Genomic DNA, 59,097 nt, shown 5'->3' on the forward strand with positions numbered 1-59,097 from the left:
TCTCATTGCAGACAGTTTACAAGGCCTTGTCTCTGTACCTGAATCCATTATTCTTGAAACAACACAGCAAAACATTAAAAAGTCCTATTGATTGACCTCTGCTGAATAACAGTGGACCTTGAGAGTCATTCTGGATTAGTTAATGATGTGTAACTCATCTTAGCAAAGCTGCATTGAACATAAGTGTCCTTATGGCTCTCCCTGCTCTTCAATCCTTCCCCTTGTAGTGTTGGCCAGCCTCTGGCCATAGGGTCCATCATGATGGGTGGTTGTGGAGTATACATTTTATTCTGGTTCTCTTTGAAAACTAAGCCCATATAGTCTTCAAGTCTACCTTTTCCCCTTGCTCATAGGAGAATGTGCCAAAGCACCCAGAGAGACCTAGGGGTAGGGACAGGCTACCTCCACCTCAATCCTGACTTCCTTGGGGTTGAAAGGAATGGGAGAAAAGACACTTGAAGGAAGGAACTATGACATCCCTCTGTTCTTCCTTGTAAAATGGATCTGTTGTCCCTGGACATGGAGCAGAATGAATCGTCTGAAGAAGCTGGATCACCCCTTTCAGCCATCCCTCTATCTTCCAGGGACTTCTCACATCTTACCATAAGAGCATTCAGGTACACAGGTTAAAGCACCACTTCTCAATTTGCAAAATACTTAGTAAAAAAATGTCTTTTAGTAGACCTTGAGAAAATTAGGAACTAATTTAGCAGAACTTGAAGCATTCCGTAAAGAACCACATGATCAAATAATCTCCAAGGTCAGCAAGCATGGCCCTGGGAGAAAAAGAATTCACTTAGTTATGTGAAGAGAAATGAAATGGGTAAATTAAAGCAATCAAATGTGGGAGGCAGCCACTACCACAAGCAGCACTTTACAGCTGGAACATGGACTGCTTATATTCACGTTATTTATCGCTGAACTGGAAAAATATATGTGTACTTGGGTTAGAAGTTTGCATTTGATAAAAAATTCAAAGACATGCAGAATAAGTTAGAACAGAACAGAAGCATGGACATAAAAAGAGTTAAGCAGCTCTGCTTAGAGAAATATGAAGAAATGCAAATACCTGGGGGGGCGGGGGGGGAGGGGGAGGAAGGAGGGGAAGGGAAAAAAAAAAAGATGAACATGTGCCTTGAGTTCATATTTCAAAGCCCAAAAAGAGCTCAAGAGAAAGTAGAAACCCTGCTGACCAACCTGTGAGTAGCAAATTGTCTTTTGGTATATTTAATTTTACTAATTTCCAGGGAAAAACAACACAGTGGCTAGGATTCTCCCCAACTTTCTCTTCAAGTTTTTTTTTTATGGGTGAGTTGCATTTTTCTCTACAGGTCATTTCAGAAATTTTCTTTAAGTTCCTTTGTAAGCATTAGACTGTAAAACTTTCCTCCATCAGCTGGGGGAATCACCAGGCTCCACCAGGCCCTTAGACCTCTTCATTTTTTCTGTATCTGTTACTTTAACAGGTCCATTTTGTGTGGAGAAGCACATGTAACACAACAACAGAAACTGAACACCCACTATTTAAATGTGACTATTGGCTGCACACAACTATATTCAAATTATGTTTTCTGGATGGAATTCAGTGTGTGGTTCAGATTTTTTGCCTTCCTCAAAGGTGTGAAGGTTTCAGAGCCTGCAGAGTCACCATCTTGCTGTCTGCAGTTCACAGAGCTGATGTGAAGTTCTGGGAACCCCATTCTCATGGCACAAGCCAAGATCCTCTTCTCAGGAGAGATACAGGTGCTGCATCAAGCTACTATAGTCCTGGCTTGATATATTTCCAGGTAAACTTTATATTGAGCTAATAAGGAAAATAGTCTTTGGAAATGTTATTTAATTCCTACCTTCAGTCTATGTAGTTATTTGTAAGTAAATTTGTTACTTGGGTAGGAATTGTATAAAACTACCAAACATTAGAAAAGATTGTTTTTTATCTGTAGGAATCTGAAAACCTGCCAAGATCAGGGTGAGAGAGGGAAAACATTGCTCCAAATGGGCTTCAAGATCATTCCTCCAACTGTTTTGGACCCTGAGCTGCATAGAAAGCAGTTATAGAAACAGGGAGACGATAGCTCTCAGTGGATGCTTCTGATTTGTTGATTTATTGATTAATTGTGCCCAGTCTGTCTGTTCCTCCTCTACTAGAGGTATTATAATTTCCCTTTTTCTGTTAAGATCCTTAAGCTGAAATATGTCAAATGGTCTAAGCCACAGTTATATATGTCATAAGCTCATCATACATGTATATAGAAAAGAATACCAGTGTCCCTTGTTTGTCTAACAAAGGCTAAGTTTAACCTTCAGGGTACAGTGCAAAGAACATCTGTTTATTTAGATTTCTAGCCTAGGGGCTGAGAAGCGCAGTTTGTTTTTAGGACCTCTAGCTGACATTTGCTAACTTAGTTTGCATACATTTTAATGTGTTCTTTTGTACCCAGAGGCAGTTTTTTGAGTATAATGTGATAGGATATAAATATATATATGGCCAAATCATTATTCCTCCAAGTTATCCTTGCTGGAATATGAAGGAGAAAATTAGTTTTGGAGATCCTAAAATCCCCAGACGTTACCAAGGCCCCAGGGATGTGGAGTTGGACACACTTGAATTCAGCAGCACATGGAGACAAAGAAAGGAGAAACAGTAAACCTGGTTGGTTTTAGCCTTTCATTGCATTTGGGAGCAGATGTTGTTGGGGAGAAATAGAGGATGCAAGGGCTGCTTTCTGTGTCAGTGGCCAGGCTCACAGCTCATCTCTTGCTAGCTGATGCTGTGTAGTTTGGGGGCTGATTGACAAGGATCAAATAGTTTATGACAGCTCAGAGCAGAGTCTTGCAGTATTGTTTTATGTAACTTTGGGTTATGATGGTCACTTACTGTTTAATTAAAATCTCCATACCACATGATGAGGAAAGGAGGATAGGCTATGGAGAAGGACCCCCAGGAACAGTGGCAGGTTGCAAGAACATGTGCAATTCCTACGTTGCAAATGATTCAAGAGGGAGTCTGTGTACCTGGGCATGAAGAAGACCAAAGCACTGTAAGTGGGTACTCTCAACAGGTCTGAACATCTCCTGTCTGTGTGGCTAGGTGACCAGAGCTGTACACTATGCCCATGCCAAATGTAACTGCAATAGCTTTAAGCCATACGCTGACTACAGCGCTTTGGACAGAGGACATTGCTACCATGTGTGCACAGGCTGCACCCCTACTTGCTGGGGGACACCTGGCCCCACAAGTTGACAGTGTCCCAGGTCACTCCATGAGATTCCTCTGTCCCATCCTTGCTGTGTGTAATTCCTTATCTACCAATGCAATACTGCATGAAGCCTGCAAAGAAATGCATGTTTGCAAGAAAAGCTTATTTCCAGTAGAAATTATTCTAAAAATTCTTGGGAACATTTTTACCGTTGTTATGATTGTAAAGAGCTTCACCTAATGACATCTAAATATGGGGGTAAACTTCTGCTGATGGCATCTCATTAAAGCCAACAGAATAAAAATTCAAATGTGAATCTTCCTCTAAGTGTTTATTTAGCAGCAGGAGCCTATTATCTTCTGTGACAATGTTATCTGGCAGTGCCTGTGTATCTGTACCAAATTGAAGATGGATACATTTAAGCATAGAGGATTCGGAGTGTTTTTGATGTGCAAGATAACCAACAACCTGTTTAAAGGATCAGTGTAGTTTACTTAATGAAGTTAAATATTCAAACATGCTTCTTTACTGTTAGGATTATTGCACCACAGAAACAAAATGTGGGCTTCTTAACACCAGGTGCTGTATACAGACAGCTTAGATAGAAATTGGTGTGTCTGTTCATCTATTCACAGGAGTGTACATGGCCTATATCATCTCTCCCCTGATGCACTACATATTTCTATAATAGCACTCCTCAAAGATGAAAGGAAGCTGTCACTGTGTCCACTGTCAATTGTTTGCCTTCAGAAAACATTTAAATGTCAAGCTCCGCATTCCTTTCTTTTGTGGGGCTGATCCCACTGGAACAGAGAGCCCCTTGCTCTCTGTGTGCAGCTGCAATTGTCCAGAAAGTGTATGGGGAATCTTGAAGGGATGGAATGTCTGTGTCCCCATATAGGGTCTTAGGAAAATACAAGATATTGTTTAGGAATCACACACCTCTTTGAGGATGATCATCTGCAGTGGAGCTGTCTATCCTCCAGCGCTAGCTGATTAGGAAAAAAAAAATGAGAAAATAAAATCACTAACAACAAAAAAAAAAACACTCTTGCAGGGCAGGGGCACTGCTTTGCTCTCCATTACAGCTCAGAGGGATCTCTGCTTTCCAGGGCAGAAAATCTGCCTTCATGGTCTTCCATTTCACAGCATGCATCTTTGTGGGAGTTTCAAAAATGCACAGCTGAGCCAATGCAGTCACTCAGGCAGTGTGCAAGTTTTACATACAGTAAGTCAATGTACTGCTGCCTTTAGGGCCCCATGGCCCTTGAGGTGCATTTCATCGGCTCTGTATACATTTCAGTATCACTCAATAGGGTGAAAGCTTATCATCATTAATTATGAAGGTTTATGTTGGCAACCACTTAGTTCCTATGGTTACATCTCTAAGAAATTGTGAAATAGGCACTTCAAGGCTCTGGGCAGAGAAACAAATTGACTGTTACAGAATTCATGAATGATAATAACTCATTTACTTATAATGCTAATAAAAACTTGGTGTAAAATCATCTAGTGCAGCCTTAGAATGTGTAGGGTATTTAAAGGTCAGCACTGCTCTTAACTCTCCATTAAAACCCTCATATTGCAATAATGCATCCCATATAGCAATTACAGTGTTTCAGAGTATTCACTTAGTGAATCTATAATCTGGTCCATTCCACTGGGCAGCTCTGCATGTGTCCTGCTTGGTACCATAGCACACTGGAACACTGGTATCGAGCTCCTTGTTCCTGGACACAATAAAGCTGTGCCATAGGAACAATAGACCATGTCTTAGTGTCTCATGAAGCACTTTGGGTTATCACAGGATCCCAAAAGAAATGGTGCTCTGTGGCAAATAATCTGTGATTTCTATAAGGTCACCCCTGCTACCCCACACTATCAGGGCACCTGAGCCCTTCTGGTTTTTGGATTGTTTACCTGGCTGCTGTTCTCATCATCCCTATCTTATGGTTTCCAGAGTTACTGGGTCCTGGAGTATCTGCTTTGTGTTACAGTTCTTCTATCTCTCCCTTTTCCCTGTATTTACTTTAGGCTTGCCTGTTTCTCATTTTATTACCTATTCTCTGCTTGCCTTATGTGCAAGCAGGCACGCACCAGGCTTTTCACTATTTTAGGATGATCTGTCCTAAATAGGACAGATCCAAATAGGATCCAAATGTCCAAATAGGACTCCCTGTCCTATTCGTCTCATCAGCACATGTAGCAGGTTATTTTTTTCACTCTTTCCCTGCACAGATCTTGCTTTGGCTACAATAAAAAATTTGATTCCTTTTCTCTAGCTTGCTTCTTTTCTACCTTCTCCCTTGAGAGCTGGCTTTCCACAACAAACTCTGAATGAGGGAACATCCTCTGTTTCAATAACTGTGTTTTCATCTTTTCAGTATTGTTACTATGAAGCTGACGTATCCCCACATTTTGCTTTTGTCCATCATCAATGTATATAAAGCAGAGACTTTCCTCAGCTGCCCATGGTGATAATGCCCTTTGGCTACTGTTAGTTTAGGGCTTACCAATATGTACAGGTCACTTTAAATTATTCCTCCATCATTCCAGGCGTGGGATGAATCAAGATGAATCATGCAGTGATAGAAACAATTCCTCCCATCAGCTGAACAATGAATCAGTTGCTATTTTTCTCATAATAAATATGCCATTTTCAATGTGGTACTAAGTAGTGTTCCCTACTAAAACCATGAGGTTGAATGAAGTGGTCAGTTTGTTACAAGCTTGCAAAATAATATACAGAATGAATTTCATCAATGCAGCCTTCATGGTAAGGAAATGGTGTTTAATAATGTGGAGGAGGAAGTCTGGTTCCAAATCAGGAGGTATCTAAAAACACCATCCTCTAGAAATCTTTGAACAAGCTGTTGCTTGAGATGGGAAAACAGGCTCATAACATCCCAAATTTCTTAAAGTCTCTGTAGGCTCTGAAAGTAAACCCAGGACTCAGTTCTGCGTTGCAAGTCTTACAGTAGGTGTTGCTCTCTGTTCACAACACAGTATAATATATATATATAAGAATATATATAATATATATAAATATATAACCATATGTGTATATTTATATATAAATAATAAAATATTTTATTGAAATATGTATATGAAATAACAACAACAAAAACAACAGAGATTGTCCTTTAAAAATACAGTGCTACCCGTAGTGATCTTAATTGTATTTGAAGTTTGTTTGTTGTGTATTTAATGCATTAAATATACATTTACCTATGATTCAGCATTAGTGTTGGGAAAAATGTTACTTCTTTCTGTCCCTGGGCCAAAACCAAACACAGACTCTCTTGAGATAAGAATGTAAAGCCTGGAGATGCTCTGGGCAGCTTGTTGCTTGTTTTCTGTCATGGCAAATTAGAAAACTGTGATATGGAGGGAGAGGAAGTACCAAACTGATGTGGAGAAGTTGTGCTGTTGGGATTGTGGGATGGCAGGAGGATAACCTTGTGGTTGGGCCAAGGAACAGAATGTCAGATTGGGCTTGGAACACTCAGTCCTGCATCTCCTAGAGACACCCACAAATTTTCCATTTTGCTGCTTTGCCACCTGAGACATAGCAGGAGGCTCACTGCATGCACTCCTCCAGAGCTCTCCTGGATGGAAGGTGCTCACACAGCAATGCCAACAGACATCCCATGGAGGAGGAAAGTTGGTGAGGTGAGTCCCAAGGCTAAGGGATCCAAATGGTTCCATCTCTATTCTTTATTTTAGGCACTCATTCTCTTCTGGATGCAAAATAGTCACATTCCTTTATGCCTTGACCCATTTGGGAAATGCCCTCACCTTCTAGGTTTAAGGCTGAGAGATCTGCAGCACAAACAGGAGCTTTTGTCCTTTTTTCATTATGTCACTTCCAGTGTTAGCTAAATAAAGAAAACCCTTGCTTCACTTAGATTTAAAATGACACTAAATCATGATTCAAACTTGCATTGACATTTATCCAGTTAGCTGATGTTTGCTAGAGGTTGAAGGGACTCATAAATACAGTTGTCTTCATGTCTCAGGCACTTTTCTAAGTGTTTCATGACAGTTATTAAGTGCATTAATTCTTCTGATGCTAATTTCTGTGTAGTGCTGATGAAAAATACATTTTTTCCCAGGGAGATGGCACTTGGCAAATATCTCGATGGCAATAAATTAAAGTATGAACTAAGTTTCTGTTGCCATGGTTTTCTTCTCCACTGATACATGCAGTTACAGTTAGGTAGCAAGGTAGAGAAGCAAAACCACAACCCAGATCACGTTGGTGCCTGAAATATACTCCTCTCTTGGCACTCTCTTTCAGTTTACCCCGGCAGTGCTCTTGCATCTTGCCATTCCCTGTACAAACAAATTGTTCTTACACAGTCTCCCAGACCTGGGATGGCTCTGGGCCCCTGAGAAGAAGGAAGAAGAAAATGGATTTTGCTGAGGAGCATCAGCACTCTTTCCTGTGCCTTTCCCTCAGTCACCATTTCGCAACACAAACCTCACCAAAACTACATCACTCTGCTTCACACCCCCATGTGTTGAGACTAAAAGCAAAGTGGTTGAACTTGAAACAAAAGGGTAGTAGGTTCAATGTTTGATGCTCTCACATTGTTTAAGCTCCCTGAGGCTTCCCAGAGATTTTTGAGGGAGGGCACAAAAATTCAATGGATTGACTGAGCTGTGCTCTGCAGCTGTGGTTTGGCTAATGGACCCAGTTATGCAGAAACACCTTGCTGTTTCCCAAGGGGAGATGCCTCAGGGTGGCAAAAAAATGCTGCTGTTTCCAAAAGAGCCAGGAGGAGCCATGGAGATATCAGTAGTCAGAATATGTCCATAGATTCTGGGTCAAAGTAAAATATAATTTGACAGGACCTTCTGCTAAGCCTGCAGTCCTTCAGCTGTATCTTCATGCCAGTCCCATATGCCAGCAGAGCTCTTCATTGGCTAAATGATGAGCAGCTCTGGTTGAAGGAAATGTAAATCCTCAGGACTGCTGCTGAAACACTAATGTTGTTATCAGCTAAATTTGGATAAGATCACGGACAACACAGGGAAGAAAGTTTACCAGCTCCCTAACCAAGTCTTGCTATGTAAAGCCATAATGACAGCAATCTTCATCCAAGCTGAGCAAGACCTTAGGATTGTCTACTGGCTTGTACAGCTGTTTAGGATCCTCTATCACATCTTTTCTCTCAGCTCTGTCTTCTGCTCACCAGAGCAGGTGGCCATCATGCATTCAGCATCGTTTTCACAACTGGCATCTTGTCTTGGAAGGCAAAGAAGTTCTGCAGTTACACATAGAAAACTGAGAAGTTAGTATGTGCATAATTTTTACTGGTAATCTCATAATAACGCAAAAAAACATTTACCAAAGGAAAAAAAAATAAAACAAAATAAGGAAAAAAAAAAAAAGAATAAACATAGCTTCACAGAAGCTTGTTGCTTTCAGAAATAATAATAATAATAATAATAATAATAATAATAATAATAATAATAATAATAATGGAAATTGATTGCATGTCTGACCAGGTCTATGCTGAGTTTCTCTCTTTGATGGACTGGAAATAGCTCTCTGCTCTACAGCTAGAGACAAAAACCTCTTTCTCACTTAAAAGAAAAACTATATATGAGTTTGTTTTTCTCTTTCTTTCAAATTGCACATGTATCTTCACTGCTCTATATAATCACAGTTCCATCTGTTTTTCTTTCAAAATCATCTTATTTTGTTGTTTTTATTAAGGAAGATTTTTGTAGCTATATTTGTTTTAAATGATATATCAAATAAGATCTTCCAGCATCATTTTTAGCCCATCTGAATAAAGCTAAATATTCTCTTTGAAATGTACAAATACCATTTTCTGAATCAAATGGAAGAAAAGTCATTTCTTTGCACTAATTCAGAGATATGTTCTCTCTCTGAAGCAAATAGCAAGGATGCAGTTACAAACTTTCTAGTCTTATGATCAGTTTTACTAAACAGATTTCTATCCTTTCACCTAGAAAACACAAAACAAACACTTCTGAAAATCGAGGATGAGCACAATAATAATTTAATTAATTGTTTTAATTATTAATAATAATTTAAATATTTTTTTTTTTTCCTGGAATTTTTGGGAGCCTGTGCTGGGCTCCTTTAAGGTGCTGCTGCTAGTCTTCTCCCAGGGGTCCAGTTCAGCCTGTAAATATTCCTCATTCCAGCACCCTTCCAGACCTGGGCATTATATTTGTTACTGCATTTAAAGCAAGTTCTGAGCTGGGCAACTGGTGATTTCTGCTCCTCTGACAGCCCAGGCCTGCACTGCTGTAGTATCCCCCCAGCTCAGAGATTTAGGGGCATGGTAACAACCAGCTCCTCCTTGAGGGGCTTCTTTTATCTGTGTTTTAGTGGAGCCAGGCCTTGGTTTAGTATGGTGGGTACCCTGGGCTCTCACTGAATGAGGAGTTTGCAAGATCAAGCCCTTGTAGAAAGGCTGATCATATATTCCACCTGTGTCAAGATCTCCACTGAAAAACAGCATGTAAAAATATTTCCAGGAGAGATTAAAGAGGCCTAATCTACATCAGCTGAAGCAAACATCCTTCTCTAGACTGTGCTGGGCAGAAGTGCAAATGGGAGACGCTGGTGTGCAATTATGACCAAGCTACAACTCTTCTTATGACAGCCTCAGAGTCCCATCAGGATTACAGCATGGGGCTGCTATGTGATTTTATGTTTATTTATATGCATAGGGCTTGATTTAAGTACAGCAGCTCAGCAGCAAAACTGCCATTGATTCATGGCGTGGGCAAGAGGTTGCAGTGAGATACACTCTGTGACATGTGGATTTGCAGCCTAAACAAAAAGTAGAAGGAAGGGAGCTGATCTGCATGGTTGCAGGTATCTGGTAGCTAATATATGATACCTACTTATCTCATTATGTATAATAAATCTTTTAAAAGTTTGATCATAGTGTCCTGATCATATTTTTTTAAAGAATGTTCATTAATTGTTGTTTTTTTGTGTGTTTTTTTTTTTTTTTTTTTTTTCCTTGCACCCATTTGCTACTGTAAAGTAAAAAAAAAAAAAGCATTACAGCTCTTTTACTTTAAGTAATGGCAATCTGTGCCTCATACATTATTGCATGCTCCTATTTTTTCGCAGTGAGCTATTTTTTTTCTTATTTTAATATCTCCTGATCTTTGTACAGTTAATTCCCTTGTCACTAAGCCATATAAGTACTGACCTCAGAATTTTAGAATAGCCTTGGAAAAAATACAGTAGCTTAATTCACCAATGCTGAAGTCTCTGTGCATTTCCGTGATAAAAACCCAGTTGCAGCAAGCTGGACTTGATTGATGCAGATGTGTTCAGCTTTCAGGAGGGAATTTATTCTTAGAAACTGGGTCAAAGAATTTGGTTTGGCAGGCATGACCCAAAGTAGCTCTGGTAAAAACAGAAAATTTGCAAGGCAGCTCATTAACTTAAAGAATTAGTTTTAAAAATGCTGTATTTTAAAAGTATGAATAAATGTTCATTAGCTAAGTTACCTAAAGGTGAACTATATGGGTGGAGTAAATAAAGGGGAACTGTCCAGAAGCCAGAAAACAAAGAAAACTGGTGTACATATTTTTTTTAATATTCTTTTCCTGTCTTGCTTCCTTAACTCTTCAAAGTGTTAGCAAAATTGGATCTTTCTCAATATTGTATGTCTTTCATGCAGTTAGCTTTGATGCTGAAGAAAATGAGCTATAAATTATGCTTCTGGCTGATGGAGATGGGCTCTGAGGCTCCATGGATGCAGACCTTCATGAGACAACTGTTCAGAAGACCTAAAAATAAACACTCAAGTTCAAATCCTGAAGTTCTTTGCTTTCTTCTTGCCTTGCTCAAAGAGATCTCCAGGGCATCTGTAGGTAATATGAAGGCACAGCGAGGGTTCCTGGATGGCTTGTTTTCCCCTTCACAACGAGAACAACATGACCACAAAAATCCTGTTCTGCTTGCATGCCTTCCCAGTGTCTTTTTCAACATGTCAGTGGTTCTTAATGATCCTGGATCTGCTTGTTTGAGAGTATAGTAATTGGGCTATTCCTCTGAGATGTTCAAGTACACAACATTTGTGAACACTTGTCAATTAACTTTTTCCTTTCAAGAACTAATGACTCTAAATAACACCTTGAGCACTGCACTGCATCTTTTCCCTGCCAGAACAGGGGGCTTGCACTCAGCACGGCTCTAGATCTGCAAATATACCTGCTAAGATTAAGTTTGCAATGCTAAGCTTTAAAACCATCAATATTTATACAGCAGGCAGAATTCATATCAAACCTGTCAGGCAGAATCTGTCACTGTGGTGTATCTAAAAGGTTAGCAGCCTCAAGGTGTCTGTTTTTCACTTATAAACAGGTTCTAAGATGAATCGCTTTACAATTTGAGTCTTAGTCTACGAGTAAACTGCCTGATTCATCATTGAATTAATACCTTTGCTTGGGTCCATCCACAGGTGCTGCTCCAGCATACATGATGAATAACAATCTGAATGATGAAGAAGATAAGCAGGAAATATTTCCACATCAGAGAAAACATCTGACTTGTTAGACTGTCATTTAAAGAAATTTCCATATAGAAAACAAACTTTCACAGGGCAGAACTGCACTCAGCAATGCAGTCTGTATTCTGCAGAATGTTCTCTTCACATCAGCTACAGTGGGGAGCCTGGGGAAAAGCACTGGTTCCTCTTTTAATATACTGAAAATATTTCTTGAATGTTGCTTCAACCATTATTGAAACTGCAACTGTTTCTCCACCCCTTCCCTGCATGTGCTCTCTTTCCCCAAAACTGGGCTGAGGAGTTGAGGAGTGGAGCTATTAGAGCCTTTAGGAAATAAATAAATAAATAAAGCAAACCAACACCACCACCAAAAAAAAAAAAAAAAAAAAGGCCAGAAATGGGCCTTTGCACTTGCCAAATCAAAAGGGAAGATTCATAGCAAAATAAGTGGCATGTCAGAGGACCAAGATCTAGTATGCCTCAGGTGTTAAACAGTACTTCTCTCCTGAAGCAGTATTATGTGATAGACACAATGTCAAGGAGGAGGTTACTGAAAGTTTACAGAGAACCACATAACCTGGAGAGTGTCCTTTTAGTTCCTGTCATCCTTGACAAGCACTTTCATCTCACTGCTCAGCATCCCTGCTCCTGCAGGAATGTCTGTCTCTTTTCTTTCATATTGAGACATGCAAACAAGGGAAGGGAAATTTTTCCTGTTGTATACATATTATGTGAGAAGGGGAAAACCATAGAGCAGATTCACTCAGTCAGCTCATGCCTCCCCCACCCAATCCCCCTATTGCTGCTGCAGCTGCTTGCTGCTGTGTGCAGGCAGTAGGTTCATATGCAGGTGCTCTCCAAGTAACGCAGGTGATGCTTCTGGCCATTTACTGTTTAATTTTGCAGTTTGGGCTTTGCTTGAGCTTGTAACAGAAGTTATTAACCAATTGTGTTATCAGTGTCACCGAAGAGTTTCCAGCCTCATGCAATAATCTATCATAAAGGCAGACTGCTACCAACCCAACCCAAAATAAAGACCCTCAGGTTGCTGAAAGTAATTGATATAAGCTGTGACTGTGGGCAAGGGGAATTCTTGCAAAGGAGCGTCAGACTCCTCTGCAGCTCACACATGATATGGCATTGAAATGACTACTTTAGTAAACCACAGATAGGGGAGCTGCAAATGTTCCAAAGCTTTTTTCTGCTCCAGAATCAGGGTGAGCAGGTGGCCAGTGGCCTCTGATTCAGGCGCAATGTTTTCACTGACCCCTAGAAGGGGCATGTACATGCGCCAGGTCCCTACTACTGGAGCAAATATTGGGCTTGCTCTCTTACTCACTCTCTCTTCTGTGTGACTGGAAAATTAAGAAAACATTGAAAAAACAACCATGGCATTAACACTTGATACGTTATGTAAGTGCTACCTTTCCTTTGTAATCTGTCTGTTCTGTTACATAATTTCTTCTTCTTATTATTATTATTTATTTTTTCCTTACTGACCTACTAAAAACATGCTTTTCCTCCTAATTGGAAATTAGTTGTACAGTAGAAGTATTTACTGAGGCATGGAAACCTTGATCCATTTCCTGTTTGAATCAATAGAAAGGTTGCTATTGATTTCAGTGCTGTTTATTTTTTTTTTTTTTTTTGAGATAGGCACAATGTTTTATCCATTTTTCAGTTGATGAATTCCCTGCAGATGGGTGCTTTGTCAAGGTTAATGGTCACCACTTCTGTGTCTTTTGGTGAGGAATAAGAGCATAACTGAGAGTAAAAGTGGTAATTTCATAAACTGGAAATGTGCCATTGGAATATGAAAATACGGATTACAGTTGGTAAATAGCATTGCTTTATCTTGAACAGGTACAATTGTTGAACTTCTCTTGGCATTTTTTATCTATGGTGTAAAAGCTGACATTTTTTTTTAAATCTGATGCAACATGACATTTGTGTCACATCTGATCTGCTTGCATTGGTTTATGTTATGTCAGCTGATGTGATGTAACCAGACATAGCCTAATAGCTAGTGATGTGCAAAACAGGCTTTTTTCTTTTTTCTTTTTTTCCTCTTCCCTTTCTGTGCTAGGAATAGTTTAAGATATCACAAAAAGCAAAATAATCTTTGACATCATGAATATGACATCGTCACGTTATCAAGGGACAGTGACTGTAGACAGGTCACACATAACAGTTGTGTTATGTGTGACCCCATAAGGTTACCCATCTAAACAGGGAGCTCAGCTTCATCTTCAGAAATGACAATGAAGTACATGAAATCCCGTTAATGATTTTGTTGATTCCCTGTTTTCAGGGGACAACTTCAGTTGTTATCAAGGTGGTGATGCCTGGTGGATTAATTCAGTGAATACATGTTATTTGGTTGTTCATCTGAGCTTGGTAGGGCTTTTTCAGGCTAGTGAGTGTGGAAAGATGGTAATTGTGCAAAGGGACCACATCACTGAATAAGAGAGATAAATCAAAAATCTGCAGGAAGATTCAGACCAGCCATTCACCACACCCTGCCTCAAAGGTCACATATTTTGTCAATATTCCACTTTCTGCAAGATGCAATACTGGTGGTGGAAAGATCTTTAAGCAGGTTCTATGTGTACAACACCAGGTGATGTGTTTATAGCTGCATGATTTAAATAAATAAATAAATAAATAAAAAGGCTAGAAGAGGTTTTGGTCCATTTGTGATGGACGTGGTAGGCTAAATATGTTGTATTTTGTATGAAAGTCTTCTTATGAAAACTTAAAGAAAATAAGTCTGTCTGCTTTTCTGTAGCAAGCCAGTCCTTGACATCCAGACCACCACAGAGGCAGAAGTAAACTGACCCAGGGCTGCCAACACAAAACAAGATGAACCTTTTCACTGAGTGAAGCACTGTGGGAACCTGTTTCCACCTGCACAAAAACAATGCCTGTACTTTGCTCTTGGTGTATGGTGAGGAAGGAGTGGCTACTGTTTACACTAGACAACACTCAGCCTTGCTGCAGGATAAATTTACTGCTAAATATGGTGGAGACAAGGATTTAAATAGGTGCCATCAGATATGGTATCCAAATCCAAGCAGGGAGATTGTCACAGCTGTTCCTTTGCTCAGCATTGTTATCATAAATTGATTGCATTTAAGTCCATATGCAGCACTGTCACCAGCACTCTCCTGGACAGTTTCATCTGCTAAGCATCTGGTTTTCTTTCATAAATGATAATGATATTTTATTAGGCTAGCAAAAGGTACTTGATAAAACCAGTCTTAGCAGTGGGTTAGGGAAATAAAATAAACTAAAAACATCAGGTTTGCTGGGAACTTCATGCACAGGCAATTTAAAGCAGTGTACATGACCAGAGGGGCCCTGATTGGGACTGGTCCAGCCCAGAGACAGGAAGGTGGGAGCATTCACACCCCACCTGCTCCACCAAGACCGTGCCATGGTTGGAGCTGCTTTGCACAAGCACAGTCTGGCAGGGCCCCAGAGCAACTCTTCTTTGCACACACAGCTTAGCAAAGGCAGGGGAAACTGCTCAGCAACAGGACACTGAGGCGTGGAGACCTGCACAATTCACTCACCTCTGTGCACCGTGGTCAGGATTTGAATCTGGATTTCCTAAAGCTGGTATCATCCCTCTCCCAAAACCTGCAAAGAACATGGCAGAGGCAAATCTTCTCTTCTTTCTGCCCTGACTTAAGCTGAACACACATTTAAAAGCTCAAAGCCAGCTAGAGGGAAGTAAACTTTATTAGTGGTGCTGATCTGATTAGGCTGGCAGCAGAACACAGACAAACACAAGCCATTCCCACCAGTCATTATTATGTCAGAAAAATCTCTGTGACACTGTAAAGGTCCTTTGAATTTTGGCTAGTTGCTTTCCCAGAACAAGCCAGTGATTCATTTCTATATACTGCTCATTATTTTGTCAATTTAGAAAGTTACAGGAATTGTTGTGATAACATTTAAATGGCAAGAGGTGGCTGACCTGTGCCAGTAGTGGTCTAAGAGTCCTGTTCAACCCACTGGCAGTTAAGGAGGACTGATTATCTGCACTGCTCAGCTGTTACAAGATCACTTCTATAACTTTCTCCTAGGGATATATTTTCTTCCCTGACACTATCTTGTGCTTTCTGGAACTCCAGCAACTCTGATGTGTAGATGCAATTTGTTCATGGTAAGGCTTGTAGCATGCTGCTAAATGAATTGACAAGTTCTGATTTCCCCTTACTGAGAAAATCCCCACTGCTTTGAGCTGGCTGCTAAGCAGCATGTGCAGGGTATAACCAACATAGAGTTTGGAAATTATGAACACTGATTGGCTATGTATGCTTAGTAAACAGTTATAAACTTTTTGGTAATGATAGTAAAAGGTTCTGACAACTGTGGTTTTCTGCTTTCTTGGCCATTTACAAGAATACAAACAACTCCTTCCATGATTTCTCCTTGCAATATTCATATCTGCTAAAACAGATAATGAAGCTATAAATCTGTATACCTACTTTGCCTGATATCTATGGCTAGTTTCCTATGGGGACAAAGTTCACCCCTCCAGAGAACAGTGCAAAGACACCATCTCCCAGCAAGATAATATATGGTGAGGTAGACAAAGGCTTTGAAAACTCCTTGAAAGGAAGAGAGGATTCATTTAGGGCTCCTCCTCATTACTGTTCATTGTTTCTCTATGTAATGTCTTTAATATATGAACATTTGTAAGTATTGGTTCTCTAGTTTCATGTGTTACATGCACTAGGGAGAAGGAGAAACAACATCTTCAGTGCCAAGAGAGCTTGCCACTCTGTGACTAAGCTCAAAATATTATGTTAACTACAGAGAATAAATAGTAGATAGCAGTTGCCCCTTACAATTGTTGTTGGGAATAGTGCCTTTTCTATGCTCAAAACTGCCAAAATATTGCACAAGAAATATGTTCCACAGTCATCCATTTTCTGAGCTCTCAAAGCCTTGGCAAAATAAGTATCCATGGTAATTTTGGTCCACAGCTCCTTTGCAGACAATGCAACAGCAGTGGAGCAACTGCACGCTGAACATGGCATTTAAAACAGTAAAAAAAACATTGTATCTATGCAGAAAGCCTACTGCCAGACCATACTGACCGTAAGGGTTGCTGGGATCAGTGACCTGATTATTCTAAGCCTCTTCTTTAAATTTCAGTTTTGGATCCCTCCACTGAACCCTGGGATTAATCCAGTGGCTGAATCTTTGAATGCATTCCTATTGCAAATGGGGCTGGGACCTCCCAAGACTCGGAGCAATTAAAACTCTTCTGATTTTGTTTCAAATTCAATGATGTATTTTTATAAGCTGTAAGAACTGAGTACTTGGAGGGAGGGAAAAAGGAAGGAGCAATTGGAAAAGGTCTTTATTAAAATTTTAGTCAGAATTTAGTAAAAAGAGGCTTATTCTATGTGAAATGAGAGGTGTCAAAGCATAGTACCTGGAACACTGTTTTAAAAAAAAAAGACCAGTGTGCTTAATACCACTTCTGCTGCACCAGAAGTGTAGTGAGTGAGTTCAAACCAACCTCACTGTCCCCCTTCTCTGCAGGCTGCAGATGGCAAATGTTTTGGAGGGAGTTTCTTTGGGGCCCATGCCATCAACATGCTGCTCCAATGCTAGGCACAATTATGAGGCTGTAGTTTCAAATTACATTGTTATTCTGAGCATCTAGAAATCTATGGAAACCAGACTGAGATTTCAGATTCCCAAGTCCATAAATTCTTCCATTGTCAATGTTGGTTATTTTTTAGATCCAAGTCATTTTGGGTAACGAAAAAAGATATGCCTCTGTATCTACAAGTCCCTTATGTTGTTCTGAAATCCTGCTTGCATGTTACATGCTCCTCCAAAATGCTCTTGCAGTTTATGTTCATTGTAGCGTGTTTTGTAAAAAAATATTCCCCGTCATTTTCCTTTGTGCTGAATCTGGCAATATTAGCTATTTCACTCTACAGCCCTAGTTAGAAAGCTGTGAATTTCTTTTCTTCTGTGATTTTCTCCACTGTGTTTTTCATCTCATCACTGAAATGGAAATATTTTACTAGTTAAACGGAGAAAAAAAGTGTGTAAGGCAGATGCTGTTTCATCATCTGGCTAACGCAGAGATCCTCAGCATGCAGAATGGTGGTTTACTGCAACAAATTAAGTGCACAAACTCTTGATGTGGAAGAAATGATTTCTGAATTCCCTCTGAAACTCATTTCTTCTGTAGCATGATGAGTTAATGAAGAAAATTACAATTTAGTGTCTGTTAGTGCTATAGAGAAACTTACTCTGTCTCTCAAAAGTAGCTTTTTATTATTTGCTGTTATTTTAAACTCCTTTGGACATGATTTGGAAAGAGCAGCTGTATTCATTCCTGCAGCTGAAACTTTCAGCTACCTCTTTGCTGAATGATGTCCTGTAAATGAGAAAGAACCTCAATTTCCACAGGCTAATGGGACCACTGGTTCTTTAATCAGGTTTGTTTTCTTTTAGCACTGGTCAAAAGCATGTGAGAAAGGGAGAACAGAAAAGGTAAATAACAGCATCATGTTTTTGGCTGCCCATCAGGAGGATCATCACAGTTGCTTTGGCCTTGTCCCCATCATCTGTACCAATGAAGCAGAGTGAAGGTGGCACATTCCCAGCTGTGGAGAGACTGCTCTGTGTTCAGGGTGACCGCAGGACAGGAGCGAGGTGAGAAACACAACCCATGACCTACGCAGTCCATGCTGCAATGTGTCATAGTCTGGTAGCCTATGTGACAAGAATCTGGGGTCTTCCAGTTTGGAATGAGTCATCCACACCCATCTTTTTCTGTGCAGCTCAGTGCCTGGCCTTTTCAGCTCTTTGGCAAACCACTGCCTCTGGGTTTTGATCTGGCAGAAGCATCTGATGTCATTCCTCATAAAGATGTGGATGTGTTTCCTGTAATGCTTACAGGAAATAATGGCACTGAGTTGGTTTGATTTATCCTTAAAGTCAGTAGGTACATCTTATGCCAAACTTTTGTGCCTTCAGCAACTGATGCAGACAAAGATTTTATTGAAAGGAAGAAGAGGGAAGAAAAAAAAAAAAAAAAAGAAGATTCAACTTAAAAATATAAATTTATTTTATTTCTAGACTAATCTTCTGGAGGTTTTCTTTTTCTCCATAGCAGCAGTCTATAGTGCATTTCTGCTATATCTTTTCCAATTGGGAAACAAATAGATTGCTAAAATGAATATTTCAAAGATTTTTCTTGATTGGCAGTTTGATTTCCTCTGACATATATTGTATAATGCAAGCCTGTCTCAGGAATCAGTATCATCAGCAATTTTGTTATGTTGATCCAGTGTAGCACCAATAGGTGACAGGGATTGCCATTTCCCTTTTCTTAGGCCTGCATGGCTGAGAAAAACAAATGTTCCACCTCTGCTGCAGATCTCGAAGAGAGAGAGGCTGCTCTCTGAATTCCCTTTTGAGGTAAAACTAAGTCTTTAATGTATACATCTACATGTGAAAGCAATAGTGACATTCAAGACAAAGAAAAAAAAAAGATTCTATTCTAAAATAAATTATTAAAATCTAAAAAAAAAAAATCTAAAAAAAGAAAGACATTTTTAAAATATTTAGAAATGCAGAACACGATGAGATTATGAAATCAGCTGAATAGAAAAACACCATTTCCATAATATATTACACTCAAGAGAGACAATTCTGTCTGCCACTCACATTCCAGCAGTAAGAAATAGTAGGTGAACTCCAAAGCATGAAAATGTAAAGTTTTTCGAACAGCAGCAGTTAGGGTTAGGCAGCCAGGACTAGGCTGTGCAGGGGGATGCTCTCCCTCTGTGCTGCCCTCTCAGCTCGCACCTGTGCCCAGCTAGCTGCATGTGAGCTGGGAAACAGCAAGCCAAGTCACCCGCTTTCTGTTGTGTGTTTTATAGGAACTTTTCTGACCATGTCAGACTATATTTTTAACCTACCTTTTTATTTATAAATCTTATATTGTATTCTGAGTTAATCTGTCAGATTTTCTCTTCAACAGCAAGAGCGTTTAGACAATTAGCCCACTGCCAAGGGAAATCTTGGGATCATTGTCATCAGCTCTAATGACAACGCTATATTAAGGATGTTTTAGGAATAATAAATCAGTGAAACAGTGGTTTGAAATGACCCAAGAACTTTCCAGCACAGTGATTTAATAACGTAGTGAATAAAAAATAAATCTTAATAAATAGTAGTGGCCTAGAACAGAATCTGCCTGAAGGAATTTTCCAATATTACTTTTATTTGCTTGTCATAATACATTTCAGCTACTTTTTCCTTTTTTTCTGTTCCATACATTATATTAAAGATGAAGGGAAGTTTCCTATTCTATCTAAGCTTTCTTTCTTTTCATGAGACTTCTTTCCTCATTAGTTAACTAGAAATATATTAAAATACAAATATTTAATAAACTGACAGAACAATTTAAGCCAAGTTTCAAAGTGGTTCTTCTAACCGTAGGTGGGTGCCTGGAGAAGCAACAAGGAGAAAATCCCTTACTTTGAGACGTGTTTAAATTTTTCTTTCTTCTTTTGTGCAGAGAGGAACCTTGTGATCTCACTCTTTTGTAAAGTAAATCTTCGTCAGATTAAATATGAAGATCCCTATCAGAAGGCACTTGGCTTTGACAAGCCTGACAGAGTCCTATGTATCCTATGGTAATGGCTGGCACTGAAATGAAAAGGACTTGGATAATGAATAAAGAATATTTTAGTAGCATGACTCATAAGTAATACAAAGGCATCTCTGGCAATGTCTGTACTAATTACAGACCAGTTGCTATGTTGTTACAATCATGGATATTAAGTGTGTGGGATGCTGAAATGTGTGGGCATTCTGCTAAGCTTGATCTCAGTTCCCTGCAACTAAAATCCTGTCTGTCCCAGCTGGAAAGTGGGCAATGTATGTAGGTGCCTAAATCCGGGCTGACGGTGACTAAATGTGTTTCTTTTTTGTTGTTTGTTTGTTCCTGTCAGTCACAAACTTTCTGAGCTGTCAGAAAATGTGAAGGTGATTACATACAGTGGAATTTAACAGCTGACAGACCTGTTGCAGGTTGGTGCTCTGGGTTCTTACCTCATTGCACAGCACTGCCATCATGCAGCATTTCCAGATTGTTTTGGTCAAAGGGTGAGAGAAGCAACATTTCCTAGATATGTTCTCTTGGCTCTACACAGGCAGATGTTTGTTTCACTTCCAGGGTTTCAGAGCATGAGATAACATGGGCTGTTGTGGCTTTGAAACACAGACTCGGGTTCAAAAGGCAGGTAGTAAATCTTGGATGGGCAACTTGAAGCTGCTGGATGAAAAGTGTGCAATGGGACAGCTTGCTGAGTGGCTGCCTCTCTAAAGGATGGGCTTCCTAGTGTGGTTAGAGAGGGATGGGCTTGTGCAGTGAGATGTCAAAGTGACTCAAACCTGCAATTTAGTGAACTCAGATCCAGATGTGGAATTTGTTCCAGTCTCCATTTCAATGGTAAATGAACTGGAAAATTACCCAAGCTCAATTTTCTCTTTCCTTCAAGGTTCTCTCTTCCTAGGTCTGGGTGATTATTTCCCTGAGTGTCATCTTCCCTTGCCCATTCCTGATCTCTCTGTCATTCAGACTTGGAGGGTTTCTTCCTCCCTCTTCTGAAAATGAGGGACTCTGTTCATTTTCCACATGCTTTAGGGATGTGAAACAAAATATATGAATGCACAGAATAGTGCTCAAAATCTGTCCTGTCTTGACAATACTATGGGAGTCTTAGAGGTGAAGATTTTTGTACTTAAGTGGTGTGCAGTGAGGAAGGTGGTCCCTATGCTGGGAAACCTGTGCACAGAAAATACATCTAGGGCCATTAACTATCCGTGGCTACCATAAGATAATGTTTTAAAATCATCTGAAGCATGCCAGAAAGCTAAAAGCTTGCAGACTACATCAGGTAAGGAGAAAAAAAGATGTATGTATGATTTGGGGAAACGGGAGGAAGGGAGGTTTTGTTTTTGGATTAATATCTTCAGTAACAGAGCACAGAGACAGGAAAGAAAATTCCTGTTGTACTGTGACCACCTTCTCTAATCACACTAATGGGGCTGTAATGAAAATAACATTTAGCCTGTCATTACTCCCCATGTGATGCTCCCCTAGATTCCCTACTTTGTTGCCAACATTCAGGCTAACAAAACCAGGGATATTTTTCAAACGTCTCGGTTGTAATAAAGAGAACAAGCTGCCAGCAGACTTCGCTAGAATGCATTTGCTTTGGCATCAACTCTCACATGCTGTATGGTATGGGGTGCCAGCAGAGGCTGAGTTGGAGTATACATACAGGGCTCTGCAGGGCCCAACTTTGCTGCTGCCCAGGGACTGGCGAGGGGACAGGCCCCTAACAGCACAGCATGCTTTGCTGGGTCTCTCCTGAAGCTCTTTAGCACTTTGTGTCTCTTTAAGCCATCAGGGTACTGCAGAGATACACAGATTATGCTGTGAATAATTCACAATGAAACTGAGGATGTTCCCTCTTCTAATATCTGATCACTGTTTGTGTAAAGTATCCTTCTTATTTGGCAGATTCACTATACCACAGTTTTCAATGCACTTTTTTTTTAAGTTAACTAGAACATGCCATCTTTGTAAACTCTACCGTGAGCACCAACAGCTTGTTAGATCCTCTGCAGGTTGAAGCTGGCATGTACTTCCTTCCTTCACTGTTTCCCCTTAAAGGTAGACAAGCTTAGGCCAACCACAAGAATATTTTCCTGCTATTCTTACAAGCATATCTCAACTATATAGCCACAAAATCACCATAACTTTTGTTTTTGTTTTAGAAAATGTAATTTCCCATACACAATGAAATGAGTATTTGCAACTATGGCAATTACATAGTCTATTATTTAGCCCCCAAATGCATGCACAAAGTATACTGGAGTATGCTTTGCCCAACACCTTAATCAGCAGCTGAATGTAACAAAAGCCCAACTTCATGTGAGCGAATATTCATGTGTTTGCACAATCGAAACTTTTACATTATTAATAATCCTAGGAGCACTTAGAGTATTTCTTTTCTCCCAAAGGCATAATGGAGGTTTCCTGGGACGGTCTCTGGATGTGAAAATTGTGAGCAGTACACAGGCTGTTATTCAGAGAATGGTCTGAACAGGAGGTAAGGTTGTAGTGGGAGCCCATGGGCATGTTGGCACACAGGGACACCCGAGGCTCAGTGTGGCTTTACCCCGCACATCTACTGCCTGCCCACAGGCAGCAGCCAGGTACCTTCACCTGCAGCTGAGGGTTCTCTGCTGTTACTCTGGCACTGCCAGAGGTAATGAAAACTCTCAATTTCTTGCAATGGGCCAGTGTAATTTGTGCAACGTGCAGAGTTACTCACAGTGGCATTTCCAGGAGGCTGTAATCAGGGAGTTTTAAAAACATCGGGAGCACTGCCAAAGCAGGGGCCATGGCAAGAAATGAACCAAGGGAGCAAGGAGAGAAGGGGAGGAGCTGTTCCCACTCACTGGTGGCCCCGTTACATCCCAGTTTCCACTTTTAAGGAGTAAAAAGCTAGCCAGGAGGAAGCAGCAGGGCTCCCACTCCCCAGGAGACAGGGACATGCTTGTTTTGCCTAAATGCTGGTGTTTCCTTGTAGTGCCTACAATATATGGGGGCTTGGGAGAGCTGTCAGAACCTGATCCTTTTTGCTGCTGTGAATCCTGGTGAAGGTGAGCAGCAAATGCACCCCAGTGCCAGGGTGATGTTGGGGTATGATTCTTTGATAGCCTCATTGGCTGAAGCCTGTCCCTATTTTGCAGGCTGAATTGTTTCCAACCCCTCATACAGGGTGTGCAGAAGCAGGATGGATGTTGTTTTTGCATGGGCAGTGCTCTGCAAAAAGCTGCATAGCAAAGACAGGTGCTAATAACAGCTGCATTGCCCCTGTCCCTCCCATATTGTGCGCTTCCCCTGCAGCTCTGCAGCACAACCCCTGCTGGTGCCAGGGATGGCTTGCTGACAGCTCCATCATAGGCCAGAAGAAATCCAAGTTGTCACAATGAGAAGAACGCACAAACATAGAGATCTGGGTAACCAGATATAGGCTGCAGAGAATTTGCCTTATATATTACTTGAGAAGGTTAACAGTGGCAATAACACATAGCCCTGCAGGCAGCAAAGTGTTATTTCAATAAACAGACAAATGTCCTGGTGTCCCCATCCAGGAATGTCTTGAAACATCTTTGGATACCAACTCTGTCAGACAAGGTCAGTGCACTGGGGGAGGAATGAGCTCTTCCACCACATGTTCAGTAAATGGGTGGACAGCTGTGCCTGCACACCTGCTCAGCTGCTGCTTGTGCTCACACTCCAGGACTGGATGTCCCATAAGAGGCTGTGCCAACCAGGTGTCCTTCACATGTCGTGGCACTGCTGCCACATAACTCTTGTTGAGTGGGCTCTGTCAAACATTACTGTACTTAAATAAGGAAAGGCAGTAACCAAGCTCCAGTAATTGCATTCACTCTCCTAGTAAAGTTTTAAAGGCTTATTAGTGAGAGTTATGCAACCTACACCCTAAAGCAGCCTGCAAGAATTATCTTTTTGCACATAAAAGTGTAATATCTATTCATTGTATGTCGGTGTGGTGTGGGCTGAATAGCAACTGCCCATTGTGCTCTGTAGTGTGCTTGTGTTTGACTTTCATCATGAGGTGAGAGCAGATCCTACCTTAAATATTCACGAAGAAATGTCAGCATAGATGAGGCAATACAGGGGGAGGGATAGAGGTGGGCTTGCATAAATCATTTATGGCCATGAGGCATGAATAACTTATTCTGGCCACATCAATCTCAACAATATTAGTTTAATAATGTGATGCAGATCTTGTAATTAATGGTAACCTGTAAATAAAACAAGCAATTCTTGTTAAGAACATATTGGGTTGGGAAACCTGGCTGACAGCTTACAATTTTAAGAATTGTCGTGGGACTTGCATTAATTAACCCTGTGGGGAGAATTCTTCCTATTGCAAGCTCCATTAAAATTTGTTTTCAGAAATTAAGGACCTTCACTGCTTCTGAGAGCAAGAGCCCAGCTGCCTGTCTCTGGGTAGTTCGGAATCTCATAATTTCAGAAATATTTGAAAAACCTGAGCACCCAGGATAAGATAGAGCAGCCCTGAAAGATGATACTTTTTCCAGCCAAAGGTGAATTTTGTATTCCTTTCATGCACTGTGCAGCTGTACTGGTGATGGCACTCAAGGACATTAAGGACATATTAGCTTAAAAAAAAAAAAACTCTTGAAAGATGTTTTCTGAGGACTTTGAAATTCTTTATAGATTCATGTCTGCCTTTGCTTTCTGCAGCCACCTTTAATTCTGAACTGCTGGCTCATCTTGCTTTACAATTGCCTTTGGCATGCTACAGATGTGTGCAGCTGCATTGGTGACTGTGGAACTTCTTGTTCCCAGGTAAGTTGCTCACACTCTTAACAGGCAGCCGAGCTGCCCCATCATCCTCCTCCATGTGCTGCCTCCTGGGGTGGCTGTGTGGGTCTGGGCACAGTTTTCGCATCTGAGAGCAGCTTGATGTACACAAATTATTTTTGATATTTTGCACTGGATAATATCAGATACTTGCATGATCTCCTTGCTCAAATCACTGCTAACCTAATATGGTGAATATTCCTTCCCTTCTTTTCTTGTCTGCAGAATTTGATATAATGATTTCTTTTGCCACAACCATTGCATATGACTTCACATATGAGGCTTTCTCCATTACCACGTTTTTGTCAATGTACTAACAAGTCTCCTTTTCTAGTTTATCTCCCCTTCTATACTTTTTCAGATATTGTGTTGTGCTTTGTGGTGTGCTAAGAGGCTTATACTTTCAAGCATTCCTTATCAGGAAACTGAAAAATCAGTTTCTTTTTGGCCTCTCTTTGACTCTGTATCTACAATGTAAACTTTCCACTAACATAACATATACCATGGCTGTTGTGGCCTGGTTTGTCACGCTGCCCTTCATAGGCAATGTGTTAATGGCTCACGGATAAAGAAGGCAAAAAGATGTCTAGTCTTAGCACAGCACACAGTTGTGGTGTGTAGCAGAATTAGACACATAATGCCATTCCCTGTCTCCTCTGTGGGAGATCATGACTGGAAAACCAAGAAGGCAACAATGCTGCAACTATGCTCCATGGGCTCTGCACCAATCCATCTGCAACACATTAAAAGGAAACAACTGTTGATGCTTAGACCAGTGGTTGTATGTCGTAGGTAACCAAAATTAGTTGAAGAAATTAATGCTGAAAGAACAAAGGAGTCACATCAGTGTTTTATACAGTGCTCCCTTTAGAGGGAGCAGGTTGGCTTGTGGGATGAATAAGTCTGGTACTGGGCCAAAAATTCAGCCTGGGGACACGAGTAGGAAGTTAGTTGTTCTGTACTAAGAGATGTCATTAGAGAACCACTTCTGATTCTAACGTTTGTTGGCATGGAGAATCTGAGCTGCCAGGTGTCATAATAAACTACAAATGATAGTCATCATCAAGAAAGAATGTCTTGAAGATACCAGGCTTACGTCTCAACTAGTGAGACATCTGAAAAAAAAGGCACATGTATTTAAGAACAATGCTTTGATTTTTTGTAATACCTGGGATAATTTTATCAGAGAAGGATTTATGTGGTGATGCCTAGTGCTGTGCAAGACATACAGAAATTAGTGATGGATTAGATTTCAGAAAGCTTATAAAAAGTGTCTTGCAAGACCTTTAACCTTCATAGCTGAGGAATCCATTAAAATAAGTATTGAAGTAATCCTTGGCTGGTACTGTAGTAAGAAATATGCTAGTCATTAATGGGTTTGGGTTAATTTCTTAACACATTTCAGAACATATCCCTGAAAATGGCAAACACAAGACCTCACTCTGCTGTAAGAAAATTTGGATGTGGAATTGAGAAAGTTGCATGTGTTTTCTGAGCTGCACAAAAACTTCACTAAGGGCTGGACACTGTCAAAGCCCTTCCCATTTTCCCTGCTGTCTGCATTGCAGTTCAGTCCAGGCTTGGTCACTATCAGAAGCCCAAGATGTCTTCTGTGAGGGAGACCACACCATTCAAATTGTTTTAGTTTTGCTTTGTGCAGTTATTGCTTTGTTCAGTTACATCTCGTGCACAAAAATTGCCTCAAATGCACTTTGGCTCTGCTCAGAGGTGTGCAGTGCCAGCCAGATCCCTGGGCACCACTGTCCCATGCATTGTGTGTCCTATGTCTGGTCACGCAGCCAGAGTTCTTGTGGTGGCAGCACTGGCATTTTACCCTCACACATGTCCCTGGCTGGATCAGGACTCAGTTTTTCCCATGTAGCGGTTTCCTCTGTGTCAGAACAGATTATTCTGCCAGTGCAGTGATCTGACAGTCTTGTCTATGCTGTTTTATGGAGCCTGGCTGCCTAATGTCACCCAGCATAATTTTCAGGGCTGGAAATAGCAGCTTAATGGTGAAAGAGCAAATCTGATTTTCCTGTTGGACACTCATAGCACTGGCAGTGCGTGGGGCTTGGTGACTCCGCAGGGAACAAGATCACTGTGAAAAGATTCATCACCACTGACGAGTGCTGGAATATATATGTCTGTACAGAAAAACATTGCTAACAGCCTGCACTTTTAGCTGCTGGTAAGAAGCTTAATGCTGCTGCATAAAAGGAATTTCACTCGTAGCGCAAGGAAAATTCACTTCCACTACAAACCTGCCTTGTTCTCTGTGGATCTTTTTGCTGTCATTGTTAAATGCCAGGATTGAAGTCAGGTGGTATGATAGTACCACTTTATATCAGCAGTATTGTATGAAGCCTAGGGAACTGAAGGCTGTTGAGGGTCCTGTGCAGGTTCATGGCTGTGCCAGAGTGAGAGTGTCTGGCTTCTCAGGGCAGCTCTCACTGCTGTCCCATGCAGTATTAGCCTTCCAGGGACCACAATTATTCAAGGGCAAGAGTTCATCCTCTGCTAAAGGTGTTATATAAGCTAGAAACTCATCTCTTCACAGTTTTGCTGGTAGAATTGTTCCATTGTCGTTGCTGTTCTGATACGAATCTTCAATTTGATGTACACATGTATATTTGACACTTGCTTTTTGTTCTTCTTAAAATAAATCGCCAACTCATCCACCCACTTCTGATATGTTACCTGAATTTAAATAGAGAAGTGCTGGTAATTCTAGTTGCTGCCTATTCAGCACAACTCATCGTTTGATGGTATTTTCCATCACTAATCACAAAAGCTAATTGTTTTATCACCACAAGAATTGTGTTAGCTCTGTTGACCAAGGAAGGCCATAACCCTTGGCTGCAGCAGCTGCTGGAATGAGTGATGAGACTATTGGTGTGCATCACGTAGCAAGTTTGAGAGCTTTCATTGCCTCCCACCTTTCTTTTCCAGATGTCAGGTGTTAGTGAAATGTGCCAGGGTTTCAGACTAGTAATCACATCAATTTGAACAGAGAACAAGCTGTCATAATCCACTGTACTAATGAAAATTATGATGACACCACAACAGATATTCTTGCCAACCTAATCATCTCACACCACCATGGCATAAAGTTATTTAAAGATTAATGTTCTTAGTAGCAAATACAAGCTTAGGAACAATTTCTGCAAGTGATTAAACACTACAGCAAAGTGGAGTTGTATGGAGAATTTATTAGTTGTTTAGTAAGCAAGCATTCCTCTAAACATCACTGTTATTTCTATTGTATTAGAGAAAAATTCAACAAAGCATGATAGAATAAAAGGGAAGGCCAGAAAAGTGCTGGGAATTCAGAGTGGCTGCCACTCAGCATTTCACTAGGAGATATGTAAATGGGAATGTATACTTGGACGCATACCCAATTACCTCATTGAGGATTATGAAGTTTGACTGAAAATGTACTGGAAGGAAAAGGATTAGAGAAACCTTCTGAGGAAGAGGACATGATCCAGACTTTCTGTGGTGTGCAAGCTGAGGACCTGTGCAAAGGTAAAAGGGCAGAAGTTCTTGGTCTCCCTATCCCTGACATTCAGCCATCACCACATGCAATAAATGCATATATTTACTTCATCATCTTCCAGGGAGAGTGTATAGAACAAAGAATCCACAAAGGTTTATCGGGGGAATAAAGAGCATGAATTCAGATTAGTTTTAGGCAGCTGTAAGAACTAGTTTGTGCAATTTGATCTACTTCAAACTCTATCCCCAGCGGTGACTCATGAAACAGAATGTCAAACTATAGTAAATTCAAGGAATAGATACAGCATTAAAAGACTGAAGGAAAGCCAAAATGAATGTGAAAGTGGGCAGTCAAAAGGAAAAAGAACAGGGTGGCTGGTGAGAGGATGGAGGGAGAACAAAGGGAATCTGAGGCAAGGAGATGAACTGGGAACATGACAATATGTTGGATTCAACAGAAATCTTCTCATATTTCATTATGTATTCTCTATTAGCTTATTTGAAAGTAATGTTTCTCAGAAGAAATTTGAAAAAGTATTTTGAAGGAGGAATGGGAGCTTCAGGTGGGCAACGGGAGAAATCTGTTCAGATCAGTTTCTTCCTGGCTTGTAGACAAGACCAGGGGAATAAACACTTGAAAAGTAGTACATTACAACTTGCACTTACCAGTCAGCTAAACATCTATTTTCTATGTTTCTGTGCTGTACAGAAATAAAACATCTCACATCACATTGCAAGTACTTTATCTAGAGAAGGGGTGACCCATGGTCTTGCAAAGGGGCTCTGACAGCACTTATTGCTAGCTTACTGCTAACAGCCCTGCAAATACTCTGAGATGTTTGCAGTCAGCCTATGTGCTCTGGGAAGAAATCTAGTCTGATTTCTGAAGGAAATTAGGTGTTTGCAATCAGCAGAGATTTTTCTCCCTGTGCTTGTCCCTGGCCACCTTCTAATCAAGTGTGACAGCATGGATTTCCATCAGCCAAATTTCACCAGACTATGGGACTTTGTGATGTGTATAGCAAGGAAGACTTGCAAGTCCCAAGGGCACAGCAAATGTAGTTAGGAGCATAACTCTGAAGATATCTCAACCCTCAGCTCTGCAGAGATTTCTGCAGATCCCTCACACAGAGATGCTCCAACTTTCACTTCACAGTCACTTACTTGTTAATTGCTCCTTAGATCCAGGAAACCTGTGTGTAACCAGCAGTGTAGTAGGGATCTGTGTGTTACCCAGAGCAATTGAAACGGCTGCTGCTGGTTTTAAACATTAGCCAAATCCATGCAGATTCAGCACAGTTTTCTCTGCCTTGCATCCACTGGTACGTCCAGGTCCAGGGTGCTGATGGTGGCTCTTCTCAGCATTATTTTGAGTCCAAGATGTCTCTCCAAGTAGCAGAAAAATACACAAAGGCAGCTTTGGTGACTTCAGACCTGCTCAGCTGCGTGCTTTTCAAGTGGCTTGTGGGTACTGAAGGACTGTCAGCATGGACATGATAAGCTAAGCGTCTGTATTTATAATGCACAAGGGCTCTTGTAACTGCACAACGTACTAAAGCATTTACTGTATATTTCTCTCTATTGATCCAGAATCACTTTATTTCCTTTCCTGGGATTTTATGCCTCTCTTTCAGTCAAGGCAAAAAGAATATATCTTTCCTGTGCAAGAAGGCATTAAATTGTCTGTAAAGTCATTTCACTCACGCTAGAGTCTCCAGGAAATTGCATGTGTGCGCCTAGAGTCAGCACTCACAAAGGTGCTAAAGGAGCAGTGGCAGCACAGAGCTGTGCTGCACTTTCTGGGGGAGAGGCAGAGCTCCAGCTTCTCACCTGAACTGCTGTCTGTCTGGTCTGAGCTCCATTAGCCATAAGGAAAAGCTTACCAAGCTGCATGGAATATTTTGGAAGAAGTTAAGTGTCAGCACCTGCTTTATGAACTCTCTTGCATGCTGGGAATCTCCCTTCTGGGAAAATCCAAGGAATTAACCAAGAAAGAGGGGAAGGAAATGTTTTGATTTTGAAGAGAACAAGGGAAATGCAAGTTGGAGAAATCTTTCAGAAAAGCACTGGATATATGATAGTGCTCTTCAAGCCCTGTCTAGCATTTTAAATGTAGCTTGCAAGGTTAAAAAAAAAAAAAAAAAAAAAAAAAAAAAAAGAAATAACCACACTGGGAGTGCTGAATCAGTACGTTTTACATAGTCCTTTGCACTATGAAGTCTGGATGGTTCCCAAGAGTGAGCAGTCTGGAAATAAAAATGTGTCTGATCAATAAAATGAAATGACTTGAAGAAATCTGAGTTTAGTGCTCTGTAAGTCCTAATTGGCTTTGCAAGTATCAGAGGTAACCTTGCCCTTTGCAGCTTAGCTGTTACAGTGATGTGCAAGGTTGTTGCAAGATAACAGCAGGCAGGGGTGACCCTGGTGCTCCTGACAGCACAGAAGATACAGACCACCAGTGAAAACCACAGTGAGAAGGACCTGCAAGGTCACAACGTCCCTGTGGCACCTGATGAGTTGAGATTTTTGTACCCTGCCTAGGTCTTTCAGTATAACACTGACTCTCTCTACATCAGACGTTGGCTAATACCTATTTGTAGACCTGCATGCCAGCTGCTTCATTTTTTTTCCCCAAAGACATGAGACACAGACACACAAATCACTAACATGGGTGAGCTAATAAAAAGGCAAGTATAAGTATTCAAGCAGTGTGAGCTATTTAAATACAGAAGTTAAACAAAATCTATCCCAACTGGCTTTCAACCCTCAGCCCCATGATCTAAAAATCAATTGATTTTTACTTACTGAATGCTAAAAACTCCAGAGGAGAGGCTTCTCTCTTCTCAGTAGTGTATGTGGGCAGAATAAACTTCAGAGGTTTTACAAGGGTTAGTTAACAGAGCCAGGCCAGCAGAGTACAGGCATCTCCTTCCACAAGACCTCTGGTCACCTCTGGTGTACAGACCTGCACTTTCAACAGTACCACTACAACATTTGCAGAGTAAAATTCAGAAGGAGTCAGGTTTGAATGTTATTTCCAGCAATGCCCAGCAGCACCGCCAAAGATATGTTTGGAATCACTGCCACAAGATCAACAGAAGCTCCCAGGAGGATTCCCCCATTCCCCTGGGCACAGCAAAGTGGATATGAGCTGATGGGTGAGAATTGTCTCCTTGGACGCATGCAGCCATGCCACTGTTCAAGTCTGCATATTTAATTGCCTGTATTTTGTAACCTGGCTCTGAAAACTCACTTTGAGCTGAAATGTGACATTACTCCCTTGTAAAGAGAAAATCACGGCCTTGTCCACTTAAAAATTCTGATTATACAAATCCAAAATGAGCTCTGCATATCTAAACACTTTTAAATAAAACACTTGATGTTAGTGAGGAGTGAATGATAACAATTCAGGAAGAGAACATGAGGGAGCAGCTTTGCAGTTGGCACTCTCCACTGCTGCAGGGAAAGCCATTGGGATGGTGAGTGCTGATGTGTCCCAGGGCCAGCCACCAAGCCAGACCCCTTTTACAGGGGGAAGACCTGAATAATATTTTTTTTCCACCTTCAAGTGAACTTGGTATTGAGCCACTCTTCTGATTAGACACAGCAGGCACTGCTTTGCAGGACATAATGGGTTCTCTACTAGCATCCAGCCCACCACACCACCAGGTCCTCACCACCAACCCATCCCGGGGTCTCCAGAGCTGTAAGCACAAAACAAAGGCTAGACTGACCCAGAAATGTGTTGCATCTAGGGACAGCTCATAGGGTTTCCTAAAAAGCATGCAAGATGTACATTTCATTTCCACAGGCAGGTCTCCCCAGAACCACTGCAAAGCTGCACTGACCTTCACACATCTCACTCCCATGGCTGTAAAACCACAGCCTTCAATCAAGTAGTTTCCACAATGGCTCTGCAACTCCTCAAAGAAGCTGGTTGGTGGAAACCTTAAGATTTTTATTTGATTTGGCAGCAAGTGGCCACAGCTGTGAGATTTGCTAAGCCTTGGGAGAACAGGAATGTCAGCAAAGGGATAGAGATCTCTTTTATTTGAAACCCCACCAAAAAAAAAGAAAAAAGAAACAAACCAAAAGTAAAGTTTTGTTTTTCTACAGCCCTTGAAATAAATCCTACAACAGCAAAAATATGATAACTAGCAACAGTGGTGCCTAGGGTGATATGCTACTGTATAATCTTCTGATGTCATGGTAAATAACTAGTGTCACTTCCTTGTAATGTGCTTATTACTTTATCAGGATAAACATTAGAGAATACATCACATTTCTTTATGTTTTTCACCTCCTATTAAACTCTTGGCTGCTTCAGTGAGCCCTCTGCACACAGCTTGACTGCAAACTGGTGATCTGTAACTTTCTACAGTACAATATGATCATTTCTCAAGTCCTGTTCAACTCTACATGTAACTTTTCATGGGCAAAGATGGATGCCATGAGCAAAATACAGGCACAGGCAAAATTTATCTCAATTTATCCTGGACAGAAAAAGTAACTGAGGATACCTTGCTGAAAGCAAAATATACTGCTTGAATGAATTTACAATAAGTAATAACATAGAGCAGGGAGAGACCATTTACTGTAGGGGAAGAAGGTAATATATGATGTCAGTAATTCACTTTAAAATGATGCTATTAAGCAGGTATAAAGGTGATCATCACCTTTTTTTAGGCATTACAGTTATATTTATAAGCCAGTTGATATGTGACATCTAGAGTCACTTCTAATTTCTTCCAGAAAAAATTATATATGTTTTATGCCATTTACAATTCTGGTAGTTCTCACTGCAATAGTGGATGGCCAAGGCAAGTCCACATGTGAAGGAAAAGTCTACTGTCCTCAGGACTGGCTTATAACTACAGAAAAGGAAAATGTCTTACATAATCCATAAAGGAGATGCTGAGGCCAGACCACAAATTAAATCAGCTCATCTGACATTAGTTCTCAGGCTGATGCACAGATGCATCTTCATCCCAACACTGCAGAAACTGAACAAGAAATGTTGTCACAGGCATTACAAGCCAGTGATGCCTAGCCAGTAGCATCCTGTTACAAAACCAAGTTACTTTAGCATAGATTTAAAAGGGAATAATTCTACATAATGAGGCATCTACAGACATCTCATATACATTGGCTCTTCGCAGCTTTGGTCTTGTTTTGGAGAAAGCACTTGGCTTGCCTTTTAGTTTCTCAGCCTATAAGCACTATCCAGCTTACTCTCCACTCCATTTGTCCTGAGAAGTCCCCATTCCTGGAGAGGTCATTTTGACCCATTCCCCATATGTCTACTAGGAATTTCTGAATTCTTCTTTTTTGAATGTGGGCATTGGGAATTACACAGAATATCCTTGCACAACTGGAATAACACTACCCTGTCCCTACAGGGATAGGCAAGTGCAGAAATGCTGTGATCTTGCCAAATCTTCCTATATCCAGTAACGTCTGTAGAGCTGCAGCTCCTGAAGGCAGGTTGTTACCTGGGCTTCTCACTGTCTGCTTTGCTTCCTTGAAAAGCTCAGAGGAAAGCCTGGATATATGCACCCTGAAAACTCAAATCCTAGAAGGAAAAAAAAAAAAAAACCCACACCCACACAGCAGCTATATTACTTTCTAAATCTCATGCCTTGTAAGTCAATATCATGATTTCAGAGCAGGAGGATGCCTTGAAGAATGAAACCCCCCTGAAATATAGATCAGCTGGAGGTAGCATTTATCCCACTTGATACTTATCATCATATTACTCCAACCCATATGCATACACAGATTTTAAATAGCCATTTTCAAACAATAACTGGGCTAATTAGAGTTCATTTCTGAATAAGGTTTTCCAAGGTAGCTCATTCTGTCAGCCACAGCTGGATCATGGCAGTGCAGCCAGCACATCATGGAGACACCCAGCACAAGTCTCCTGCTGCACCTCAGCTTTCACTGCTGTCAATATGCTACATTAGAGAAGGCTGAGCAGCATGTGCGGCCGATCCAGACTAGCAACATAAAAATCAGCAGTGTCACTGTTTCAGATGGGCTGGGGAAGGGTTTCTTTGGAAGAATCCCTGAATCCCTTGATGAAATGACCACTCTCTCATTATTTTCTGTATTTAAACCCATAGATTCTTTCCCATGCTCATCAAGAAGAGGTTAGGCTCCGGCCTTGCAGGGCAGAGAGGACTATTAACCTCCAGAGAAGGCATTCTAGTTGGTCATGGTTTCTGTAAGTCCATTATAAATATTGTTTTACAATTAAATTCTCCCCATCAAAGCAGAAGCATCCTTATTAGATTATTTAGAAAAACCCATAATTACCAGGGTTTAATTTATTAACATGATGGGCAATTTAAACACTATCTTTGGAGATAATGAAATTGTACTAACTCTGAGATTGAAAAAGAGGGCATGAACACCATGGAAACTGTCACTGACAAAAGCCTGCAGAGATAGTTTGCCTGCCTGCCTGCCTGTTGAAAACACAAAGTGCATTCTCTTTCTTAATATAGAAGCAGGAGATACATCACTCATGCTGCATTGTGATGCTGATGGAGAACAAAGGACCAGTTTCAGGGTCCAGAAGCAGTTTCCTTTGGGTGCTGTGCCAGCTACCTACAGGACTCTGCCAGTGACATCCTGAAGCATTCTGGGAAAAGAAAGGCAGAATGGAGTCAACAGAAGCTCCAGAACTCACTGGAGGTAGCCAGTCTCTCCAAGCACTTTCCAGAAGTACATTTACTCCTTCAGAGGTCTTTTAGAATAATGGGGGGGGGGGGGGGGGGGGGGGAAGAAAAGAAAAAAAAGTATCTGCTTCTGTCTTCCCTTCAAGTATAAGGAAATCCATCCCCCCGATCCCCACACCCCTCCCCTGTTCAGCAGCCCTGGGGATCCAGCCAAGCCTTTGACAGAGAAACAGAGACAAATACCTGCTGCCATCAGCAGTGACCCTTCACCAGCAGAGGAGTGGCTGCTAGTGGGCAATCAGCGAGATTAATTTAGCTTTAGGGGCATAGCAGAAAGGTATCAATGGCTTCTACAAGGTAGAAGGGGGTTTTCGAGGATGCTGGCATGCCCAAGCACTGGCACAGAGCACAGGGAGATATGCTGCCCCATAACACACCACAACACTTTGAAAAGGCAAAGAAAGACATGAAAGTCTTGTTTTCTGGTGACAGAAATACTTCTGTCTTTTAGCTCAGGAGCAGAAATGCTGCATTATAATTATTCATGATTCAGAGCTCTAGATAGCAGATTTGTGCAAAACAGGCTTCATGCCATTAGATACTTTAATGAGGAGGTCAGTGAATGTTGTGTTGAGGGATTTGGGATTTGTACATTAACTGGAGTGGCATGTGTTAGAAGGACATGTGAATTAATGACATTATTTATAACCCATCTCATTATCACACCCAGCTTGATGCCTCAGACAGCCACTAATTCTCTTAACCAATTTCTATTTCTGGATATAAAACTGCTTTGCTTCAGCTGTGATCCGTTAGAAGAATGCCGTTGTTGTTATTGTTTGTTTTTTAATGTAAAAAGCTTTTTTCAAAGAAAGGCTCTGTGACTGTGTGATGTGATGTAACTCCCCTGAGTCCGTCTCAGATACAAAAACGTCCATGTTGAGTCTGGTAAATGAACAATGAACAAATTTCATGCCTGATTCCCCTGCTTTGCCTTACTTTTGATCTTGAATATTAGATTGCTATAATTGTTTTCAGATCCTTCTCTGTATATTATCAATGTGTAAGTCACTATGGAAATACAAAATCCAAATACTGTCCCTTAGATTTTACAATAAATGTGTTCCTCCTTTTATTTCTGTCCCATTCTTTGACACAAATATAAGAAAACACTGATTGACAAATATTAAAACCTCAGATACGATTAGAGCCTTTTCCCCCACCATCTTGTCTTTCAGCTGAAAGAGGAAACTGAAACTTGTTCATTCCTATGTGGAAAATAAGTAAAAACACTTTATTATTTAAATGCACAACTATATATCTGCACATTTGTAAGGGTTTTTAAGGGCTTAGAAGCATAAGGAAGATCTGTAAGGAAACCAGACCACTTTCCTATACTTAGGCATCCAGTAGCAAAACCCGCTCTTTCTGCTTGGTCCTGTCAAGAGAAATCAGTATTTGCAAGGTTTGCTGCTGGGGACAATAGCTCTGACCTGACTTCCGTTTCTTCCTCCAAGACCTGTACATGATAACTTCCTAAGAAAAGAAGAGCAAGTGCCTGTGCATTTGTTGTGGGCTAATTAATGCTCACCTATAAACCAGAGGGGATTTTTGCTCTTCTGAACTGATTGGGGATAGAGAGGAAAGAACATGCTTGCAGTGGAGAATGAGCAAGGCTGTGAGTAGAGAAAGCTGCTTGGTAGTGAATGATGCCTTTCTTTTTCTTTCTTTTTTTTTTTTTTTTTTTTTTTTTTTTGCTCTTGAGAAAATAAACATGGGGAATCAATTAGATCTGAATATAAATGAAAGTAATGTGATTTATCAGGCACCTAAATTGTTTTAGTGATGGGTATGGAAATGGATTCATTATGAGTGACAATAAAGACTAACAAAGATCCTTTTTCAGAGGTGTGGAGGAGTGGAAAGAGCCATAATCACAGCCGTAATCTTCACCCTTTTGCTTTTCTCCAGGATGAAAGCTGAGCTACTCACTCACTGTGACCGCTAAGGTGAGCAGAAATGGAGGTGGGGGGGGGGGTTACAGACCCCTACAGCACCCCACATTCTGGTGGTGCCAAGTTCGCAATGTGGCCAGGGCTTCCACAGTCCCTCTGTGTTCCCCAATATGCTCAGATCTGGGCTTGGTCTAAAGCAGAGGAGAGAGCTCCTATCTAGTGGGTGGGGAAGCCTTTTTTGGAAGCCTCTTCCCTGCAGCCTCTACACACAGGTGTTATGCTTAATTATAGCCTTCATTAGCTGGCAGATCTACTGCCTCACAACTGATGTTCTATCCCTGCTGTAGCACTGGTAAGCAACTCTGTGCAAAGCTCTGCCTTGAAACCAGCACTGTTTGCCTGCATCTCAGGAGTATCATCTCCTTTATGCATACCTCCTTTGAGTCTACTCAAAAATAATCACATTATGTGTCGGGAGGGGGTAGGAGTCGATTCCCACCTCTTCTCTTGTCTTGAGACCACCAGGATAGATCATGGAGGAAGAAGATTTAACTATGTGTCATGATGTCCTTAGGCTAAAATGTCACAGACTAAGAGGACTCGACTCAAAACTGGGCAAAGAACAGCCTTTTGCAGGACCTTGAGAAAGCTTAGCTCCAAGCAAGCTGTTCCCACCAGCTTCCCCTGAATTGATCCATTGCTGTGAGCTAATCTGTCACATTAATTCATTGCAGCAGAACATGAATAGATTGCACTTCACCCTTGCTAAATAACAAGCGTTTACTGGTGACTACATAGAGGGAAGCCTTTTATGTGCATTTGTACTCCTCCTCCTCCCCGGCCAGGCAGTTTTCTTGCAGATGACTCAGTGTGCAGCCATGTGACTGTCTCCAGGAGTGTGGTATAATGAAGGATGGGATGATAACCATGGGTTTTGCTGCCTCTGATTGCAGAAGAGCCATTTGTGCTTTCTTGGGCCCCTGTGAGGTACAGCCTGAGACAGTCCATGGTGCAATAACCAGGATGAAAAAAGGTCTATCAGCTTTAAGAATAAAGAGCAGCCAACAGCCAGTAGTAAAGCCACAAGGAAGTGCCTTTTGTACAGAGTACCATTGATATTTTGGAAGAATTACCCCTCTTGAACAAGCTGAGTCATAGCTTTTTTCATCCTGATGCATGTCCATGCCTGATACCATTAAAGGCTTTTTCCATCTTCACCAAAGCCCAGCTTTGTAGGTTTCTCTCCTCAGGTTTTCCCCATGGTGCAGTTTCCTGTTAAACACCCACTGCAGAGATCAGATCTCTGTCTGCTTTGAAGCCCTCCAAAAGATAGACTTCTCACCCTTTCTGAAGCAGCAATTACCAGCAGAGACACTAATTAGCAAGCTGCTGTCTCCAAGAGAGCAGAGAGAAACTCCAGGAGAGAGGTAATTTTACAGGACATAAAGGGCAGGTTTGTTAACAATAATTAAAGCACAAGCAAATACATAACAATATACCTAAAGGTCTGACTTTAGTGTATTATGCAAGGAAAGCAAAGTTAATTATGAAGACAAAAACTCTCCCACTTCCCTCAGGTAAATGCTGGCAAGGAGAAGCTCTCATTCTTTGAAAAAGTCTCAACCACCGCTCACTGTTTCTGTTTACAACCTCTCTGCAGCTTTTCCACCCATAATTGTTTCCAGGCCCTGAAGTTGGAATTTTTAAAGCAATCCCTGTGTTTGTCTGGCACCTCACTTGTTTGCACACAGCTGTGTAATCCAGCCAGAATTATTTGTACCCATGCAAGTCACTCACTTCCAGTTCTTAGAAACCTATCTTTCCTCTTTTCCCATCAGGAGAAGGTCAAATACAGAATTATCCTTTGCCAAACTTAATACTTTTGGAATGAGGAGATTGCTATCTATAATTACAAAACATTTCAAGGACATTTTAACACTGACAGCCTGAGCCCTCTGTATGTTGGCTAGATTAACGTCTCTTATGATAAATCACCTTTCTCCCCACAAGCCACAGGACAATGCACTAGGAGCCCATCACCCTGTTCTTCCATGGGCACGGTGGTCAGCATTCAGTTCCTGGGCAATCTCTCAGCATGCACATCCCCAAAGCAGCCACAGTCATTTACGTCTGTCCTGTCAGATGATATCTTGCCATCCCTGGCAAGACCTGCGTGGTCATCCTTGCTGTTTTCAAGATAAACAGATTATAGTCTAAGAGTTTAATCACAGGCAATAACGTCATCTTTATGTCAGTATATGCTGTTTTAGTTTTGTGCACTTGTAACAGTGAAGACATCTTCATCTAGAATTTAGGGTATTCTTCAGCCAGAGTATTCTGTCCTAATTATGATAGAAAAATTATCAATGGAAAATATTTCTACAGAGTTAGTGATAATTTTAGTGAGATGCTTACTAAAACACTTTCAAAACCATCACTGAAACATTTAACACCAAGTTTTCATTGACAGTATCTAGTTTCTGGTAAATAAAAAATATTATATAATTTAAGAAAGAATGATTTTTGTACAACCCTTAGTAAAATGTATTATGAATGTTTCTGAATGGTTCACCAGTGAAAACCTAACTCTTCCTGGGAAATTACCAAGTGTATAAAAAGAAAAAGAAAAAAAATACAAGCTAGAAGCAGTTGAATTTTCTGGTGAAGCGTCTCAGGGTTACCTGAGACGGATGCAAATCCTGCACAAATAAAGATGTCATATAAAAATAATGGGTCCCGATGCAGCTTGGCAGCTGTGTGCTTCTTCTCCATGGCACGAGTAAGTTTTGCCCACCCCAGGCAGTAGCTGCTGTCCTACATCTGCCCTGCTGACAGCCCAGGCAAGCATGGGAAAACCATTAATAAAATATCAGGTGGAATAACTGTCCCCAAGCAATGCTACTTATTGAAAAAAGCCAATAAGCAGTTCTCGGTCTCTCCTCTCTCCTTTCCTCTGACTTAAACAGAGATTTTCTAGTTCATGCATGAGGTTTCGGTGGAAGGTTGAACAGATAATTACCTCTATTATTTCCTCTGCATTATAAAGCATATTTAAAGGGCACTTAGTAAAAGTGGTCACAACCTAAATTAAAATGTAATGTGAAAAGATAATGTTTGGTAGGCTGTTTGGGAAAGCAGTATTACACAAGGGGGAGCACATGGCCTTTTCCTCCCCTGAGATTTGCACCAGGACTTTTCTGTTTGCTTGTTCTCAGTATCACAGTTTTTCTCTGCTGCTTCCCTCCATTCCTACCAAGCAGCTATGCCTCTCCCAGCACCCATTTCAGAGCATTTCCCTGGCAGGAAGAAAGTCTGATCTCTTCTTCCTCAACTTGAAATTTCTCAATCTCAGGGGATAAAAACACCACAAGATTACAGAAGAGCTGAAGAAAACCAAAATAAAAATAAATAAAAACAATAGTAACAAAAACACATAAAACACATCACTATGTCCTATGCTATCACAGACAAAAAAGCCACAAAGAAGTCACCACAAACCTTTGAGTCTTGCACAACTTTGATTTGATTATAAATAAAACCTACTTAACATTACAACATTGGAAATGACGGGCTAAATCAAAACCAGAGAAGATGGGAAAAGCCAAACTTGCAAGGGGCAGCTGGCAGATTCCTGGAAAACTGTCACCTAAATGTGTTTCTTTTCCCCAAGAAGAGTCCAAGCTAGCACGAAACACCCTGACTAGTGTGAAACTGGCTTTAATAATTAAACCTGCAAAAAATGAAGATTAAAAATTTATTCTGAACTAAATGAAGCTATTATCAGAGCAGTTTTTCCCCATTATACATTTATGATACATAATACACTAATACAGATGCCTTCTTTTGAGAACACCAAGACTCTTTGCCCCTCTGAGCTCCTTGGAGCTGAGGCATCCTTTTGGCAGCTCACACCTTTGCTGCTTGCTGCCTGGCCTCTCACTTGAGCACTGGTGGAGCAATGAACACACATTACTTTGGTAATCCTTTAAACTATAACACCCTCACATTTCAATATGAAAATTAGTTTTCAGAACATTGTCTTTGAAAAAATGTTGAAATTTCATATTTTTTTTTTTTTCCATAGAACTTTCAAAGCACAAAATTCCTTGAAAACAGCAGATTCTTTTGATCATTATAAGTTATGGAATATTTAGCATAACCCAGGGGTTGTGTTAAAAAAAAAAAAAAAAAGTCACAGCATAAAATCATCAGTCATTCCTCCTAAAGGAATCCAGAAAGAATTGGACCTCTGTAAGGTTGAGGAGAAAATACTTCATAGTAACAGCTAAGAAAAAGAGAAAAACAGAAGTCCTACAATGTGCTGGATTACTTTTAACAGGGCTCCACTGGTCAGAAAAAGCTCTCAGAGCTGGGGTGTAAATCCTCCTGCAGACACCCAGGGCGTGTCTTGCTCGCCCACATAGGAGCCTAGTGCCTTTCTCAGCAGAACGCTTTTCCATATTTGCACACCAGATCATGGCTCACTGGGTTATTTCCAATCCCTGTATATTTCAACTTATGAAGTCACAGCAATCATGGTAAGATCAGCCCCACACATTTGAAGTCCTTGCTAGAATCACTGAGTAACGACCAGCACTGAAAGGGGCCTCCAGCATTTAAATACAGTTAAGAGATGTCAGTGGTTCACTGATGAAATCGGTAGTTAAATTCTGGCAGCCCATCCAGGCTGGAAAGGGCTTGTTCTAGCTCCACATACCTCCAGCCCTGATTCAGCCTTCATTATTTTGAGTGTGATAGTGTGGCTATCTGGACCCAGTGGATTTTTGTATTTCTCCCTCTTCTGACAAGTTCTAGTAACATGCACTCATGGCTTTACTTAACACCATGAGTAGTTCTACCAGAAGATGAAAGTAGCTTCAAGTTTTAAAATGTTTTAAAAAATGAAGACTTTCTTTTAATACTATCCTTCAGTTAATGCATTTGCCAGCGCATATAAATTCAGGACAGTCTGCTTCCCTATAAAAGTTTGATGGAGTTCAGCTGGAAGGCTGACAAGACATTGAATTCCAAATTCAGGAAATGTTCAACTCTATGATGTGTTTATAATTAAATTTATTTCCCTTGAATGCAACTGAGTGTCTCCCTGGCTTATTGTGCAAGGCGGCTGTATGTTAAGGATTATGCCTGTGGAATCAAATAGGTTGACGACATGATTTAGGACCTATCTGGAATGATTAATTGAATTAAATATAGCTTACACAATTTGCCTTAATCCTCTGAGGACAGTCTGACCAAAGTCACACCTTTCCTTTACTCTAGAAACCTTATTAAAAGAGAGAGAAGGAGGAAGAGTGATCTATATACTTGATTAGAAGCTTCGGATGTTCAATAAATTACTACTCTTTGTAGGGGAAAATCTAGAATATTTATGTTCTCACCCCCTGTCCTGACTAGTTCACCACTTTCTTTGCTTCTCCATAAATCAGCAGGATGGCTGCAGACTCAGTGGTAGGGCCCCCCAGTTAAAATGGCCTGATCCTTTCTGCAATGTCTGCATCACCCACAGGCAAAAAGGCAAAAGAAATTAGCTTTGTGCTTCTGGGATTTTTGTCCTGCTCTGCATAACAAATCCCTGCCATAGATTTGCCTTGTTGATGAGAGATAAGATGTGAGCCCAGCCCTGAGCTTGAAGTCAGGTAAAGCTCTGTTCCCCACAGGTTTCCCCACATGGGTGCACTACCAGGCCCATGTACAGAGCTAGAGAAGCTCTGCAAGTCCCTCAGGATGGCCAACTAAGCAACATTCAGCCCCTGTACCTTGTTAACAAGGATTTGTATCTTTGTCTCTTCCTTGAAGGAGGATGAAAATTTGGGATAAAAGATGCAGGCTGTCTCCACTCCAGAAAGGCATTTGGTGAGGGCTGGAGGCTTGGAAAAAATCGCCCATGTCACTGGTGCTGAGCAGGTGCTATAGCACTTACACACATGACACTGTCATTTTGCACATTAGCATTTTGCCTTCAAACTAAAAACTGCAGAGACGTATGTCTCTGCAGTTTTAAATTAAATGTAATTTAAATTAAATGTAATTTAAGATAGGACAAAGGTTTTCTGTCATTAATACTTAAGGGGCTTCCACTTCAATGTGCATTATCCATAAGTTCTGACAAAGCTTTTCCAAAGGACCTTGGCGTTTTCTAGGACTATACAGAGGCTCACAGCCAGCCCCTAGCTTCATCCTACCTTTACACATCAGGTTAATTTGGCTCCTGCTGGCTGTAAAAATGGGGTAATAGTCTGGTGGAGTTAGGAGACCCTCGGGCTACCAGTTTACAACTCATAGGGCAGAGGGTCTGACAGACTGGCACTCTGTCACATCATCTGCCTGTGGAGCAGAAAGCAAAAGCAATACTACGATAATATTTTCAGAGCAAACCATCAAGAAGTATATACAGCTGTAGCAGCAGGGGCATGTTGGTATGCAGAAACTCGTTCTTCTGCTTGGAATTTGGCCAGGAAACAATATCTAACATCCCTACAGGGGTGGGAAATGGGACTTTAAATCTCAGAATCTTCAGCCAAGCAATTAGATGGACAATAAAATTCAACCTCCCTCCCAATAGGTAAACAAGGGCTTTTCTTTTGTAGATACCTGCATTTTGCTTTGTAATATCTTTTATTAAAGTAGAAATTAAATGTATTATCTCATCAGTTACAGTCTGAACACATCTTTAAACTGCATCATGCTTTATTAATTATATATTTAATTACTGTAGCCTCAGATACATAATAGGCACATTTATAACTATCTTAAAAAATGGCAAATGTGCCATAAGCAAATCTTACAGGCATAGCACCTTTTAAAACAGCAGCCTGTTTAGCAGTTGCAGTACCAATGCTTGAAAGTTTAGTGCCAATGTATCTCTGCTATATATTCTATTCAACACCTAAACATCTATGTGCAGAAAGTGATATTCTGCAAGACCATGAATTATACAGCATTCATATGTAATTTGGCATCAAAATAAATGGCCCCCTTTTGCTTTCACCTCACAGTCAGGATGATCTGGCATGAAGACACTAGGTTTGTTCCAGATTTGTACAGCAAGCAGAATTTTGCCCATTGCTTCTGTAAGGCAGTTAAGTTTCCAGCATTGTATTTTTGTTCTGTGCCAACTAATTTGGGTACAACAGATTGAATTTAAAGGTCAAAAAGGCAAGAAAATTGACTGGCTGAAGAAGCTAAAATATTTTTTCAAAACTGATTTAAGAAAATTGAAACAGCTCAGTGAAGCCACAAAGCATTTTATGAAATCTGTATTTCAGAGTAAAATTGAATCTAGGTGCCAGCAACAGCCTATCATTGGCCTTAGCAAGTTTTCCTCAAACCTGTGATTTCATCAAAAGCTACTCTTAGTTTGGCAATGCTGTTGACCAAGAAAAAAGAGTTAAACACCTGTACTTTAAAGTTCAGAAAAAAACATTCATCAGAAACAGGAAAAAACCATCCAAACAAACAAACAAAAACAAACAAACAAACAAACAACATTCAGGCCCTGACACAAACCCGTTTGAATATTGAATCTAGATCCATACTTCAGTTTCTATAAGGGTTTTTTCTCCAGAATTACAATATTATCAGTCTTGAATTCAAACAGATTGGAAAGAACAGTTTTCTGTTACTACAGCCCAACCATGAACATAGCATTTCTCAATAATACAATACTTCTCTTTCCATCAAGGCAAGGTGAGAGAACATTCATATTTCTATTAAAATAGAAATTCTGAAGAAAAAAAAAAAAAAAAAAGTTTTTCTAACCTGTGGTGATACAAGTATAATTACTACCTCCACATTACAGGCAACAAAAGCAGAGTTTGGAGCAAATTTCCTTTTTGATGTGGCTTCCACAACAAGCCACGTGCCTTGACTAGGAGTCCCAGCAACACAAACAAGGTTTCTGAGGGACAGAAGAAGTGGGCTGTTGAGTCAGAGTAATGCCACTGCATGTGGGCTGGGTTAAGTAGTGCTTATTGATGCTTTGTGGCATACAAAGCCATACATTTAGTTTAGAGTAAATGAGCTATTCCATTCACAAGGTGACAAGGCTCCAAGTATAAAAGCTGACTCCTAAACTGAGTTGTTCATACTGGTGACTGAGAAAGAAGAATGGCAGCCAGTCCACAACTGTTTTTTTCTAAAAACAAGTTACTGCATCAGCTCTGAAGTGCACATTGTTCCCCTATTGTCTCATGTGGGCATTCTCTCCATGTAGGATTAGAAAGATGCTCTCCCCATAACAATTCTCAAACGCTCGCTCTTGGTTGAGCTGGACACTGCTGGCCCCCATGCAGCTCAGCACAATGATGATCCCCTCACCTTGCACAAGCCAAGTGCAGGTCCAGGTCCAAGGCCAAGTGTTCACCCTAGTGCTGAGAGACATGGTACCACCATGCCACTCAGTCTTGGAGGTGTTATTTGCATGGAAAATTCCTCCTGGGTTCAGTCTTTCATGGCCCCTCTGCCCTGAACAGTCCCCTCAGGCTGAGGACTCTGCGTAGCACTCAGCTTTCAGATGCCCCTATGCTGAGCATGGTGCAGAAGCCCATGAGAGGAGAGAGCCATCAGAGTGCACTGGGCAACATGACGTGACCCTAGATGACAGATTTGCAGAATCACAGAAAACACCTCACAGGTCCAGCAAACATATTTTCTTGCCTCAGGCAGGATCAGCTGAGCCCCAGGCTGTGAGATGTGTCTCATTTGTCCTTAATCACCTCCTCAGAGTATTCAAGTACTTATTGTCCACTAGGAAATTTTGCCAGGTATCTGATGATCTTCCCTGCTGCAGAGCAAACCTAGCATTTCATGCTTGACCTGCAGGTTGCTGCCTTCACTGCTGGTGCCACATGTGCTCCTTGAAAGCAGAAACAGACCCCGCACCGCCAGCATCCCCCTGCCAAATCTCTGACAGAAGGATGGCAGCTCTGTCAAGGACAGTAGAGGAAGATGAGGGGCTATGCAGCTTGAAAAAAATGCCCAAGAGCACAACATGCAAACAGTCACAGACAGGGCTATTTCTCATCTTCAGGTGGGGGAACTAAGAGTTACTTGCTAATCACTTTGTGAATTTGTATTTAACATGGATTTATGGAAGGCCTGCTCACATGGCCATTTGTGTTAATGCAATCTAAAAATGCTGTTTTACTAGCACTACTAACAGGAGTCATGCAATACCACCGCTGCACATTCATGCACCAGATGCTAGCACGTCATCCATCCATTTCATCACCCACACAAGCATCCATGCCAGGCAGGATTGCCAGGCCAGAATAATGCCAGACTTTGCTGGCCATCTGCTAACCTGTTCCACAGTCCCACAGTTAATCTGTTCTGTGTGAATCTCACTTATATTGAAGCCTTGCAGCTGAGGGTTTTTCTGCAGTTTGGTAGTATATACACATCTGCTCTTGTTCAAACAGCCACAACACAGGTGGAGAGCAAGGAAATTTTACACCTAACATTAAAAAAAAAAAAAAATCTGGCTTTAATGGCAGTTCAATAAATGTTATTCAGAAAAAGACCACCTAGGTCTTAGAGCCACACTGGAAAATTCTCTTACAGAGAAAGCAAACATACTTGGGGTTCTTTACTTCCTATTATCACATGAGGACAGAATGAAACCTGCTATATGTGGATGAAAGTAGTCCTAGATGTACTGGACACATAAGCATCTATATTGAGCTTATTTGTTTGGGGCAACCCTTTTGCAGGTTATGTTCACAAGATGCAGGTAATTTTATTTATTTATTTAAAATCAAGGACAACCTTGGATACATCCATGTATAGCTGTTGAACACCAGCACATGCTGCTAAAACATACCACTGAACAGAAGGAATGCGTCAAAAAAGACTAAGAATAACAGTGCTCCTTCCCTGAGTATTTTTATTGCATTTAAAGCCTCATTCATTTGAAAGCTGCTTACTAGACATGTTTTAAATGATGCACCCTGGGGCACTTCACAGGCCTTGGTGCTGGTATCAACCACATGCACATCCCCACATTGAGCCTGCATATGTACCAGCACTCCCAGTGTCAAAGGATAAAGACTTTATAAGGTCTTCATGCATTTTTTTTTTAATTTTTATTTTTTAGTGACTGGCCATAGACTAAAATTGTTACAGAAGTTTCTAACGTCAAGCACAGAGAAGACTATGGTATGAAGCCTCCCCCAGAGTGGAGGCTTTCCTGAGGAAGGGTACGTGACAGGATACAAGTGACAGACTCAGTATGCACAAATACAGGGAACAGATGGACATCTCAGCCCCTTTCCCAAAGTCTACTTTCCTCCTGCACTGATTCACACTCTTTCTAATGCAATATCCTCAGTCCAACATCCAGCTCGTTGGTCTGAAGACAGGATCTGGCCCAGTGGCCTGTGGAGGAGGTACTTCAGTAGCTTTTATCTATGGATATGGAAGTGGGGCCTTTGGCATTTTTTGTGCACATGTGTTTGTTGGCATCTGATGCTGCTACCAGCCTAAAATGCTGAAGCAGCTCTAGGTAGGTCCCAGGTCCTAAAAGAACTGAATCCACAAGCAGAGCTAGCTGAAGCACTGTTACAGTCATGACACCCCATCCTGGCAGAACTCAGCAAATGTCCACTGAGAAATTTTAGCCTTCCAGCTTCTACATCTCACCAGCTGATGAATGGTACCATGGATCTGAATTTAAGGTGGGAATTTCCATCTTATTTCCATCATTAACATCCTACAAGAACTACTTTGTCCTTGGAGGCAACATGTATTATGCATGGCAAGAATTTCTCCATCCATCTTCCAGAATGCATTATCGCTCTTGATAAGGGCTTTCCAAGTCATCAGTCTCATTTGAAAGGAAGGTGAGCTCACCCAAGAATGCCACACACTATAGCTCCAAATGCTCCTAGCAGAGCTGGAGCCTCTCCCCTCAAGCTGTCTTTCCCATGCCCATTTCTGCTGTATGCAATGAGCATCTACATGGAACTGCAGAAACAAGGGAAAGGGAGACTGCAAATAGATCTACAAAGGTCTTTTGGAGTTCTCTGAATCTTGGTGTCTAGCTTGGTGTCAGTAAGATTAAATTTAGCATATTACTTAATTTCCTTGTAACGGAAAGCAGGGCAGCAGAGTATTTAGGGTGAGGAGTATAAACACGGAAAAACAACCAATAAAAAGCATACTATGTAAGTGTATAAAAATATATTAAAGCAAAAAACTATTACCCTCTTTCACCTGCATTGCAATAGCAAATTTCCTATTTCATTAATGAAATGTGCAAGCAAAGCATGAAGTCTGACCTCAGACTCAAGGGGGCTATTTTTACAACTTGTAGAATGAAGAACAAATACCTCACAGAGATACAAAGCAAGACAACCCACCACATCCAGCAGTTGACAGCTTTTAATAAGCAGGCATAACATTGATGTTTCCAAAAAGGCCACTCCAAGTACAGTTTTGTCCTGATTGTCTTCTAATGCTCCCACATCAAATGCCAAAAATATTTATGCCTGCTGTATTGCATTATAAATTTATATTTCTGAAAATTAATGAGTTATGACATTACACCAGGCATGACAACTGAACCTCAGGGCCCAGGTCTGTTGAAGCTGTTCTGTAGCTCTTAAGTTTAGGAGCTGCAGTTACCTCCAGATGGCATTGGTGATGTTAAAAAATAAAGAAAAGAAGACATCCAAACTTATGGATTGATTTTTCATCAAGGGAGATGTCTAATTACACATCTAAATTTTTTTACCCTGCAACTTAGTGGAAGCAATTATTTTAAATAGATAAAGGGTGTCAGATGAGGTTCAGTTTTCTTCTCTATCAGCGTGCAACATGGACAAGTGAAGAGTAAGGTTGTAGTCAGTCATGACTGTGGATGTGCCCCAAAGTTGCATTCTGACACTTGAGCCTCATTAAACAAGCTTCCCTTTTGTTTTGTTTTTGGTTTGGTGGGTGTTTTTTTTTTTGGTGGGGGGAGGGAGAGGAGGGAGAGAAGGATAGGAAGTTTTGGTTGTTTTTTTGTTTTTGTTTTTTGTAATTGCAGCATATAAACATTCTTAATTTTTCATTCCTGCTCCTGGCATTTTATTTGAAGTGATCCTGAGTATAGTGCCAAGACACGTATCAGAAATGACCTTCAAGCTTGAGAGAAAATCATTTCATTTTAGAAGCCGTCGATAAGCAATAGGCAGAAGCCTTGTACATTTAATTGCATCTATCAAATATTTTCCCTTAAGAACTTGCTGACCTTCTTGGCAGAAACCATTCAACACACACCATTTCTACTCAATGCCTTTATCTAAGAGATGGGATTGCTACTAAATCATATCTGCACTCAGAAATTAGGTCAGCTATCAACAGCAACAGATTACAGAACTCAAATGATCTCTTCTCTGCTTGATGAGAGGGAAGTATAGCAGTAGCCTTTCAGTACCTTGCAGTCAGGGCATCCTCATCTCAGCCATGCTCCTGCATTACAAAACTCATTTTAGGAGCACAATGATTTAAGGGAGAGACTCTTTAGCAACCTGTAAATCCACCCAATAATAGTTGCATTCTGGTTTTGCTAGTAGGATAACAGCTGATCAGATAACTTGCAGTGAATATTCGGAGGCACTTTTCATGTTTTTAGAGATGTGAAAGTAGGATCAGACCTGGAACAGAACTGGTCCCAGTGAATTCCGCTATCACAATTCATAGGAAACTTTTTCCAATATGCACATGACAGGAGGAAAGGCAAATTTTGAGTGGCAGCCTCTTCAGTAATACAGTTTTTTGATTGCACAGTACAAGAATTACAAGTTGAGATTTTTGGGAAGCAGGTGATAAATTAAGAAAAGTGTTTTCAAATGATCTGAAGCACTAAGAACACATCCTATGTATGAATTACCATTTTAGGAGAATGAAATGATCACATTTCCAGAATTAATTTAGTAGCAACAAGCTTAACAGAAGGTAAACAGTTGCAAGTATGCTCCTGTATTTTTTTTCCATAGCATGACCACATTTTGTGTTAGAATCATTTTTGCATTCTCAGTAGTAGTCAGCTTTGAGACAGCTAGTTACGTATGCTGAAGATGCACAGCTTTCAGATATCATTGTCACAGAGAGGTAACTTGCAGATGTCCATAAGCCCTGAGCAGATGGTGCACCAGAGAATTTCTGAATACAGAAGGGCTGTGCAGAGTTAAAAGGAATTTTTATGAGCCCATGAAGAAATAGCTGCAAGCACAATTAATTTCTAACTATCAGACATTTCAGCATAAATCGAACAAGCCCTCTGTTGTGGTTCAGCACTTTGGGATAGAGGAGAGACTTTAAGCATGAAAGGGAAGCAGTGCATCAACAACACCAGGACAGAACTGAACTGGGACATCTTTTTCTGAGCTCAAGCCCTTGCTGCTGTTCTCCCTAGGCCCCTGCTTGAGATGAATGGATCTGTCCCTCAGGGAGTCTCTTATGCAAGAAAATGATACTTTCTCTTCTGGCTTGCAAGTCTACAAGGTGAATCAATGAAGAATTTTATCCAAAATTACTCTCAGAAAAGACGTTTATTAGTAGAAGTATTTTCCTTATTGGAATTTACCTTTGCATATTTATAGGCTATAAGAATGTTGCAAGTAGGAAATCTACAGCTTTAATTCTTTCCACAAAGGAGTACTTCATGTACAATAGGGATTTATGGGCATGGAAAATGTATTGAAGAAAAATCAATCTACTTCTCATTATAAAAAGTAAGATCAAAACTTCCAAGAAAATCATTATAGCTGAGCTAGATTTCCTCCAGACTTTGAAATGAAGTTTCACTTGCACAGCAAAACAAATTTTCTTTCTTTCTAGTCTACCATTTTTTTAATGATTTTCAGCAGTGCTGCTAAGTAGAATTTGATAAGTTAAAACTGACAAAAGAAGAGACTGTAAGAAACACATTGCAAACATGCAAATGCACAAAGATTCAGGGTTTTATACAGTATAAATTTTGGAGCAGAGGTACTTAAATCTTGAAGTGTACACTGTTCCTCTAGAACAGTAAGAAAATATATTCTATTTTGTGAGATCATACAGATTCATTACTATCACACTTATGCCATTCTGCAACTTCAAATATGATGGTGTTTTTTTTTTAAGCTTTTCTGTTTAAAGTTGAAAGTGAATGCATATTATACAAAATGTAAGTAAGATGTCACTTGTCAATTCTCTATCCTGTGCTGTATTCTTCAACAAGCAGAGTATTCACAAACACTAATGATTACAATGCCTTTTTTATTTGAAAGCAAAGTATGATTTTCACTCAGTGTAGAAATACATAATTTCAAATATCCATTGGCAATAAAGTTTTCACTAATATTTCCCTAATACTGAGATAAAACAGGAAGACATTTTTGAAAATTTATTAAAAGCCTCTTTTTTTTTTTTCTCCATCACCTGTATTCTTAAAGATATTTTTTTCTGCCTAATTCTGAATTGCTAAATGAGAATGTAAAACAGTTCTTTGCTAAAGAGACAATCACCTCCTGCACAACCCCCTTGCTGCCAGCCACTGTTGCCCCAGGTCAGCGCTCTCCCACCTGCACCATCCCTCCTCCATCTGTGTCTAATTAAAAGCATCCACCTAAGCTGATGCATTTTCAAGAGAAGGTTCTGATCCCAGGATAAAGACATTTTTCCTCTTTTCCTCTACATTTCTCTGTGAAGCTGATGAACATCTGATTGTGTGTGCATTGGAAGTGCTAGGGCAGGGCAATGCTGGCTGTAGAACAGCTGCAGGTGGAGACTAGACCCTCCCTTTTGGGGTTAGCATAAAACGAATGAAACCAGCATACCTTCCTGTTTGGGTTATTTTATTTTTTTTTTTTAACTTTTAAAAAACAGTTTTATTATTAAAACCTTCAATCACATTTGTAAATAATAAAGTAAGTTTCAAACATTGCCTGTCTAGTCAGCTCAGAACACTGTATATCAAGTGCAGATATTCCCTATAAAACTTTCAGATTTTAGCTAATTATATTGTTAATCAAGAGCATGACTGCATTTTGATTGCATTCAGTTATCTCTCATCTCTTTCTTTTAAAAGCAGCACAGAAAGGATTCAGAACAAAAGCTTCACATCTCTCTCAGCTGCTCTTTATGCACATCTAATTAATCTCAGGACTATTAAAACCCAATACAATAAGAAAATGGTCAATACAATAATTAGATAAATGAGCTTATGCACAAGTTCTGAAATAATCAAATCAAACAAGCTTCAAATATTCGTCCTAAGTGACAGAACAAATACATTTCAATGCCTGTTTTAAAATCCCCTGATGATGTTAAGATAGCCCTGTCTAATCTTCCAGAGAACAACAGCGGTGTCTCCTACTGCATGTGATGTATTATCTATACCCTTTGAAACTCAGAGAATATATCTCTAATACCTTTCCACATCAAATGCTTTTTGAAAATCTAAGTAATGAGAAATGGCTATTCCCTCTCCAAGACAACTTGGCATCTGCAGATCAAAGGAGCTAAACAAACATTTCCTGTCTGCAAACCTAACAAGAGAATCTTTCCAGTAGCTAAGTGATTCACCACATAATCACCACATGTTCCTTATCTTTCAGCAGCTTTAGATTTTTTATTCATGAGCAAAATGGACATTATTTGAAATAAGACATTATTCCTGTCTTGATAATCATGTTATGTTTAGAGCCTACCATGAGAGATTATTGAAATCTTCATGAAATGCACTCATGAGAGTAACTGGGAAGGTTATTTTTTTTCAACTACATAGGGTATTCCCGGGCAACTTCTCAGAGCATATCTACTCAGCAGAAGAACTGTCTCCTACAGTTCTTTCAGTAGTTTAATTGCAGCTTTGAAAACAAGAAATCCAACCTTTTGATTAGGCAGGCTTTGGTTTCCTGCATAATGATGACCAATTCATTGTGCTATTATTCTTTCCACAAAACACATGGGTGACTTGGAGAGATGCTCAGTGATTAATGCCATGTTAGCTCATACACTGCAATTATGAGAAGTCCTCACAGGACATCAGCTGTATTAAATTATTAGTAGTGGAGGGAAATCAGTATGCTGTTATTGCTTCTGTATCTGAGCTCATCCACTTACCACTTCAGCCTATATCTGCCAATAAAGGCATTTCCCTGGTACTGTTTTATGAGCAAGCCTTCCCAATAGAGATGCCATTTGTTCAAGCATCAACCGATAAAATCATACCTCTTACTAGAAAAATTACTTTCTGGTGACCATTTTAAGACTAGAGTTCATGCCAGCATGCTATAAATTGGTTTCATACCCCTAATCTACACAGCCCTGACAGCAAAATCATTACACACAAGTTATAGGCATCGAGACATGTGCTCTCCAGAGCGACAGTCCAGCTACCTGCCTGCTGCTGCTCCAATTCAGATCACTAATATTTTTGCCAGTCTCTTCAGCACAAATTTAGATTTAGATTCCACATTTGTGTAGGTAGCTACTTTTATTATCCCATTCATCAAAAGCTTGGGAGAATTCGTCAGCATGACTGACAAATAAAAATGCTCAAAAAAAGTCCTTTTTCCAATATTTTGTGATCCACAACAGGTATAAGAGAATTCCCTGTAGAAGATGAGCATGTTATAATTCAAATTAAACCTAAGCATAAATCATAATTTTTAATTTAGAGCTCATTATATGACGTCATATACTACATGACATTCTGGGTGAAGGATTGGAGGGTGTTTAAGGTTAGATCATGCAACTTCCTTTTCTTGCTATGAAGATTTTTTTTGCTGCTCAAGTGCCATAGGACAAAGATGTCCTGGCTACTGCTCCTTGGGGCTTCCCATCAGTTACCCTGCAGTGCAGAAACTGCTTGTACTACGAAATCCAGTGAATAGACTTCCAGAGATGCAACTCCCACTTAAGACCAACTCAAGAGTCTCTATACCCTTCTACTTCTGTCCCATCCACCCCACCATGTATTTAAAGGCCAGGCTTCTCATCACCAAGGCATACTGGGGGCTTTAGCATGAAGCCACCTATGTTCATTCACCAAATGCAAGAGAAACACGGAGCTTAGTCCTGACCCTGGTCGAAAACAGTTGGAGAACCTTCACTGTATCTCCAGACTGCCCACCTCACACACACCAATCACTCTAGCAAGTAAATAAGTCCCACAAAATAACCTATTGATGCCTTGCATTTTTCCTTCTCAGCATTTTTACATTAATCACAAAACTATATTAACATTTAAAAGAGAAGGTGATCAGATATGTCACATTGGTTGCCAGGGAACCTTCAAAAGCAAAGGCTCAGTTCAGCAGGTGGCAGCTGGGCTGCTACCTAGGGTGCAGGGCTTCTGTCTCATATGAAGATATTTCACAGCATTCTGCAATACGATTTTTTTTTTTTTTTAAGAGGGGGAGGGAGAAAGGTCAACATCACAAATACCTGGTGCTTCAAGGGCCTGTAAGTATTTCAGTTCTCCACAGAAAGAGGTGCACAACATTCAGAGTGCCTTTGTTAGATGAGTATATTATTTTCCCGTGTCCCTGTAGCTGTGGAATCTCCCAAAAAGAAGCTGGAACAGTTTCTGGAGGAAATGGTGTTCACAGTCCTCAGAAGCACCAAACAAATCCCACAGTGTCTGAGTTTTCTTGTTCTCATGTTGTTTCTGTCTGAAAATAGGATTTTCTAGTGACAAGCTCCCAGCAACAGCCTAGGGAGTTGAATCAATTCATATATATATGTATATAAACGGTTCTGCAGAAACATGTGGAAAGTCAAAATGACACCACTGTGGTAAAATCGTAACATATTGGTTTAATGCAGCTCTAGCTATTTGCAGAGGCAGCAGGGGCTAGCTTCAATAGGAAATACATATTCAGTATCCCCTAGAAGCAATTTTAAATCCTCTGCACCAAGTGCTCTGCTCCCTCATGGGAACAGCAACACAGTTTTGTTCAGATATTTCCTCGGGTCCCAGGTCAGCTCCAGTCCTGCAGACCAGGAGTTGCACAACTAAAGAACAGCAAATACAAGGTCAAAGTCACACAGACAGGGAGCTGCAAAGTCCCAGATTGCTGCAGTGTAAATGTTCCTGGTACATGCTTCTGCATTTCCACTCCTGCTCCAAATCTCAAGAGAGACATACATTTTCTGACAGCACCATCTAAGATAGTATGTCAAGAAAATCCATGCCCTAATTATCCAGTGTCCCTGGAACAGTAAACAAGACAACTTCTTTCAAAATTATTAATATTTTTTTTTATTTCTTCCCCTCTCCAGCTAGGCACTCTGGCTAACTCTGTCTAGCAGTTGCATCTCATTTGTTTAATAATGATGGGGAATATTTGTAGATGGTAACAACAATGCGTTGACATATATTAGGTATTAGGTAATAGAAGGTGGGACAGAGGGAGATGGCACTGATCAGGAGAAACAGATTTTCAGGGAGCAAACATGGTCCATCATGTCATCTTCAATTCCTAGCACCTTGTGAATTAGAGCAAAAGTGCAAGAAAAAAAAAATATGATAAATCAGTGTCAGGGCAGTGAGACGTGCAGCAACCCTCACATGGCTGCACCTCATCCTCTTCTGAGCTGTCACTAACATTGCGTTCATCCTTGATGGATGATATTCTGACAAAGCATTTTCCTCATTGTCATGACCTGAAGTGGAGAGCTTACAATTAAGATGCTTGGGCAAAGAAACTGCAGACGCTTCGAGTTTCAGAGAGGATATCTCAAAGAGCAAAAGCAGAAACGAACCAAAAACCCGACACCATTCATCATTGCAATTTCCAGAAGGTTGCCAGACATCTCCATTTGTGTGGAAAGTGACAATTCTGAATTAGTGTACAGGCAAGAAAACCCATGCCCTTACAGGAGCCACTCTGTGGGGCTCCCCCACACCCCGCATGTCCTCCTTACAGTGTTTTGGGATGGGACGATTTGTCATTCATGAGGTTTTTAAACCACGTTTAAAAATATATCTGGGGGAAAAAAAAATAATAAAAAAATCTGTTCCTCATGCAAATATCTGCAAAATTCATACAGTCACAGGATAAATTAAGGGAGAAGGTGCCTCACAGCCCTTCTCCACATCTTCAAGGTGAGCCTGGGGCCTCCTTCCTTATGGTTCCCTTCTTCAAATAGGTAGTAGTTAGACATTACAACTTGCTGCTTCATCTCATCCCCAGGGTGAACAGCTTCTTCAACCCTCTCCACACATCCCGCACTCCAGCCCCAGCCAGATGGGGATAAAAGTCTCAATAAATAAATAAAAAAACAAAGGAAGGAGGAAAAAAAAAAAAAAAAAAAAAAAAAAAAGCACAAACCAACCATGTAGGAAATTCAGAATAAAAATGCCTGCTAACTCTCATATCTCCAACTTATATCATTAAAGTTTCAACTTCTTAAATATATTCCATATTCTCAGCCTTTCTCTGAGTTTATATACTTTGCTATAACTTGGGGCAAAAAAAAAAAAAAAAAAAAAGCAAACAACAAAACAAGCCTTTAAGGATGAACAAACCAACGCAAAATTTTAACATGGTTATTCAAGCTAAGGCTTCCAGCGTTTTTAGAAATTGCAAATTTTCTCATGCTAATCCTTCTCATTCATATTAATGCATAGGAGATCAGAATTAGCCTGATCAAAATGTATGCTCAGTGTTGGGGGTTTATTTATTTAAAATAAGGTTTATCATCAGAATGCAACATTAAGAGAACACTAATGCTGTGAAGGCAGCAAGGCTTGCTAAATTGCTTTGAGGATACTTAAACGAGACTTAGGACAACCTTATCCAGAATACCTCAGAAGTTAATCAAGTACTTTATAGGAATTATAAAGCAGGAAATTAGGAGGCATACTGGACACATGGTAAAATGATTATCTTTGAATGATTTGGTAGAGTAGTACTAATCCAGAAAGGGACAAAGTCATGTTAAAAATGCCCAGTTAGAGAACACAAATGTCTCAAAATTCAGTCTAAAGTTTTATTGTCACTTTGAAGAAGGAAAACAAAGACAGCTCATTATTCTCTTCAAAGCCTATCATAAAAACATAACAAAATAATTTAAAGATGCACCTAAAATCACTTCTGCAAAGATAATGTATTTTTGGAGAATGTATTTTTGGAAAATTGATGCCAATATATTAGCTCAGAGAAGATGCAGGAGATAAGGGCAAACTGAGTATTTTCTCATGCAATAGCTCATGTGAACAAAAGCAGCCTGGCAACCTCACACATTTGAAATGGATATTATTTTCATTCTTGTGGATTACATGGTGCTTGAAACCTAGTGTTAAGAAGCTAAGATAGATGAAAATAATTTGATGGATGCAACCATCCGTCTCCCCCTCACCCCCCCCCCCCCCCCCCCAAGCAGATTTTAAAGCTTGCAAAGTTGATTACATTCTTTCAAACATGTTTTAGATTTTGCTGTTAGTATGTTATTTATTTTCATTTCCACTGCTACTGGAAAGAGATCCATCCCATGTTAAAGCCCAGATGCAGCTGTTTATATAAGGTGTTGGAAATGAGAACTACAAAATGCTGTCTGCCTGAAAGGGCAGCCATGACTGAAACAATTCAGACTGTCTTAGTATTATTTCAATACATGTGTATTTAGTAGTACTTCAATATTATTGGGAATCACACAGCCTATCTTCAGGGTTTACATATCTTAACGCCCATCATCTCACCTTATTTGCCTGTAATTCAGAGCTATCCTAAAAGATATACACCTCTTAAATAAGAATGTTTCCATTCTTCTCATTGATAAACTTGATCTTTTGAAGCTTTGAGAATCTCAGCTACCATCTGAATGAAGCTTCGCTCATTATTCCAGCTCATTGCTGCAATGTTCTCAAGTAACGAAGCACAGCACATAATCTGGCTGATCATTTAGCTCCAGAGGACAGAAAGAAAGGATTGAATAATAGCAGAACTCGCACTCCTGTCAGAAAGATATTTTTATGAGCCATTCTGAAGAATGAATTTTTTTTCCAGACTTTAATTTGCCATCCCTTAGGAATCTACACATCTGAGTCTGGACAATCACAAGAGCAAAAGGCACTGAATTCAATGAGCCAAAAATAAAGATTTTTCTTTTCTTTTAACCCCCTGCAGGATACGTGGTACTTTGCACTACACCTGGTGTTCACTTCAGCTAGTCTGCAAAGGCAATCCCACAAGGGCTTCCTTCTCCTTACTCCAGTGCAGAGGGACATGGTCCCTGCCTAAATCAAGTTCATGCTTCATTAAAACTAGTTACAGCAGCCCTGCACAGCAGGGCAGTACCAAGGCCAAGAAGGTTGCAATGAAGGTAGAAACTAAGAGCTCCCTGGAGCAACCCAAAGCAGGCAGATGTCAGGCAGTCAATGGAAAGACCCCACTGTTTTCACCAGGCTTGAATGAGGGTTTCAATTATTTTAGCTAGTGGGAGGCACCCTCCATGGGGCAGGCGGAAGGGAAAGGAGGGGAGTAGGAAGCATGGCATGCTTTGTGCACCTGCTGCCTGTAGGCAAACACAATTGCCCATAGGAGGGCACCAAGCTGCACACAGGAATCCAGGCACATGCTGTCTGCAGAAGGCTTGGTTTGGGGGCCATTTATGTAATGGCTCACACATAGCAGTTTGCTCAAGAGCAATGCAGCACTAAGCCAAGGAACAGAAAGATCAGTAGAGGAATGTCCCGTCATATCCTACCTTACCCGTGGACCTTTACTCTCATATGTTCCCCTGACTGCATACAAACGTTCC

The 59,097-nt window shown here is 40.5% G+C and overlaps 2 long non-coding RNA genes across 2 annotated transcripts; one reads left to right on the forward strand and one right to left on the reverse strand.

Annotated features, from left to right (window-relative positions):
* Positions 1 to 12,831: 12,831 nt before the first annotated feature.
* LOC311443847 lies at positions 12,832 to 20,413 on the forward strand. The gene is made up of 4 exons (XR_014697542.1): positions 12,832 to 13,129; positions 18,284 to 18,409; positions 19,093 to 19,177; positions 20,283 to 20,413. It is a non-coding gene; the product is annotated as an uncharacterized lncRNA (long non-coding RNA).
* A 5,872-nt stretch (positions 20,414 to 26,285) lies between these two features.
* Positions 26,286 to 34,199, reverse strand: LOC311443849. The gene is made up of 3 exons (XR_014697544.1): positions 32,549 to 34,199; positions 31,506 to 31,685; positions 26,286 to 27,902 (listed from the first exon to the last, which is right to left on the reverse strand). It is a non-coding gene; the product is annotated as an uncharacterized lncRNA (long non-coding RNA).
* Positions 34,200 to 59,097: the final 24,898 nt, after the last annotated feature.

Source organism: Aythya ferina (genome assembly GCF_964211825.1).
Source record: "Aythya ferina genome assembly, chromosome: 13".
In the NCBI taxonomy this organism is placed as follows: Eukaryota; Metazoa; Chordata; class Aves; order Anseriformes; family Anatidae; genus Aythya; species Aythya ferina.